This window comes from Mauremys mutica, chromosome 10 (assembly GCF_020497125.1).
Source record: "Mauremys mutica isolate MM-2020 ecotype Southern chromosome 10, ASM2049712v1, whole genome shotgun sequence".
NCBI classification, from domain to species: domain Eukaryota; kingdom Metazoa; phylum Chordata; order Testudines; family Geoemydidae; genus Mauremys; species Mauremys mutica.
In genome coordinates, this window is record NC_059081.1 from 84,005,723 (window position 1) to 84,060,462 (window position 54,740).

General features: G+C 55.6%; 2 protein-coding genes across 6 annotated transcripts; both read right to left on the reverse strand.

Annotated features, from left to right (window-relative positions):
* Positions 1 to 7,937: 7,937 nt before the first annotated feature.
* Positions 7,938 to 20,358, reverse strand: LOC123378317 (E3 ubiquitin-protein ligase TRIM39-like; the record flags this gene model as incomplete). The annotated part of the gene is made up of 6 exons (XM_045031911.1): positions 7,938 to 8,642; positions 9,381 to 9,484; positions 9,573 to 9,595; positions 10,462 to 10,692; positions 18,118 to 18,213; positions 20,002 to 20,358. Coding segments are annotated over 6 exons (1,371 nt in total), but the record flags the coding sequence as incomplete, so codon positions are not given.
* Positions 20,359 to 39,643: 19,285 nt separating this feature from the next.
* LOC123378593 (zinc finger protein 239-like) lies at positions 39,644 to 53,530 on the reverse strand. Of its 5 annotated transcripts, XM_045032614.1 has the most exons (5): positions 53,375 to 53,530; positions 52,528 to 52,610; positions 46,154 to 46,280; positions 44,553 to 44,666; positions 39,644 to 41,080 (listed from the first exon to the last, which is right to left on the reverse strand). In XM_045032614.1, the coding sequence occupies exons 2-5, from the start codon at positions 52,549 to 52,551 to the stop codon at positions 40,146 to 40,148; spliced, it is 1,200 nt and encodes a 399-aa protein (XP_044888549.1). In that variant the 5' UTR covers positions 52,552 to 52,610; positions 53,375 to 53,530; the 3' UTR covers positions 39,644 to 40,145. The 5 variants fall into 5 exon arrangements, with proteins under 5 accessions (XP_044888549.1, XP_044888550.1, XP_044888548.1 ...); XM_045032615.1 differs by lacking the exons at positions 52,528 to 52,610; positions 53,375 to 53,530 and adding an exon at positions 50,066 to 51,136; XM_045032613.1 differs by lacking the exons at positions 52,528 to 52,610; positions 53,375 to 53,530 and adding an exon at positions 49,298 to 49,372 and having other exon boundaries at positions 39,644 to 41,077.
* Positions 53,531 to 54,740: the final 1,210 nt, after the last annotated feature.

Consider the following 54,740-nt stretch of genomic DNA (forward strand, 5'->3'; position numbering starts at 1 on the left):
CTGGGGCGGGCAGCGCCGGGGCTGGCTCCAGCCGCCCCCGAGGAGGCGGCGCAGGGCCGGGGCCGGTTGTGCGGGGATCGGCGGCCACAGAGGGGGAGGCCACGGCCGCCCGCGGCCCAATGAGCTGCATCCCCTCCCCCAGCCCCGCCCCCTTCCGAAAACAGAAGCCGGCGCAGGAGGGGGGAGCAAATAGCCCCGGGGGGGGGTTCTCCCTGCGGATGGTTCCAGCCACCTGCAAAACCCGCATCTCCCCAGCCGCGCCCCGAGACCCACACGGGAGGCGGGGGGGTTGCGGGACGGGGTATCTCCTGAGTCCTGCAGTGTCGCCCCGTAGTCCCTGCAGCAGGAGGCGGGACTCCAGCTCTGGAGCCCGGGGGGTGAGATCCAGGCAGCGGAAGCTGCTCAGTGTGTCAGGAGCTGCTTCCCAGCCGAACTTGCTAAGTAGCAAAACCCCAGACTCACTTGGAGCCTGAGTTTATGCAGTAGCAGCCCCCGCCCTAAGTGCCTGTTTCACCGCGAGACCCCCCGGCACCCACACCCCCGTCTGCGGCCCAAGCCCAGTTAGCGCCCATGAGCCCCGGGGGCCTCCTGGTTTATCCTGCCTCGGGGCTCTAATCAGCAGGTCTGGTCCCAGTCCCTCACTTTCAGCCCCGTGATTCCAGCACTTATCTCCAGTATAGACAGACCCAGGTTCACTTCCCCTCTGTCTGAGGGAGAGAAGAGTTAAACGGGGGCCTCCCACACCTCATGGGAGCGGAGCCGGCCCGTCCATAGGATGGGCTGGGGCAGTCGCCTGGGCCCTGCGCTTTGGGGGGGCCTCGCTTCACAGGGATGCGGCGGGACCCGTGGGGTCAGAGCAAGGGCAGGAAGAGGTGGGGTCTTGGGGGAAGGGGTGGAGTGGGACAGGGCTCGGGGTGGGTGAGGGGGTTACCCCAGGCCCACACCCGCTAGGGATGGCCCTGCATGGGAGACTGCTCTAAAATCAATATTCATTCCAGTAACTGAAGTTAGGCTGACTGGTCTGTAGTTCCCGGTGTCCTCTTTGTTCCCCTTTTTAAAGATAGGTGCAACGTTTGCCCTTCTCCAGGCCCGGGGTCCTCAGCCGTCCTCCATGAGTTCTGAGCGGCAGGGCCGTCCCCAGGCGGGGGAGGGGCAGGGCCCTCCTCCGCCCCAGGCCCTTCTCCCAAACCCCCACCACACCCCTTCCCATCCCTGCTCTGCCCCATTCCGCCCCTTCCCCCAACCCCCCACCCCCTTTCTCTCCTGAGCAACACCGGGAACTGGCAAGGTGGGGCGTAGCGGAGTGGAGCTGGTGAGTCGTGGGGGAGGAATGCATGGTGGGCCCCCAATAAAGCCAGGTAAAATGTCAAAACTGTTGGGGGGGGGTGTGCCTAGAGTCGCCCCGGCTCAAACCGGCCTGTGGATGAGACAGCTCTGCTGGGAGATAATCGTTACTGAGTCTGAGAGTGTGTCAGTTAGTTACTTACGTGCCCTCAGGTGAATTTCATCAGCCTCCACCAACATGAATACATCGAACGTATCTAAATATTCTTTAACCCCTTCTTTCCCTATTTTGTCTGGCGTGCCTTCCCCCTTGTTGTGAATATGAATTGGGTTGAGTACCCGGTCACAATTAACCTTTTTAGTGAAGACTGATGCTAAATAGGCATTAAACACCGCAGTGTCAGTGCCTGGGACATGGGCAATCATGCCTAGGGGTCAAAGCAGGGGTCAGTAACCAGCCATCAGAGCCCAGGGTCAAAAGTGGAGTCAGAGACATGATGTCAGAGATCAGGAATCTGAATTGAGGGGTCAGAACTGGATTAGCTGGAATGAGGCAGAGCTGGGGCAAGGCGGGGGCAGGCCTATCACAGCCATGGGTGATGCTTTGAGCAGCCTTTGAACTACTGCTGTGGCTGCTGGGCTGAAGAGCTGCTCTGCTGACTCTTCCAGCCAATCAGGTGCTGTGGCCAATCAAGCAGCCCACTGCCGGCCAGCTGTGCTCATCAGGTTGCCCAGAGACTGGGTCTGGTTCCTGACACTCGGCCTTCTTGAGGTTGTCAGTTATTAGCTCTCTCTTCCTTTGCTAAGTAGGGGGCCTGCACTTTCCTTCATCCTTCTCTTGCTCCTAACCTATTTACAGAACCTCGTCTTATTGCCTTTTGTGTCCCTAGCTAGGTGCAGCTAATTCTCTGACTCACCCTTTCCCATTTTGTCCCTACGTGCTTGCGCTAGTCGTCCGGACTCATTCCTAGCAACTTGTCCTTGTTTCCACGTTTTGTAGGATTCCCTTTTGGTTTTCAGGTCATTGCAGAGCTCCTGATGGAGCCATATTGACCTCTTTCTAGTCTTCCTGGCTTTCCTTCACATCGGGGTAGCCTGCTGTTGTGTTGGACCTTTATTAGTGTCTCTTCGACAAACTACCAGCTCTCCTGAACTCCTTTTTCCTGTAGATTTTTTTCCCGTGGGATCTTAGCTGCCAGCTCTCTGGATTTGTTAAAGTCGGCTTTTGAAGTTCATTGTCCTTATTCTGCTACTCTGACTCCTTCCTTCCCGTACAATCATGGCAACTACCATTTCAGGGTCGCTTTCACTCACACTGCCTCCAACCTTCAGATTCACGACCAATTCCTTTCACCCCATTAGTCAGAGTCACGTAGAAAATAGCTACTCCCCTGGTTACTTCCTCCTTCAAAAACAAAAGGTTCTCCTGGATACATTCCAAAAACTTATTGGAACCTTTTGTGTTTTGCTGTATTTCTTTTCCAACAGGTATCTTGGTAGCTAAATCCTCCCATTAATACTAGGTCTTATGTTTTGTATATTTCTGTTATTCTAGAAATGCCACACCTACCTCCTTCTCCTGATTTGGGGGTCACTTATAGACCCCTATCATGACATAGCATCTGTTTCCCCCACTTTTATCTTAACCCATTGTAAGGGATCAGAGCATAGGCAGTCTTGCCTACAAGTCACAGCTGGAATGAGGTCTGCCTACCAGGGAAGAGAGTCTCTGGGTCAAGTTAGAGGAATCACAAAGCCAAGATCCATAAAAAAGAGTCCAGGTCAGGCAGTGGCCCCTGCTGTCCCCTCCCCTTTTCCGGCACCTTTGGTCCTTACACACAAAGACTTTCAACTGATCTACCTCTCATCTCCTTCTAGACCTCAGAACAAGTGAATAGATTCTTGATGTACAACATAACACCTCATCCCTTTTCCCCTGCCTGTCCTTTCTGAACAAGCCATACCCCTCTTTACTGGTATTCCAGGCATGAGATTTATCCCACCAAGTCTCTGTGATGCCAATTAAGTCATAATTTAGCTAATATGTTAACACTTCCAGTTCGTTCCCTGTACTCCTTGCATTGGTATATATATAGACGTCTCTGACATGGGGTAAATTCTCCCACTGTTCTCCCCCTCGCTGCTCCTACGACCCTGAGCTGTGCACCGGCACCTGAACTCTGCACAGTGTTCTAGTACCAGTCTCACCGATGCCATATGCAGAGCTACATTCTGCTTCCTGCTCCTAGTCACTACAACCTTGTTTATACAGCCAAGGGTCACATTAGCCCTTTTTGCTACAGCATCGCACTGAGAGCTTCTGTTTAGTTATGGGTCCACTAGGACCCCTAAGTCCTTTCCAGAGTCACTGCTTTCCAGGAAACAGTCCCCGTTCTGTCCATTCTGCAGGACAAATTTTCAAAAGTATCTAGGTACCTCAAGATGCAGGTGGGTGCCTGTAGGATTTCCAAAATCTCTACACAGGTTAGACAAATGCCTGTCGGGGATGGTTAGATATACGGAACCTGCCACAGCTACAGGGTGAGGAACTCGGTGGCTTCTTGAGATCCTTTCCAGGCCTACAGGTCTATGATATCTATGAAATCTTACGATAAAGAGTAAACTTGTGCTAGAGGAAAAATAAAAAGACCAAAAATTGTGAAATAACACTTGTTAATTACACATTCATGGTAAGAACATAGGAAATGTTCTGCTACAAACACGGGAAGTGATTGCTTAAATACTAGCATCAATTTATTATATTCTGTGATTATTTATGATCAAAACTGTACACTAAGTAGCACAGTGACACCCATGTGCACAGTGTTAACTAAGGCGTGCCAAGGAAAATGAGAGTAACCAAAACACTGCTTTGAAAAATGAATGGATAAATAGATAAATAAAATGAAGTTGCATTCCCAGTGGCTTTGGGAAACAGAGTAACTGTCAGGCCATCAGAACAGCAGATCAGACCCACATAAAGCAACAATGGATTATTATGTAACAAGACATATAGGGCAATGTGCTTTAACACCACAGCCCTGGGGAGGGGGTGCTGCGATGGGCCGGACAGGAACACAAGCCTCTGCCCCCATGTCCTACTTTGGCAACCACAGCAGACGGCTCATCCCATCGTGGTAACTCGTATCCCCTCTGCCCCTCCCTATCCCGGGGTTCCCCCTCTGCCCCTGTCTGGCCGCGCATCTCCCCCTACCCCAACCTGGGTTCCTGCGTCTTCTCCCCGATTCTCTCCCAGCTCCCCCCTTCCCCTGCCACCACCAGCTGTTCCACCCGCCTCTGGGCACGTTTCGGTCCCTGCACAGATTCTCCCCATTCCTCCCGCTGTGCCCCTCAGCTGGGAGGAGAGTCTGATGGCAAGTGAGAGCAGCTGTTACTGGGCATGGCCAGCTCGCTCCAGCCTGCTCCAGGAGAGCTCCGCAGTGTGGGAAATCTCTTGCAGGGTCCCCTGCCCCTTCCCTCCAGGGGCTGAGCTGCCTGGGCCGAGCTGCTGCTGCTCCCCAGTGGGGTCTGTCCAAGCCCCCTCCGTGCCCAGCCCAGGTGGGGCAGCCCCAAGCTCTGCCCACACCAGCCCCGGAGCAGGAGCCTGCAGGTGAGGGGCCTGGGGGAAGGGCTGGCGCTGGGCAGGGAAGTGACTCTGCCCTAACGGCCCCTCCGGGGGAGCGAACGCCCCCAGGGACCGACTCCTGCTGGGCAGAGGGGGAAGGAGCTGGAAGGGGAGAAAAAAACAGGCCGAAAGGGGCAGCAGGAGCAATAAGTGGGGAGGGAGGTTCCAGGCGCCCAGCCCGGCCCAGCTCCAGTCACTACATGAATCCCCCAGGACAGACAGACTCTCCTGGGAAGCCAGTTGCTGCTGCCGCCTGGTCCCCCTGCTGCTGGGAGGACGTGCTGCCCTGGGACAGGGTCGGGGGATCCCCCAAACTGGCTCCTTTGATTCTGCTCTTTTCTAAGGCCAAGTCTGCACTAGGAAACTAGGTCAGTATCGCTACGTCACTCCGCGACACCGTGAAACCAGCCTAACCCCCGGTGCAGACAGTGCTGAGCTGACAGGAGTATTCTCCCCTGGGCCTCCTGGGGAGGGGACTCCTACGCCAACAGGAGACCTGCCCTGAGAGTGCCTTCAGGAACTCCTAAGAATGTCTCAGTGGGTTTAGTCCTGGTGGGAGGTGCTGGGGCTGCGCTGCAATACCGTGACCAAGTGTTTTCCCAGCCTGGCAGAATCTAGGACCTGGCTTCAGGTCCTGCAGGTGAGGGGGGCCCCAGCCCAGGAGAAACTGGGGTGTGAAATGGACTAAGCCATTTTCTGGAGCCTGCCCAATTGCCCTTCTCGCCTTGACAGGCTGCAGAATGACATCCACGTCTTGCTCCAGGGCGTCCCATCCTCCCAGGGCCGGAGAAGGGACATGGCTGAGTGGTGCTGGCTCAGGTACGTGATTGGCAGGTCAGGGGGTGATGGTCTGGGTGCGGGGGAGGGACAGTAAATACGGGAGGAAAGCTGAATGGGAAATAACAAACCTTTGGTTGTGTCCTTTGCTCTTCACACAACAAACACAATATGGAGAAGCCGCAGGAGCACAGCTGGGTTCCAGTTAACCTGGTTACTAACTAGAGACAGACCTGCAAGGCCTAGCCACCGATTCACACACTGCTTAGATTAGTCCTTGGCCGTTTCAGGGGTGGGCAAACTACGGGCTAGTGCCATCAGCCGGCTGGGCTGGTGCCACCTCGGCCTCTGCTAGCGAAAGGAAGAACTGCAGCATTTCTTCTGCAGAATATTTTTTCTGCAGGAAAAAAAATCTGCATCTGACAAGAATTCTGTGCATGTGCCAGGGTGCAGAATTCCCTCGGGAGTATTATATGTAGCTAGAGAGTTAAAAATCACATGAAGTCTAGCAGAAGTTCAAGGAATATTATTTTATACTCTTGTGGGAGTGAACTGAAATAATATTTTGCATCGTTAGTTCTGTGGCATCAATTTTCCATCTTACTTTTGAAAGGTGCAGTGCAAGTTCTGAAAGACCTGAACGTGTGTGTAGTTGTGATGTTTATAACCCGTGAACATTGTGCTGCACATAGAATTGAATAAACTGGTCTGACAGTTTTACAATTATTTTGTAATGATAAACATTTGGGATTTCTTGAAATAACAGTTAAAACAACAACAATCAGCTATTTAGAGAATTTAAAGTTGAATGTACATGACAATGAGCATTCAAACAATACATGTTAATTCCATTTCTAAGAGTATCTTTAGAGGCATGTTTCTGAAATACTGTTGAAATATAAATTAAAATATTCTTGTATTTACATCTTGTTACAATCACAGCATTTTCTAAATTAGAAAAATGCCTTTTTTCCTTTCTCTCAGTATTTAAAATTGAGATGTTACATGGGTAGAAATTCTGACAGGAGTGAATGATTCCCATCCATCACCATCAGCAACCCCCGGGCCAGGGGATGGGTAAAGTGGGGGAGCAAACCGTGCTGGGGCAGCCAAACCCATGAGCTGTATGTGAGTCTCTCTCACCAGTATCACCCCGTGCTGGGAGTCAGGGGCGGTTCCAGACCCCAGCACGCCAAGCGCGCGCTTGGGGCAGCATGCTGCGGGGGGTGCTCTGCCGGTCCCCGGGAGGGCAGCAGGCGGCTCCGGTGGACCTCCCGCAGGCGTCCCTGCGGAGGGTCCGCTGGTTCCGCGGCTCCGGTGGAGAATCCGCAGGCGTGCCGCCTTGCTTGGGGCGGCGAAATCGCTAGAGCCGCCCCTGCTGGGAGTTGTGTGTCACATGGCACAAGGGAGGAGCAAAACATTGGAAGGGGGGAAAAGCTGCCTGGCTTCTTCCAGCAAGTGGGTTCAATTTGCCCAGCCTGGGCCCCTCGCTCACACAGCCCTGGGGCTGGGCTCTCACTCCCCGTCCCCTGCCCAGCTACCGAATCCCTCCCCCAGCTCCCCCCACCCCCCTCCATAGTGCTGGGACCATCTCCCCCCACACGGCTGAGTCTGCAGCGCAGAGCGTCCCCCACAGCAGGGTCCCGACACTCTCACTGCTGCCCCCGCGCTGCCCTCTGGGGCCGTTTCACTCCCCTCCGTGGGCAGAGACTCCCCCAGGGCGGGACCTTCCTGTCGCTCACTGGCCCATCGCACTCACTGGGCTCCTCTGCCCCCCTCTGTCATTTCCGCCAGGGGCTCTTCCTCCTCGGGGCCTCTCTCCCCTCCCCCCTCATTACGACCATCTCCACCCAGGGCCGCCCAGAGGAGTCAGGGGGCCTGGGGTCTTCGGCGTGGGGGGGGGCAGGGTGGAAGGACCCCCCGCCGCCGAATTGCCGCCGAAGACCCGGAGCGGAAGAACTCCGGGGGCCTGGGCCCCGTGAGAATTTTCCGGGGCCCCAGGAGCGAGTGAAGGACCCTGCTCCAGGGGCCCCAAAAACTCTCGTGCGGGGCCCTGGGGGCCCAGGGCAAATTGTCCCACTTGCCCCCCCCAGGTGGCCCTGCCTCCCCCCAGCCTTCCTCTTATGATCTGGGCTCTTCCCTTCCTGCTTCTACCAACTCCTCCCTGCCTTGGACCCTACACAGCCCAGCAGCCTGCACCCCACCCCTCACATCTGCACCCCTAGCTCCTCTCCCCCATCAGAGGCTGGGTTCGGGAGGTGTCGGGAAGGTGGGAAGTGGGGGAAGGCGATGACCTTTCCATCATCACACCTGTGGAGGCAGGGTCACGCTGTTCCAGAAGGGTCGGGAAGTCTGGTTTTCCAGCAATGTGTGAGTGGCCAGCTTAGGTGTCACCTTCAGGGACCAAGATTCCCTCTGGCCTGAGCTGGGACTGAGCAGAGTATCAGGGGAGCTGCGTTTTTACCTCCAGCGTTGGCACAGGGACTGAAGAAAGGGCGGACTGTCCCGGAGAAGGTGTCAGTGAAAGTGAAGAGATGGGACCTGTCAGTCACATTGTAAAAGGAGACTTCACCTGCCTTATAGTCCAGGAAAATCCCCACCTGGCAGGGCCTGATGCCCACGTGGAGGGGGGCTGCGGGGAAGGTGAGGGCCTCGTATTCCCCATCCCTCAGACACACAGTCCAGTATCCGTTTTTAGGTGACAGGTGATCTGGACTCTTCCTGCTCACAGACTCCTTACAAACCCCCAGGATCCACCTAGTCTTGTCTCCCACCTCCACCTCCCAGTAATGCCTCCCGCCCGTGAATCCCTCAGCGCCCAGGACAAAGACACAGGGATCAAATCTCTCAGGGTTATTGGGCAGATTCTGTCGTTTGGTTTTGTGCCTCACATGTTTCCTATCCTGAGACAGAACAAGGTTGGGATGAGCCGTGTCTGGATCCAGAGTCACGTCCACTGGGGAGAGAGTCACAGAGTCAGTGCTGAGGGCAGGGGCTGGTCACTGGGATCTAAGGGAAATTAACCCGCGTCCCCATTAATTGCTGTGTTGGGTGCTGTTGCAAGGTGGCGTCATTCTGGGTTTATACTCTGAAGGGCAGAGCTTGGGAGCTTGGAAATTGGCTGGTGCCTCCATGGCCTAGGTAAAGCACTCGGGTAACTCAGCCGGGGGTGTGGCGCCACCTGCTGTTGTGTTGGGTGATAACAGGGCCCGGAGGGCCTGGCTTTGTGCCATCAGCCAAAGCAGTGTGAGAGGCCAACCCAGATGAATAGTTGGGGGGCGGGAGGGCAGCGGTTCCAGTAGCTTCCAGGCTCACCCCAGGAGTACAGCCCATCACAGCACTTTTCTGTTCATTTGAAACTATTCAGAAAACTCAACACAAATTCACAAATAGTTTCAGTCAACCCGAAATATAATTTTCTGGCCAATTAACTATTTGGCAAAAAACCTTTTGCCCAGCTCTACGTCAAACTTCTCTAAGGAGGGAGCCTGGATCCCAGTGACCTGCAGTGAATGACTGTCAACATCCCCAGCACGGGATTTCTCCCGGGGTAGGGAGACCAGGTCCTGGCTTTGGGGCTGCTGCCACACCAGCCTGCCGGTCACAATGTGGCCATTTGTCCCCATGCACAACGCATGTCGATTCTCCTTCCCACCCACATGTAGCAGAAACCCAGCCAGGCATTCTCACTCACGGGTGAATCTCTTCAGCATTTCCCTCATGTCAAGGCAGATTTTATACCCGGTCTTCAGCGCAGGAGAAACGGCTTCTGGTGGCTGGAGTTTCACATGCTCACTCCTGTGAAGAAAAGGTCCCCTCATCACTCGGCTGCTCTGCACACACATGGCTCACGGGCTCAGAAGGAGAAAAGGAAATGGGAACAGACCTGATCAATGTGCTTTTCACACCCTGAAAGGAGACCGAGAGACAGGGAGCTGGGTTAACACCACATGCAAAAACAACGAGTGACTTTCCATTCTCTACCACACTGAATCCACAACATTTAGCACGTCAGGGCAGCGGCTTCTGTGCAGGACACTCGGCAGCGATCACCGATTTCAGGTGCCCCATCGCCCTGGCTCTGACTCTCAGAGGAGCTCAGTGTCATGTGACAATGGCACAGACTGGGGGGGAATGTGATGCTGTGTGAACATTGAACAAGGAGCTTTGTTGGGACAAGAAAAGCAGCAGCATCCCTAATGCACCTCTCTGTCCCTCCCCTTCCCTGCAGAGCTGCCATCCAGCTGTCCCCAGCCTCACACCTTTGCAGCTTCCTGCTGCAGATCAAAGGCGACAGGGCCCAGATCCTCAGCTGGAGCAGCTGCAGCTCCCACTGCTTCAGCTGTTGCTAGGGTGCTCAGCACTTCTCCCTATCAGGCCCAGGGATCCCAGGCTGGCACCCAGAGGTGGAGGCCCCCTGCTCCAATGGCCAGTGATGAGAGTCTCGGCCCTTTCATTTCATGAATTTGAGAGTTCACTTTGTCTCGTGTTTCCCTCCCCCTGTCACCGCTGAGAATCTCTGCAGCAGGGACCACATCAGCCCCTTCTGCTCCACCCGTTTGACAGGCAAAGCCTCCGCCGTGTCTGCGTTTCCCTCTAAGACAAAGTGTGCGTGTTGGTGTGACAGGATGTAATGCCTTGGCTTCTGTTCATGTCGGGAAACTGTCCAAGCAGGCACTGGAAATAGGATTGGTCACCAATTCCTGGGATCCGGTCACTGACCGGAGAGTTTAGTGCTGCAGGATGGATGATGGGGAGGTTGTTAACAGTCTCACCTGCAGTAGCTCAGCGGCCGGTTGCTGACACTTCTCCTCTAGCTCTGTGATGCGATTGATCAGTGCAGCACTCTGCTCCGAGAGCTTTGTGATATTGTCCTGTAGTCTCTGCAGAGTCTCCCTCTCCTCCTCCGCCAGCCTCCGCAGGAGCAGCTGCTCTTCCTCACTCAGAAGCTGGTGCAGCGTCTTAAATTCACGTGTGATCGACTGTCTCCGATTCTCCACTTTGCCCTTTAGTAGAAAATGGAGAAGGAACAAACCGCAGGAGCCAGAGCTGGGCACACACTAAGCCGAGTCTGCCTCGGGGTTCGCTGCTAGGCTTGGGCTGCGAGGATCATGCAGCATCCATAGGAGGCTTTTGAGTAATGCGTCACCATAAAGGAAATGCAAAATGCCCTTCTGAGTCACTGCTCCTGTATCTCCATCCCCAGCCCCTCCCCTGATCTGTGGGGGGGAGTCTGAGGAGCCGGGTGGGAGGGTCCTGTCCCTCTCCTGTAGATCCTGGTGCTCTTGCTGGATTGGGAGCAGGAAGTGGCCACCCTTGGTGACCCCTTGAACAGTGATGCTGGAGTGGAAGCATCTGGCCTCTCCCTGAAATCAGAGGGACCCCTGTGGTAAGAAGGGCAAGCTGGGACCAGGGACTCGGTATGGGAACAGACTGGGGGAGGACAGGATCGATCATGGGGCGTGGAACAGGGGTCAGAGGCAGTGGTAAGTGGGCGCAGGGTAAAGCTCAGCACGGGGCAGGGGTACGTGGGCGCAGGGTAAAGCTCAGCACGGGGGCAGTGGTACGTGGGCGCAGGGTAAAGCTCAGCACGGGGGCAGGGGTACGTGGGCACAGGGTAAAGCTCAGCATGGGGCAGGGGTACGTGGGCGCAGGATAAAGCTCAGCACGGGGCAGGGGTACGTGGGCGCAGGGTAAAGCTCAGCAAAGGGGCGGGGGGACGTGGGCGCAGGGTAAAGCTCAGCACGGGGGCAGGGGTACGTGGGCGCAGGGTAAAGCTCAGCACGGGGGCAGGGGTACGTGGGCGCAGGGTAAAGCTCAGCACGGGGGCAGTGGTACGTGGGCACAGGGTAAAGCTCAGCACGGGGGCAGTGGTACGTGGGCGCAGGATAAAGCTCAGCACGGGGGCAGGGGTACGTGGGCGCAGGGTAAAGCTCAGCACGGGGGCAGGGGTACGTGGGCGCAGGGTAAAGCTCAGCAGGGGGGCAGGGGTACGTGGGCGCAGGATAAAGCTCAGCACGGGGGCAGTTGTACGTGGGCACAGGGTAAAGCTCAGCACGGGGGCAGTGGTACGTGGGCAAGGGTAAAGCTCAGCACGGGGGCAGTGGTACGTGGGCGCAGGGTAAAGCTCAGCACGGGGGCAGGGGTACGTGGGCGCAGGGTAAAGCTCAGCACGGGGGCAGGAGTACGTGGGCGCAGGGTAAAGCTCAGCACGGGGGCAGGGGTACGTGGGCGCAGGGTAAAGCTCAGCACGGGGGCAGTGGTACGTGGGCGCAGGGTAAAGCTCAGCAGGGGGCAGGGGTACGTGGGCGCAGGGTAAAGCTCAGCAGGGGGCAGTTGTACGTGGGCGCAGGGTAAAGCTCAGCACGGGGGGCAGTGGTACGTGGGCGCAGGGTAAAGCTCAGCACCGGGGCAGGGGTACGTGGGCGCAGGGTAAAGCTCAGCACGGGGGCAGGGGTACGTGGGCGCAGGGTAAAGCTCAGCACGGGGGCAGGGGTACGTGGGCGCAGGGTAAAGCTCAGCACGGGGGCAGGGGTACGTGGGCGCAGGGTAAAGCTCAGCACGGGGGCAGGGGTACGTGGGCGCAGGGTAAAGCTCAGCAGGGGGCAGTTGTACGTGGGCGCAGGGTAAAGCTCAGCACGGGGGCAGTGGTACGTGGGCGCAGGGTAAAGCTCAGCACGGGGGCAGTGGTACGTGGGCACAGGGTAAAGCTCAGCACGGGGGCAGTGGTACGTGGGCGCAGGGTAAAGCTCAGCACGGGGGCAGGGGTACGTGGGCGCAGGGTAAAGCTCAGCACGGGGGCAGGAGTACGTGGGCGCAGGGTAAAGCTCAGCACGGGGGCAGGGGTACGTGGGCGCAGGGTAAAGCTCAGCACGGGGGCAGGGGTACGTGGGCGCAGGGTAAAGCTCAGCACGGGGGCAGGGGTACGTGGGCGCAGGGTAAAGCTCAGCACGGGGGCAGTTGTACGTGGGCACAGGGTAAAGCTCAGCACGGGGGCAGGGGTACGTGGGCGCAGGGTAAAGCTCAGCACGGGGGCAGGGGTACGTGGGCGCAGGGTAAAGCTCAGCACGGGGGCAGGGGTACGTGGGCGCAGGATAAAGCTCAGCACGGGGGCAGTTGTACGTGGGCACAGGGTAAAGCTCAGCACGGGGGCAGTGGTACGTGGGCGCAGGGTAAAGCTCAGCACGGGGGCAGGGGTACGTGGGCGCAGGGTAAAGCTCAGCACGGGGGCAGGGGTACGTGGGCGCAGGATAAAGCTCAGCACGGGGGCAGGGGTACGTGGGCGCAGGGTAAAGCTCAGCACGGGGGCAGGGGTACGTGGGCGCAGGGTAAAGCTCAGCACGGGGGCAGGGGTACGTGGGCGCAGGGTAAAGCTCAGCACGGGGGCAGGGGTACGTGGGCGCAGGGTAAAGCTCAGCACGGGGGCAGGGGTACGTGGGCGCAGGGTAAAGCTCAGCACGGGGGCAGGGGTACGTGGGCGCAGGGTAAAGCTCAGCACGGGGGCAGGGGTACGTGGGCGCAGGATAAAGCTCAGCACGGGGGCAGTTGTACGTGGGCACAGGGTAAAGCTCAGCACGGGGGCAGTGGTACGTGGGCGCAGGGTAAAGCTCAGCACGGGGGCAGGGGGACGTGGGCGCAGGGTAAAGCTCAGCACGGGGGCAGGGGTACGTGGGCGCAGGGTAAAGCTCAGCACGGGGGCAGGGGTACGTGGGCGCAGGATAAAGCTCAGCACGGGGGCAGGGGTACGTGGGCACAGGGTAAAGCTCAGCACGGGGGCAGGGGTACGTGGGCGCAGGGTAAAGCTCAGCACGGGGGCAGGGGTACGTGGGCGCAGGGTAAAGCTCAGCACGGGGGCAGGGGTACGTGGGCGCAGGTTAAAGCTCAGCACCGGGGCAGTGGTACGTGGGCGCAGGATAAAGCTCAGCACGGGGGCAGGGGTACGTGGGCGCAGGGTAAAGCTCAGCACGGGGCAGGGGTACGTGGGCGCAGGGTAAAGCTCAGAAAGGGGGCAGTGGTACTAGGGCGCAGGGTAAAGCTCAGCCCGGGGGCAGGGGTACGTGGGCGCGGGGTAAAGCTCAGCACGGGGGCAGGGGTACGTGGGCGCAGGGTAAAGCTCAGGACGGGGGCAGGGGTACGTGGGCGCAGGGTAAAGCTCAGCACGGGGGCAGGGGTACGTGGGCGCAGGATAAAGCTCAGCACGGGGCAGTTGTACGTGGGCGCAGGGTAAAGCTCAGCACGGGGCAGGGGTACGTGGGCGCAGGGTAAAGCTCAGCCCGGGGGCAGGGGCACGTGGGCGCAGGATAAAGCTCAGCACGGGGCAGTTGTACGTGGGCACAGGGTAAAGCTCAGCATGGGGGCAGTGGTACGTGGGCGCAGGGTAAAGCTCAGCACGGGGGCAGTGGTACGTGGGCACAGGGTAAAGCTCAGCACGGGGGCAGGGGTACGTGGGCGCAGGGTAAAGCTCAGCATGGGGGCAGTGGTACGTGGGCGCAGGGTAAAGCTCAGCACGGGGGCAGTGGTACGTGGGCGCAGGGTAAAGCTCAGCACGGGGGCAGTGGTACGTGGGCCCAGGGTAAAGCTCAGCACGGGGGCAGGGGTACGTGGGCGCAGGATAAAGCTCAGCAAGGGGGCAGGGGTACGATGGCCCAGGGTCAAGCTCAGCACGGGGGCAGGGGTACGTGGGCGCAGGATAAAGCTCAGCACGGGGGCAGGGGTACGTGGGCGCAGGGTAAAGCTCAGCACGGGGGCAGGGGTACGTGGGTGCAGGGTAAAGCTCAGCACGGGGGCAGGGGTACGTGGGCGCAGGGTAAAGCTCAGCACGGGGGCAGGGGTACGTGGGCGCAGGGTAAAGCTCAGCACGGGGGCAGGGGTACGTGGGCGCAGGGTAAAGCTCAGCACGGGGCAGGGGTACGTGGGCGCAGGGTAAAGCTCAGCACGGGGGCAGGGGTACGTGGGCGCAGGATAAAGCTCAGCACGGGGCAGGGGTACGTGGGCGCAGGGTAAAGCTCAGCAGGGGGGCAGGGGTACGTGGGCGCAGGGTAAAGCTCAGCAGGGGGCCAGGGGTACGTGGGCGCAGGATAAAGCTCAGCACGGGGGCAGGGGTACGTGGGCACAGGGTAAAGCTCAGCACGGGGCAGGGGTACGTGGGCGCAGGGTAAAGCTCAGCATGGGGCAGTTGTACGTGGGCACAGGGTAAAGCTCAGCAATGGGGCAGTGGTACGTGGGCGCAGGGTAAAGCTCAGCAATGGGGCAGTGGTACGTGGGCGCAGGGTAAAGCTCAGCATGGGGGCAGTTGTACGTGGGCACAGGGTAAAGCTCAGCACGGGGGCAGTGGTACGTGGGTGCAGGGTAAAGCTCAGCACGGGGGCAGGGGTACGTGGGCACAGGGTAAAGCTCAGCACGGGGGCAGGGGTACGTGGGCACAGGGTAAAGCTCAGCACGGGGGCAGTGGTACGTGGGTGCAGGGTAAAGCTCAGCACGGGGGCAGGGGTACGTGGGCACAGGGTAAAGCTCAGCACGGGGGCAGTGGTACGTGGGCACTGGGTAAAGCTCAGCACGGGGGCAGGGGTACGTGGGCACAGGGTAAAGCTCAGCACGGGGCAGGGGTACGTGGGCGCACGGTAAAGCTCAGCACGGGGCAGGGGTACGTGGGCGCAGGATAAAGCTCAGCACGGGGAAGGGGTACGTGGGCGCAGGATAAAGCTCAGCACGGGGGCAGGGGTACGTGGGCACAGGGTAAAGCTCAGCACGGGGGCAGGGGTCCGTGGGCGCAAGGGAAAGCTCAGCACGGGGCAGGGGTACGTGGGCGCAGGGTAAAGCTCAGCACGGGGGCAGTGGTACGTGGGCGCAGGGTAAAGCTCAGCACGGGGGCAGGGGTACGTGGGCGCAGGGTAAAGCTCAGGACGGGGGCAGGGGTACGTGGGCGCAGGGTAAAGCTCAGCACGGGGGCAGGGGTAGGTGGGCGCAGGGTAAAGCTCAGCACGGGGGCAGGGGTACGTGGGCGCAGGGTAAAGCTCAGCACGGGGGCAGTGGTACGTGGGCGCAGGGTAAAGCTCAGCAGGGGGGCAGGGGTACGTGGGCGCAGGATAAAGCTCAGCACTGGGCAGTTGTACGTGGGCTCAGGGTAAAGCTCAGCACGGGGGCAGTGGTACGTGGGCGCAGGATAAAGCTCAGCACGGGGCAGTTGTACGTGGGCACAGGGTAAAGCTCAGCACGGGGCAGGGGTACTTGGGCGCAGGGTAAAGCTCAGCATGGGGGCAGGGGTACGTGGGCGCAGGATAAAGCTCAGCACGGGGCAGTTGTACGTGGGCACAGGGTAAAGCTCAGCATGGGGGCAGTGGTACGTGGGCGCAGGGTAAAGCTCAGCACGGGGGCAGTGGTACGTGGGCGCAGGGTAAAGCTCAGCACGGGGGCAGGGGTACGTGGGCGCAGGGTAAAGCTCAGCATGGGGGCAGTGGTACGTGGGCTCAGGGTAAAGCTCAGCACGGGGGCAGTGGTACGTGGGCGCAGGGTAAAGCTCAGCACGGGGGCAGGGGTACGTGGGCGCAGGGTAAAGCTCAGCACGGGGGCAGGGGTCGGTGGGCGCAGGATAAAGCTCAGCACGGGGGCAGGGGTACGTGGGCGCAGGGTAAAGCTCAGCACGGGGGCAGGGGTACGTGGGCGCAGGGTAAAGCTCAGCACGGGGCAGGGGTACGTGGGCGCAGGGTAAAGCTCAGCACGGGGGCAGGGGTACGTGGGCGCAGGATAAAGCTCAGCACGGGGCAGGGGTACGTGGGCGCAGGGTAAAGCTCAGCAGGGGGGCAGGGGTACGTGGGCGCAGGGTAAAGCTCAGCATGGGGCAGTTGTACGTGGGCACAGGGTAAAGCTCAGCAATGGGGCAGTGGTACGTGGGCGCAGGGTAAAGCTCAGCAATGGGGCAGTGGTACGTGGGCGCAGGGTAAAGCTCAGCACGGGGGCAGTTGTACGTGGGCACAGGGTAAAGCTCAGCACGGGGCAGGGGTACGTGGGTGCAGGGTACACCTCAGCACGGGGGCAGGTGTACGTGGGCGCAGGGTAAAGCTCAGCACGGGGGCAGTGGTACGTGGGTGCAGGGTAAAGCTCAGCACGGGGGCAGGGGTACGTGGGCGCAGGGTAAAGCTCAGCACGGGGGCAGGGGTACGTGGGCGCAAGGTAAAGCTCAGCACGGGGCAGGGGTACGTGGGCGCAAGGTAAAGCTCAGCACGGGGGCAGGGGTACGTGGGCGCAGGGTAAAGCTCAGCACGGGGCAGGGGTACGTGGGCGCAGGATAAAGCTCAGCACGGGGGCAGGGGTACGTGGGCGCAGGATAAAGCTCAGCACGGGGCAGGGGTACGTGGGCGCAGGATAAAGCTCAGCACGGGGGCAGGGGTACGTGGGCACAGGGGAAGGCTCAGCACGGGGCCGGGGGTACGGGGGCGCACGGTAAAGCACAGCACGGGGCAGGGGTACGGGGCCGCAAGGTAAAGCTCAGCACGGGGCAGGGGTACGGGGGCGCAGGATAAAGCTCAGCACGGGGGCAGGGGTACGTGGGCGCAAGGTAAAGCTCAGCACGGGGCAGGGGTACGTGGGCGCAGGGTAAAGCTCAGCAGGGGGGCAGTGGTACGTGGGTGCAGGGTAAAGCTCAGCACGGGGCCCGGGTACGTGGGCGCAACGTAAAGCTCAGCACGGGGGCAGGGGTACGTGGGCGCAGGGTAAAGCTCAGCACGGGGGCAGGGGTACGTGGGCGCAGGGTAAAGCTCAGCACGGGGGCAGGGGTACGTGGGCGCAGGATAAAGCTCAGCACAGGGCAGTGGTACGTGGGTGATAAAGCTCAGCACGGGGGCAGGGGTACGTGGGTGGGGTCAGCATATGGAGGCGTGAGGGAATAGGGGCAGGAGCTCTCCTTGCTGTACAAGCTGAGGGACCAGGCTCTCCATCAACATACATCATAGCTCTGATTGGCTGCCCTTCGCTATCAGGGAGGGGAAAGGCAGCCAATCAGAGGGGATTTCCCCTCAATGAGGAGTGTCTCCTGCCCACTCTTTAGAAGGGTCTGGAGCCCCCCCCCCCGAACTCACTGCTCTGGCTGCACGAGGAGCGAGTGGGTCTGTGTGTACAGGACAGTGGGTGGGGGGTGCAGGATGAGTTGGGGGGTGCAGAGATGGGGGTGCAGTGGCAGTGGCTGTGCAGTGAGTGGGGATTGGGTGGATGCGGAGCCCTGAGGTGAGTCTGTGCCGCTGCCCATGGGCCCGGAACTGTCCTTCCCCCCAGGGCTGCTGCACTGGGATCCCCACCAGGGAGGATTCCTGCTCCTGGCACCATCCCAGGGCAAACAGCCGGAGCAGGTTATAACCTCAGCCTGCAGCTTGAGAGCCCCGCATCCCCGGAACGCTGCAGGGGGAAGGGCTCCGGGAAGAATGAACCCAGACACCCACCTGCCACTCCCTGATTTTCTTTTCCTCTTCAGACACCAGCGTCAGGGCCTCCTCCAGCTCCTGCCTCAGAGGGCCCAGGGTTTCCTGGAGTTTCACCTTCAGGGGCATCATGTGAGATAAACAGCCATTAGTCTGCCTGTCTGACCGGCGGGGCTGTGATGTGATGTGTCATGTGATTACCTCAGGCTCTTGGCAGCCATTATAAATGCATGATTCAAACCCTCTGGGTTGCAAATTAAATATTGAAAACATGTCCCGAGTTTGACAGACACAGTGACGCCTGCCTGAGTCTGCAGAGAGCCTGAGCCAATCACCCGGAGAGGTAACGCCATGTGTCTCTAGGGGGTATTAACCTGCCAACCGTATCCCCGCAGAGGCGTCTGTGTGTGTGTCCGGAAGGGGAGAGCTCTTCCCCCCAAAAGAGAGACAGTACTGCGGGGAGGGGGATTCCCTGATCCTGTCTCTCTCTCAGAGGAGAGGGGACCCCCTTGCTCCTGCCCCAGTGTCCCCAAGGGGAGGGAGCCCCCAGCTGTTCCCCCTGTCTGCCCAAGGGGGTTTGCAGGCCCCACCTCCAGCAGACGCCCTGGGGTGGGTGACCCCTTTCACAGCCAGTGGGGCAGGGTCACAGCAGGGCCCTATGACAGCGTGTGGAGCCTGGGCCCTGGGTGGCCTCAGTCCAGCCCTGTGTGCAATGCACATTTCAGTAACAAAGCCAGGAGAATGCCCTGGGCAGAGGCAGCAGGGTCAGCGCTGCAGGGCCTGGGGCATCGTCTGGCTGAGACCCTGATCCCGGGGGAGACTCTCCCCCACCCGGCTGCCGCACTCAGAGCCTCTGGAACGCAGGAGTTCAGCTGACGGTTCAAGATGCTGAACCCAGCCCCGGCCCTGCAGCCCCTAGCGCTCCCATGGGAAGGGGAATCCTCGCGTGGGTGCAGGTCTATGTCTCTGTGGTGCAACACCCAGCATTGACCCTGGGGCCCAGGATCCAGCCCCATCTCTTCCCCTTTCCCCATTTGTCTGGGGGATGTCATTCATCTCGGGCCAGCTCCCAGTGTCCCACACTGGACATACCTCCCTCTCCTGCTCTCACACCCTCCACTTCCCCTCCCCTTTGGGCCCCTCTTCAAACAACCCTCCCTCACAGAGCCCCACCGCACACACACACAGACACCCATGCTGGGTAAAGCCCCAATGGGATATGCCCGGGTCTCCACGGGAGATGCCTGCAAAATGGAGAATCCAAGGCCTTTCCTGCCGCATGTTGCAAAGTTGCAAGCAAGCCCCAAACCCGCAGTCTGAGCCAACCCCTCAGCCCTCACCCACCCACTGAAGAGGGAAGATCACAGGCCCTGGTTTCCTCCACTCAGATGCCATCAGGTGGCCATGGTCACCTCCCACTGGAAGCAGGGGCAGCTCCAGGCACCGGCACAGCAAGCGTGTGCCTGGGGCAGCAAGCAAGGGTGGGGTGGCCTGCCAGTCACTGTGAGGGCGCCAGGCAGCCTTCGGCAGCATTTCTGCGGGCGGGCCGCTGATCCCGCGGCTTCGGCGGCAATTCGGCAGCGTGTACGCCGAAGGCGCAGGATCTGCAGATCACCTACAGAACTGCCACGGAATCCGCGGGACCAGGGACCTCCCACAGAAACGCCGCCGAAGGCTCCCTGACTGTCGTGCTTGAGGTGGCAAAATACACAGGGCCGCCCCTGCTTGAAAGCCCTGCCTGGCAGAGAGATGGACCAGACGGACCCCTCACTGCCCTGCCTGGCAGCACCTGGATCCACCTCCCTTAATCGTGTGAGTTCTCACTCACCCCCCAGCAGCCGGCTCTGGAGAAACACAACGGGGCGCTTACGGGGTTCCTCCACCATGAGCAGCAGTGATTCCTACCTTATAACCCTGGCCAACTTCCTCTATGGGGACCACACAGGTGGCTTTTCCGTCCTCCTGACAGAGGAGTTGGAGTTTTTCCTTGTGCGTCTCACACAGATTCTCATTCTGCGCTTGCCCAGGCTGTAACCTCAGTGGTTTGATGCTCTCTATGATATTGGCCAGCTGCCTGTTGGGCCTGAAATTCCCTTTCTGGAACAGCGCTCGGCACTCAGGACAGGGGAACTTTGTGCCTGATTGACGCTTCCTTCGCTCACTGTACTGGGTGATGCAGGCGCGGCAGAAGTTGTGCCCACAGTCTATGGTCACTGGCTCCGTCAGACACTCCAGGCAGATGGAGCACGTGGCTTCTTCTAATGCTTTCCCTATGGGCACTGCTGAGGCCATGGCTGTCTTCTATGTCTTGTTGATGGGCGGTCCCCTTGCTGCCTGAACCAGCTCTTCACATGCCCAGAATAAGGTGAGAAGAGGACGGGGTGTGTGTCACAGAGAAGGTGGGAAAGTGAACTGAGGTGAGATGGAGAGAAGAGAACAGGTAAGACACGATTATTGACCTTCTGCAGGTTTTAGAGCCTCATATGGATATGGATTTGACAGCACTTTGTTAACATTAACTCTTTATTTTGGGGTTGGGCAGCTATATCAGAGGAACCCCTTCACCAAATGACTCCAACTTTCACCTGTGAGAGGTTGGGTCACAGAAACCCCTTTGGGAGCTGCCACCTGTTGTGCCAAGACTACTTCTGCCTCTGCTTTCCCTGCCAGCTTGGGACTCTAGAACCCTGCCTTGTTTGAGCCAGACACTTGCCTGCTGCAAACCCAGGTACAAGTCTGAACTACGTCCCCCACAAGCTGCAGGCTTAACTGAAAACAGCTTAAGAAGTTCTCCTGTCTCCAGCACTCAGACACTCAGCTCCCAATGGGATCCAAACCCCAAATAAATCCGTTTTACTCATAAACTGTCCGCCCTCTATAACACTGATAAAGAGAGATGCACAGCTGTTCCCCTCTCCCCCCAGGTATTAATACGTACTCTGAGTTAATTAATAAGTAAAAAGTGATTTTATTAAATACAGAAAGTAGGATTTCAGTGGTTCCAAGTAATAATAGACAGAACAAAATACATTACCAAGCAAAATAAAATAAAACACGCAAGTCTATGCCTAATACAGTAGAGAACTGGAAAAAAGCTAATGTAGTGCCCATCTTTAAAAAAGGGAAGAAGGAAGATCCAGGGAACTACAGGCCAGTCAGTCTCACCTCAGTCCCTGGAAAAATCATGGAACAGGTCCTCAAGGAATCAATCCTGAACCACTTAAAGGAGGGGAAAGTGATCAGGAACAGTCAGCATGGATTCACCAAGGGCAAGTCATGCCTGACTAACCTAATTGCCTTCTATGATGAGATAACCGGCTCTGTGGATGAGGGGAAAGCAGTGGATGTGCTATTTCTGGACTTTAGCAAAGCTTTTGATACAGTCTCCCACAGTATTCTTGCCAGCAAGTTAAAGAAGTATGGGCTGGATGAATGGATGGTAAGGTGGATAGAAAACTGGCTAGATGGTCGGGCTCAACGGGTAGTGATCAATGGTTCCATGTCTAGTTGGCAGCCGGTATCAAGTGGAGTGCCCCAAGGGTCGGTGCTGGGGCCGGTTTTATTCAATATCTTCATTAACGATCTGGAGGATGGTGTGGACTGCACCCTTAGCAAGTTTGCAGATGACACTAAACTGGGAGGAGTGGTTGATACGCTGGAGGGTAGGGATAGGATACAGAGGGACCTAGACAAATTAGAGGATTGGGCCAAAAGAAATATGATGAGGTTCAACAAGGACAAGTGCAGAGTCCTGCACTTAGGACGGAAGAATCCCATGCACTGTTACAGACTAGGGACCGAATGGCTGGGCAGCAGTTCTGCAGAAAAGGACCTAGGGGTTACGGTGGACGAAAAGCTGAATATGAGTCAACAGTGTGCCCTTGTTGCCAAGAAGGCTAATGGCATTTTGGGTTGTATAAGTAGGGGCATTTCCAGCAGATCGAGGGATGTGATCATTCCCCTCTATTCAACACTGGTGAGGCCTCATCTGGAGTACTGTGTCCAGTTTTGGGCCCCACACTACAAGAAGGATGTGGATAAATTGGAGAGAGTCCAGCGGAGGACAACAAAAATGATTAGGGGGCTGGAGCACATGACTTATGAGGAGAGGCTGAGGGAACTGGGATTGTTTAGTCTGCAGAAGAGAAGAATGAGGGGGGATTTGATATCTGCTTTCAACTACCTGAAAGGGGGTTCCAAAGAGGATGGATCTAGACTGTTCTCAGTGGTAGAAGATGACAGAACAAGGAGTAATGGTCTCAAGTTGCAGAGGGGGAGGTTTAGGTTGGACATTAGGAAAAACTTTTTGACTAGTAGGGTGGTGAGGCACTGGAATGGGTTACCTAGGGAGGTAGTGGAATCTCCTTCCTTAGAGGTTTTTAAGGTCAGGCTTGACAAAGCCCTGGCTGGGATGATTTAGTTGGGTTTGGTCCTGCTTTGAGCAGAGGGTTGGACTAGATGACCTCCTGAGGTCCCTTCCAACCCTGAGATTCTATGATTCTATGAGAACCCCTCAGAGATGTTCCAATCAGCTTCTTTGACAGACTAGCCTCCTCCTAGTTAGGGTCCAATCCTGTCCCCTGGGTCAGCCCTTGTTCCGGCTCAGGTGGTAGCTAGGGGATTTCTCATGACTGCAGCCCCCTTTGTTCTGTTCCACCCCCTTATATATCTTTTGCATAAGGCGGGAATCCTTTGTCCCTCTCTGGGTTCCCACTCCCTCCTTCTCAATGGAAAGACACCAGGTTAAAGATGGATTCCAGTTCAGGTGACAAGATCACATGTCACTGCAAGACTTCATTGCCCACTTGCCAGCACACACGTCTACAGGAAGACTTACAGGTCAAACACACCCATCTGCAGACAATTGTCCGAGTTTATGGGAGTCATCAAGATTCCAAAGCACCATTAATGGCCCACACTTTGCTTAATTACAATAGGCCCTCAGAGTTATATTTCAGATTTCTAGGTTCAGATACAAGAGTGGTACATTTATACAAATAGGATGATCACACTCAGTAGGTTATAAGCTTTGTAATGATACCTTACAAGAGACCTTTTGCACGAAGCATATTCCAGTTACATTATATTCACACTCATTAGTGTATTTGCATATAATCATATAGAGTGCAATGTCACAGCACCACTCACTGTACCTCAGCCCTAACCCGACACAACAATATTTAAAGTATCTGAGTTTGCAGGGGGATTTTTCAGCACTTGGAACTTTCGGCTCTTTGAGAGGAAAGCTCTGCCCTTGAGGCAAAACTTCCAGCAAACGCCCGTTTCCTGGAGCACTGCAGTCACACAGCCTCAGACCGCTGTCAAGGGACCGGCTCCAACTCGCAGTCTCTGGTCTGTACTGCACAGTGCCTTGAGGTACCCCGGGACGATGTCAGCTGTGCTTCTACACACGCTTGTCGGCCACCGAGCAGCAGCCAGTGTGTCAGGCAGGCCTGAGCTGGCGATTAGCGCTAATTTTAACCCCTCCTAACAACTCCAGTATTGCTTCCCCGCAGGGGCTGTGGGTGCTGGCTCAGCTCAATCCTGACCAGCTGAGAGCCACGTGGAGCAGTTCAGAGCCACAGGTAGAGCCACAGGTTTGTGCAAAAATCTAAGAAGTGAGCAGGAAATGTCCCTGTCCCTTTTTTGGAGCGGGTGTAAGGTCTGAGGTCTTTTTCTGCAGCCATATTAGGAGAAAGCAGGAAGTCACATCCTCACATTCTATCTAACTTACATTAAAACAAGGGAATATTGGGCTGTTAAGGAGGTGAGCCTGCCCTCATAGCACCCACCATCATCAGATAAGGAAACAGATCTTAAGACATTTAAAGAAAACCTTGTTTGACAGCATTCCATCTGGCAAGGAATTGCTTAGCAACAGTTGTGGGTGTGAAACCTCCACTTCTCTATTGTTTTGCCTTTATGGTCCCTACTTCTCTATTGTTTTGCTGCATGGTTCTGTTCGGTTCTTTGGTTGTTTATGTTTATGACATAGCTACTAATTTTGCAAGTTTGTAAATGAGCTAAAGTGGTGGGGTCTGGTTGGGTAGAGAATTTTTTCTCAATATGGTGAGATTGGTCAAAGAATTACTTTGCAATACTTCAGTAAATGATTGGTTAAGGTCCAGCTCAGCAGGACTCAAGTTTCACTATCTAAAGTGGGTCCAAAAGGAAGTTCTTTGGGGAACCAACTCCAGGACACTGTCCCAGATCAGATCTGCCAGATCTCAACATCCTGCCGACTATATCGTGCAGAAACTGGAGTCCCCAGGTGACCAGACCCTTACTGGCCAGCAGAAAAAGTTTGTCTATTGGAAGTGGTGAGCAATAGATGCTTAGTGTGTGTATTCTGTTTTGGTGACTGTTAATAGTGAGAGGTTAAGTAGGATATTGCTGTGTAAGGCTCTTTCCCTGGTAAAAGACCCCGCAAACCCACAGAGTGTGAGGTTACACCCTGAGCCCATGGAAGGGTGAGGGTGGGTGCCCCTAGAGTGCACAGATAACACGAGGGACTGTATCTTGGGAACCCCTTGCTCAGATAACCTTAAAATTGGACCAAGAACACTACCGCAGACCTCGACAGGGCACCGCAGCTTTCAAGAGAGCCCAAAGCAGCATGGTGATTTTAGAGCACGTCAGAGACCAGCTATGGAACAATAAGCTCATCTCAGCCTTATCTATATTGGTGTAATAAAGCTGAAAGAGATTAGGTGTCGGTGGTGGGTCAGGGCCTGTGACCTAGAGCCTGGATCTGCAGAGGCACAGCCGGGGATCACTGGCGCGATGGTGCGGCAGAAATTACCACCCAGGGAGCCAGGGTGACGGCAGCCTGCTGCCCTCTGATTCGCCTAGCAGCCTATTTAACCCCGGCGTTGCCCAGGAACTTGTCTGGGAACCCCCCTGGATTTGGCTTGCTGTGACTCTAGACTTTGCCTTGTCTCCTGATGGCCAGTCTCTGCTCGCAGCCTGAGACTTGCCCCTCGCTGTGCCCTGCTGTGACCTCAGGTCTCCGACCCCGGCCTGACTCTGTCCATGTCTTGCTTTCCTCTCATTCCTGCCCACCAACTGCTGTCACTCATGTGCAGACCCCACCCATCCGTGATGCCTAGGCCAGGCTGCCTGTGCCCTGGTCCCTCGCAATGGGGTCGGCCGGCTCTCAGCACCACCAAGGGAGAGTTTCTTAGGCTGGAGTTGTAGCACAGATCCCAAGGGAGAAGCCCGTGCCTGCCCACTCCCCACCCGGAGCCATTGACAGCTGCCGTCAGGAGAGGTGCAAGGGCAGGTTCTCGGGCACAGGCCCCCCGGACCTGCTCCCAGGGATGGTTCGTGGCCGGATTTTTCAGAGGCTGAACCTGCCATCCACCTCGGTGTCAATGGGAGCTGAGCCTCTGAGCACAGCCAAGGTGCCAGAACAGAATCGGGGGTTCTGAACTCCTGCCCCACATGTGACAGCTCAGACAGATCAGTCTGGCTACTCTCAGCTTTACCCATAATGGGCCGGATTTCCAAAGGGGTTTAGGTGCCTGAAGGTGGCCAAAGGGATTTAGGCCCCTGCAGGCCCATGGAACAAAAGGCGGATTGGGGGCTGCTTGCTCCACCCATTGCCAGGGAATTTAAAATTCATACCTGGTCCTGGTACCACTTGTCCCTACCCTGCCCATTAGTGGGGTGCTGGGCATAGGGGGTGGCAGGGGGAGAGGCGATGAAGTGCTCTGCTTGAGGGGGGGAAGAGTGGGGTCCTGGGCGGAAAGGGGAGTGCTGGGACCGAGAGGAGGCAGGAGCAGGAGGTGCTGTGCTGAGGGGGGTGTTACAGGGGGTCTCTGCAGCTGGGAGCGGCTGTGCTGAGTGTAGAGACATGGCACCACCTGGGCTATTTGGTCCCCTCCTGCTCCGTTTCCTGTCGTGGAAGGAGCTGGGATTGATCAGAATCCAGCCCGTTGGCCCAGCCCCAGAGATCCCATGGACACCCCAGTCCCTGCTCGGGTGGAGGCAGGGTCCCCTGCTCGGGGCTGCTGCTGGTGCTGCCCTTAGGACAACACTGCGGGGGTCCTGCAGCCTCCTTCTCTCAGCCCACAACAGACGCCTTCAGCACCAGCCCTGAGCCTCCCTGGACCTTCTACTTCAACTCAGAATTCCACCCAAGGGGGGCCCGGCCCCTGGGGCAGCCCCGGGCTCGTCCCACACCAGCCCCACACCGCAGCCTGCAGGGGAGGGAAGGGCGGGGGCCAGGCAGGGAGGTGACTCCGCACAAACAGACCCGCATTACACAGTCACTGTTACCGGGGGGGGGGCTGCGAGTCCCAGAGCTGCTGCCCCCACCCACCCCCGGCTCTGCTCCCCTGAGCGTCTGGGAGAGCGAACGCCCAGAGGGGGGACAGGGGAAGGGGGGGGGACTGAACAGGGCAGCAGGAGCAATAATGGGGAGGGAGGTTCCCAGATCTGCCCAGCTCCATGGGTGATGTGATGGGGGAGGGGAGGTTTCCAGTCCCTCTGCACAGATGCCCCAGGCACGAGACGGTTTGGGGGGTTCTGTTCGCCAGAGGGGAAGCCCTGTCTGTACAAACCCCTCACTCTGAGGATACAAACCCTGGTGGCCCCAAAGAAGCCCTGAGCCTGAGCCACGCGCAGCCCCCAGTCACTGACGGGCCCGGCCCAGCTGCTGTCCTACCCTGGCCCTGGTGAGCCCAGCTGTCCCCCCTCCCTGCCCCAGAGCAGAGCTCTCCCCACTCCGGGGTGTGCAGGCAGCAGTGGGATCCCCCAGCAGCCCTGGCCCAGCTGCACGGAGACAAATCGCTCTGTACCCTGGGTAGAGTCAGAGACACACGGGGCCTGAATTGGTCTGCCTGGGGCTGGGGCTCTGTCCCGACTCAGGGCCTGATTGAAGAGCTGGTGGGGGTGGGGCCAGTCAGTCCTTACCCTCCGTCTCTGGGCTCGGTTTCTCCCCAGGCTCTGGCTGTCCCTGGGAGCTGGCAGGTCCCTTGGGCTTCCCCCGAGCTCGGTGCCTCTCTGCATGCCCCGGAGCAAGCAGCCCTGTGTCATCTCCACCCAAAGGTGCCAATCTCCCTTGGGGCCTGCGGAGAGAGACCGCCCCTGTCAGGGTGTGTCCTCCCCACCCTGCTCTGCACGGAGCAGCTGCTGCAGGCTTGGAAAATGACACAGGCCATTACAGGCTCCCTCATGCTCACTTGGCCTGATTTTCTGCTGCTCACCCCCATGTGAACCAGGAATAACAGGTTTTATTTCATTTCCCTGTTCCCATAAAAGTGCTGCCCTAACAGCAACCAGCCATTTCCCTTCTGCCAACTTCCTGCTGCCGCGGGTGAGTTCAGAATAGACACTGGGATGAGGAGCCTTGTCCCATCCTAATGGCAGCCAGTTCCCACAGCTTGGCCTCTCCTCAGCTCCAGCCAGTTGTTCCATCTGCTCTCGGCGAGGACGCGGTACAGGGAACAACGGTGCATGTCGGTATCGTATCCCTCTCACACACAGGCCTGGCTATCCCAGCACACACCTCCCGTGTCTGTCTAGCTATGGGACCCTGTGCCCATCACCGCAGGATCTCGACTGCCAAGTTACTAAGCACCCGCTCAGTCTAAGGATCAGGATTCTCCCCTCGTCCCATCACGTGCTGAGACGCGTGAGCACTAATCTCCTCTCCCTCTGCCGCCCCTCCATTATCACTGTATTACAGGGCACCCAGAGACCCCAGCTCAGCCCAGGGTCCCCCTGTGCTCAGGGCTGTATCCCCAATCTCCATGTCAGAGCATATGGAGGGGCAGTGACTTACCCAAAGTCAAGGAACCAACCTGTCTCTGTCCTGGAAGGGAGCCCAGGACACCTGATATCTCTGCTAGGTCCCATCCACCAGCGGACACAGCCTGCCCTTTCCATCGGAGTCGCTGCAGGGCCGAGCTGGGCCAGGCAGTTTACTCTGACACTGGTTAGGTCCATGCACCTTCTGCAGGGGCGGCTTCAGGCTCCAGCACACCAAGCATGTGCTTGGGGTGGCATGCCACGGTGGGCGCTCTGCCGGTTGGCAGGAGGGCGGCAGGCGGCTCCAGTGGACCTCCCGCAGGCGTGCCTGTGGAGGGTCCGCTGGTCCCGCAGCTTGGTGGAGCATCCGCAGGCACGCCTGCGGGAGGTCCACCGGAGCCGCGGGACCGGCGACCGGCAGAGCGCCCCCTGCGGCGTGCCGCCGTGCTTGGAGCGGCAAAATGGCTAGAGCCGCCCCTGACCTTCTGTGAGACCATTGGGCATGGGGGGGAAGGAGGGGGTTACGCAGCTGGGCACCTGCTATTGAGAAGGCCCTGTCCCCAGTTCAGTGGGCCCACCTGCCACAGCTGGTCAGATGCACGGGAAGAGAAGGGGGTCCTGGAAACTGGGGTCTCATGGCACTGTGCTCAGTGGGGATTTTAAGTCTCCAGAGAACTTTGGGGTAATAATAAACAGTGCAATGAAATGAATATTATCCAGGAATGGGTTTTTTTCTGGTACTTTCTCCTGTTTTCCTTTTTCTACTTGGTAACTCTTCCAAAACTGAGGCAGTTGTGATGTGCTGACTGTGTTGCAATAGCAGGCTCTATGTTAAGGACAGGGATAGGGGTGCCTCTCTGAGGGCTAGTGGGCTCTGTTACTGTAGCTGTCGGTCAGCAGACAGCTGACCCAGAGGAAGATGGGGTGAGTTGTGTCCCTCTGCCTTAGAGAGCAGCCGGCTTTGGTTCTCTCTGTTCGTGCCTGTGAGTTACCATTTGGAATTCTAGACATTAAAGTCATTATGTTGTAACCTGCTGGCAAGAACCTTTTATGTTTGTTTTCTAATTTCAATGCATGTACTGTGTAGCTGGACAGAAAGTTCCTCCCCTTCCCCCTCCCTGTTATTCTGCACAGCTGAGTGGCTGGTGGGAATGAATTAACTCTGGCCCCGGGAGGGTTTGAGGCAATGAGCATATGGGGGCAGGAGAGGGCTCCGAGAGTGAGAAAGAAGCAGGTTCAGCAGGACAGGAAGATGGAGGGCAGACTGAACTGGGAGCTGTTGGAGGAGAGCTGCTGCTTGCCAAGGGGACTCTTATAAATGCACAAGCTGGAGCTGGCAGGACATCTGAGACCACATAACCTGACCCACCATCCTGAGCTCACATCGCATGAGAGCATCAGAGCAGATTGCATGGACAGACTGGGCTGACCCAAAGAGAGGAAAGGATTGCATTATTGTGGGGCAGAGAGAGAGAGAGTGTGTGTGTGAGAGAGGGTGGGGCAGAGAGTTGAGGCGGGGGCTGTGTGCTGTATTGGGGCAAAGGAATCTGTGTAACCCCTGCTAGAGGTGTGTGTAGCAAAAAGTGTCACTCTATAGCAGGGGTGACGTATTCTGCCTAAGAATGTGGGGGGCATAAAACCCCACCCCCTTCATGCCCCCCACTCCCTTCTCCCCACTGAGGCCCCACAAACCCTGGCCAGTCCCCTGTCCCCCCAGGGCAGGTGGAGAGGATCTCGTTTCCCAAGCCAGTTGCCCTGACTAGGTCAACCCTCTCTTGGGTTCGCTTCACTGGCTCCCCCACCTGTACTGTAGCAACATTTTCAAAGCCCTGTATGCCCTGTCCCCATCCCACCTTTCCTCTCCCACTCAGGATCAAAAAGTCGACTCCTGCCTCCAGTCAGCCCATGGTCCCGGCCTCCATCGACCTCTTGTTAAATATTCAGACAAGCTCCTTCCTGCTTTCTCCTGTGCTGCCCCTTATGCCTGGGAAAACCTCCCCATAAACGTCTGCAAAACTAACACATTATCTTCCTGCTCCCAGACTCCCAGACAGTCAGAGAAGTTACACACAGGTGTGTTCTCTTTCTGACACGCAGGGAAGCCGTTGCAAAGGTCACTCCCCACCAGCTAGATCTGTGCGGTGATGTGTAGAGGAGTGGGACTCACCCCTGCAGCACCTCCTGCTGGTCTGATCCAGGAATTAGCTCTTCCAGCTCCAGAGCACCCTCTGCAGGCCGGTGATCTGCCTGTCCTCTGGGCCCCATGTCCCTCCCTGGACCCCGGTGCCCTTTTACCTGGGGTGCTGCCCCCTGGCAATAACCCCTCAGTCTCAGGGTCTCCCCTTCCCAGGGGATCCCCCCCCCACTATTCACACCTCACCTCAGTATCAGGCTACTGCCAATCATTGTCTAGCCCCCACGCCCTGGGGCAGGCTGAAGCATCAGCCACTCACCACTGGCAAGGAGGGTTTGGAGCTGCTGCCTGGGCCTATCCCTGGGCTGCCCTCTGCAACCCCAGTACCTGTTAGCCCAATGCTAGGCTGCAGCCTGGGGCTGTCCAGGCTGGAGCCTCCCCAGCTCCTCTGCCTGTCCCCAGCCCTGCTCCACTCAGGTACCCTGTGTCCAGCTCCCTGCAGCCAGGCCCATCTCACTCTACAGGCTGAGGGAGATTCCTTCTGGGCCACTGGCTCACTGGCCTTTTATAGGGACTAGCTGGGCCTGATTGGCCCCAGCTGTTACCCTATAGGAATCAGGGAAACCCTCCCAATTCCCCAGTGTCACGAGTACTCCCCAGCACAGTCTGGGAATTGTTCCTGATTCCCCACCTGCTTGGGCCATTCCCCAGAGAATCAGTCCCTCCATATTGGCCCCATTAGCCATAGAAGGAAACTCTGGGAGCCCTAGAGACACTGAGCTGCCCCCACAAACGCACCTCCTGACACTTACCTCCTGCTGAACCCTTCGGGTGGGCAGGCCAGTCTCCCTGGTGAAGAACAGGGCTGAGGCGGGCTGCAGCCTCTGCTCCCCTGGCTGCTGGGAGAGGGTTGAAGGGACTGGGAGGGAGGGCTCTGGCCCTGTTCCCTTAGATTGGACTGTCTGTGGCGACCTGGGCATTGTCTGTAATGTTTTTATAAAGCTTATGCATGTCTCCATTTCCCTCTGTGCTTTGCATTGCTGCCCAGTGCAGGGAAAAGGGTTAACGTGCTTCTGGAGCAGCACAGGAGCCGTGGTGTGTGTGTGGGACTAGCAGTCTGGAGTCGACTGAATAGGTCAGTGGAGGGTTGCCCAAGGCCCACCATATCCATGGAGAACCCGAAAAAGAGAGTGGAACCACAGGGACCAGAACATTCACACCTGGCAATTAGTGACCAAGAGGAACCAGGTTTTTCCCCACTTCTCTGCAGAGAAAAGCCCCAGCCTGAGAACAAAGGAAAAGGAAAAGGAAAAGGTGCCAGGTGAGGGGTTAAGTGCTGCCCTGTGGAGAGACACAGAGCTCTCACCTTGGTCTGACAGAGAGAGAGCCTGAAATGGCATTGCACTGACTTGGCCAGGTGGACAACGTCTCTGCCAACCTAAGGAATCCTGCTGCTGTCTCTGCTTGACTAATAAACCCTGTTCCATTACGAGAGGGCTGCCAGGTGTCACTGCAGATACTTGCTGAGGGGCATTGGTCCCTGTAGAGTGCACAAGCCTCTGACGAGGAGCCTGTCTCAGTTGGCCTCACTGGGCAGAGCTCCTGGTATGAAATGGGAGTGCTGGAGCCAGAGGTGGCATCTCAAAGGCAGTGAGGCCATGTGATCTACCCTCAAGGAAGAGTGAGACCCCCTGGGGGTCTGCCACACAGAAGGGGCTCCTGTGGGATGCACAGCACAGATCCTGTAGATCCATGACCAGGACCCAGAAGGGTGAGGTGACGCTGTTGTAATAGTTGGGGACTATTAGGCTCACAGCTGAGATAGGCCTAACTATGGGAAAGTGGGTGGAAGTTTCTCAAATAGTTTAATCACCTGCAATAATAAACACCAAAGGAAAAAGGTAACGAAAGTCCAACTCTGCCTGTTACATGAGACTGTGAAAAACAGAAAAACTAAATGAGCCTAAATAAGCAGGGGGAGAGGGGTAGCTTAGTGGTTTGAGGTATTAGTCTACTAAACCCAGGGTTGTGAGTTCAATCCTTGAAGGGGCCACTTAGGGGTCTAGGGCAAAATCAGTGCTTGGTCCTGCTAGTGAAGGCAGGGGGCTGGACTCAACTCAATGACCTCTTAGGATCCCTTCCAGCTCTATGAGATAGGTATACCTCCATGTTATATTAAGCAGGACTTTTCTGATGCACATGAAGGATGGTGTTGAGACCATCTTTGGCAGGCAAAGAGTGTGGGGACCAGAAGTTAAAGGGCCAAAAATCAGAATTTAGGTTTAATGGGTGAACAGAATAACAAGAGGGGGGACAATTTTGCCCATCACCCTCTTTCAGGGCCCTTCAAAAGATACTTTGTGGGGCAGGAAAATGTGGAGGGACTGTGGAATTCCCAGAGGGGGACAACTGTCACACTCCACCCCAGACATTTTGTCCTTCAGACAGGGAGCTCAAAACTCATCACATCATCATGAAGCCCAGACCTCTGCACATCAGTGGGGACACCCAGCCATCACTGCCAGACCAGCAGACACACCAGCTGGAGACACGTGAGATCTTGCTCTGTCTCCCCTTCCCTTGTGTGGTCCTTCTACCCCCACTACTTGTCATCCTATCTCTCCCCCGAGCTCTTTCCTGGCTTTCCATTTGATCCTAAGACCAGCCGCCCAAACAGCACCAGCACAGTAAGAGAAGATGCCTCATCTGGCTTTGCCCAGCCTGAGGGACACTGGAGAGGAGAGAGGCCAGACCTGCCAGATGATGTCCCGGACCACAGACCGGAAGAGGAGCCTGAGCCCTGGGTAATGACTTTCATGGCTAAGCTGCCAACCCAGAGCATCCATCTGTGACTGACCTGCCGGCGGATTCTGAGAACATCAACAAAAGCCGTATTTCCCCCATCACCTTCTCTATTTCTTTACCAGATTACATTTGTTGTGTCCTGATAACCAAGAACACAAAGAGCCCATTAAAATCAACAGTGGACACTGACAGCACATTGGCTAAGACAAACAAACACAAAGGGATCTGGTAGAAGAGATTTCTATATATAGGAAAATAGCATTTGAGATTGGGGACCAGGTATGTTAATTGATGTGAGAAGGAGAACAAGGAAGGGGGATCATATCCTGATTACCGATTATATGTAGCTAGAAAGTTACAAATCAGATGAATTAATTCTAGCAGAAGTTCTAGGACTATTATTACATAATCTTTGTGAGTTCACTGAAATGTTTGGTTAATTAACTCTAGTTTTTTTCCATCTATTACTTTTCAAAGGTGCAGTGTGAGCCCTGCAGGAGGTGGGTGCATGTACCCTGCCTCCCAGAGGAAATCAGTCAAGACAAAAAGAAGGGAGAGAGAGAGAGAGGAGCTGCAGGTGTGTGTAGTTGTGATGTTTGACACATGCCCACTGTAACTGAACAACACAGTTTGACAGTTTAATAATTACAGTGTTAGGATAAATATTTTCAATTTCTTGAAATGACGCAGTTGAAATACAATGATGCTATATAGAGAAGATAAACTTTAATGTAGATTTGGGTGATCAAAAATAAATGTAAATAATTCGATTGCTAAAAATATGGTTAGATGCTTGTTTCTGAAATACTGTTGAAATGGAAATTAAAATATTCTTGTATTTAAACCTTGCATAATTACATTTTCTAAATTAGAACAATTTCTCATTTTTGTTTCTCTCCATATTTTCCATTGAGATTTCACAGGGGTAGAAATTCTGACAGGAGTGACCGATCCCTGTCCGTCACCATCTGCTACCCTGGGCAGGGGACGGGGTAATCTGAGAGGCAGCAACAACCACTAGCTGCCGGTCAGTATTTCTTACCAGTATCGCCCTGCGCTGGGAGCCCTTTGTCACACGGCACAAGGGAGGAGCAAGGGAATAGGGGGAGAAGCTGCCTGGGCTCCTTCCAGCAAGTGGGTTCCATACATCCAGCCTGGGCCCCTCGCTCACACAGCCCTGGGGCTGGGCTCTCACTCCCCTTCCCCAGCTCCCCCCACCCCCCACACGCACGCAGAGCGGCCCGTACAGCAGGGTCCTGGTGCTCTCACTCACAAAGGCAGAGTCTGCTTCAGGGGGCCATGGCATGGGGTTAGGCACAGAGAGTCGAGTGAGTTCCTGGAGAGGTTTTGCAAGGGAGGCATATTGGGGAATCCATTGCATGCAAAATCCAGCCATGCCCAAAACCTTTCGGACCTGGCGTGGGCTGGAGAAAGTGTACGGGAATCCTGGGAGAGGAGCAGGCCAAGGTATGTGACAGAGGCTTGACAGAGCTGTAGCTTAGAGCGAGCAGCCTTGTGACCCTTGTTTGCTAGGGCAGTGAGGAGCACTAAAGAATCAGTTTCTGAGGCAGACAGCGAAGGGAGCCGAGGAGATCATCTACATATTGGACTAGTGTGGACCCGGACGGGAAAACAAGGTCAGCGAGGTCTTGGGCTAATGCCTGGGAAAAGTAAGATGGGCTCTCCGTATACCCCTGGGGAGCGTGGTCCATGTATATTGCTGCCCCTTGTAAGAAAAGGCAAAGAGATACTGGGAGTCAGAGTGAACCGGGACAGAAGCGAAAGCAGAGCACAAATCAACAACAGTAAAATGAGTTGCACCTGGTGGGATAGAACTTAGAAGCCAGAATTGTTGCTGGGTTAGGGACGACAGGAAAAGCGGGTATAACAATGCAGTTAATGGCTCGAAGGTCCTGAACAAATCGCCATGATTTGCCATCAGCTTTTCGAACTGGGAGGATAGGGGTGTTACAGGGGCTGGAGCAGGGGACAATAATGCCTTGCTCCCGCAGGGCGGTTATGACCGGAGCAATGCCAGCCTCTGCCTCAAGGTTTAAAGGGTATTGAGACAGGCGAGGCAGGCGGTTGGAGGAGTCAACAGTAATGCAGACGGGGTCAGTATTTAAGCGACCCACTTCAGATGGGTGGGTTGGCCACAGAGAGGATGGGACCTGCGAAATTACATGTTCAAGGGATGGGATCAATGGGTAACAGGGGACCGGAGTGGAAAGGGGAGTGTCAGACAGCAGGAAGGCCACAGAATCACTCAGAAAGGACTGGGGGATTTGTAAGTAGACACCATCCGGGGAACAGTATATGGTGCAGCCAAGCTTACATAACAGATCCCGACCCAAAAGGTCTACCGGAGTGGAATCAGAGAGAAGGAAGGCATGATCCGCGGAAAGGGGACCAACCTGGACTGGTAGAGGTTTTGAAAGGGGATAAGGGGCTGGGACTCCCGTAATGCCCACAGTGGACACGGTTCTTCCAGAGCGGGGAACCGCAGGCAGGTCAGTCGTACAAACTGCAGAGAGTGAAGCTCCCGTATCAACAAGGAAAGAGAGAGAAAGATCATTGATAGTCAAAACACACTCACCCGTGGGAGTGAGAGGTAGTAAAGGAGCTAAAATTTCCTGAGGTTCCCCAGCGTCCCATCATTGCTGTGGGACAAAGTAAGGCTGGGGACTGACTGGCTGTGCCAACCGGAGGGCTAGCTGGTTGCCTACAGAGCTATTAGGCCGGTGCGGACACTTGTTCTTCCAATGTCCAGGCTGCTTACAGTAATTACAAACATCCCCAAAACCCGAAAATCCAGTTCCACATCCCCTCCTGTGACCACGTCCCCGTCCCTGGAACCTTCCCCATCCCTGGTATTGTTCGCCCTGCCCTGAATAATGTTGTATTTGCAGGGCCATTAATTTTTGGGAGGACTGTTCCTCCTTTCCTTTCAGAGTGCGGTGGCAGTGCTCTGCCACTGCTTGCAATTTGTTCATGGTTTCAGTCTCCCACCCAACACTTATTCGCTTTAGCATACTGCCAATAGCAGGTAGGAGGCCATTAACAAATGCCTGAGACAGGGTGCCCTGTCCATTTTCACCCGGTTGCTGTATACCAGAGTATTGCAGAAAAACATCAGTCAGCCGGGTGCAAGTCGCTCCGGTTTTCTCCCTGTCACTGTTTACAGCAGTGTATGGCCGTCCAGTTGGTTTTAGGAGTCCATACTCGAGGGATGGCCTCATGTAGGTGTTTAGCTCAGTCTTTACACTTTTCCCGGTATTCAGCGTCAGGACCAGTGTCTGGCAAATTAGAGTGGCGCTCACTGACGGGCCAATTTGCTGCTGTGAGCCATTTTCCATGCTCGCTAGGGGTTACAAGAAGCTTGCACAGCTGCAGGAGGTCTGCCTCAGAGGGTTCATAGGTGTCGCACACTAACAAAAATTCCTCTGCGAATTTGGCAGGATTTTCCAGGGGCTTTGGAAAGCCTTTTACAATTGAATGGAGCTCTGTGTGAGTCCAGGGTTTAAAGCTCCCAGTGGGACCTTCTTGTTGGCCCCCAGTATGCAGGATTCGGAGGGGAGCCTGGAGCGTTTTAGAGCCAGAGCGCAAGTGGTGGACCCAATCGTTACTTAGGCTATCTTTGTATGTATGAGGGAAATCAGAAGAGTCAGGCAGACTGGAGGTTTTCGGGGGAACGGGGTCTGAAGGGTACCAGAGGAATGGGTCTGGGCAGTATCGGATGATCCGGACTGGCCTGAACTGCTGACATTTGAGACTTGTTCCTGAACTGGGGAGGTTGGTGACCGTCTATTGATCCGACGCAAGGCTGCCAAGCCAATTAATGTGTCTTCCTCATCATCGTCCCCAGAATTTAACAAGGGGCTTTCTTCATCCTCTTCCACAATGAGACGGGAGTATGAAGGGGGTTGGGATCGATCCGAGTCTTCTCGGAGAACAGGGTAAAGGGGAGCGCTCAGTTTGGTGGTGGGAGAGGAGGCTTCCAATAAAGCTATTAACTTATCATTTGAATCTTTGAGAGAGGCGAGTTTAGATTCTGTCCACCTACGATTTGCCTCTTCCCACCACTGCATGAAACAATCAACCTCTCCTCTAGCCAATTTAGTTTTAGGTTGGCCGAGTTTGTCTTTTAAGATGTCCACTCGGTCTTTGTCCCAAGATCCTAACAGTGGCCACTGCATTGTGCAGGAGGTCAGACTAGATGATCAAAATGGTCCCTTTTGACCTTAAAGTCTATGAGTTTTGAGATCCCTCTGAGTTAATCTAGACCATTTTTCCAGAAATTTACAGGAGTCCGGACCCTTCCTAAAATACATAAAATGAGCTGGCGTTCCTTTAGGGAACTGTCCCGACTTAGATGTCTGGTTACCCATACAGGAGGACTTCACACACACCAATCACACAAGAAGGAAATTCGGGTTCGTCAGAGTGATGCCCGGTGCAACACACAAAAGGAGCCCACAGGCTACTGCCTCAATCGCCCTTGCTTTCACACCAAGGGTTTTACCCAAGGCATGGGGCAGCTGCGATTGTGCAGATTTCACTCACTCAGACTGCAGGGACAGGAACCCCTTGGTCGGCCGATCCCCGGACAGAGACGGCACCCAGACTCAAACACTCCACAGGGAGGATGGATGGACACAGAGACAGGACAGTCCTCAGTCCGGACAAAACACAGAAATAATTACCTGACCAGATTCCTGATGTCACATCCCGGGATCCCTACCAGAACAGAGTGGGAACCAACAGGTTTGATGGCATAGACGTCACTGTGATCGTGCAACCTTCTGTTCCGGCGGAGGACCGCTTGGGCCACATGCCCAGGTGCCGGCTGCCACGGTCATTCTGCAAAAACTGTCAGGAATCACACAGCCCCAGTGAAGACGGTTGCCATCTCAGTGGGACCTCCAAATTGTCAAAGTCAGACTCAGGACTCACAATTTGTCAGACCACTCTGTTCTATTAGCAAAGCGCTCTGCCAATACACCCAGATAGCATGTGAGTCCCATGCAAGGCTTAAGCGACTTTATTTATACAGATAAAAAGGGCGCAAACTTAACAAGATAACAAAGGGAACAGAACTGATAAGTTTACCTGGGGCTAGACAGGCACACCTTATTTCCTTACTAACTATTACTGATCTCCTGCTAATGTCCCACCATTAGCTTGTGTGGATCCATTGTTCCATATGTGAAAGTAGAATGAATTATATTATAAAAATAAGAATGGATTAAAGAAATGTTGTATGTACCTTTAAGCAGAAATAAGAAATGTTGAAATACAGGTGCCAGGAAAAGAAACATTAGGCATAAACAATGGTGCTAATGGCGAAACATTAACAGAAGATGGGTAATAGTTAGTAAGGAAATAAGATATGCATGCCTAGCCCAGGTAAACTTATCTGATTCTGCTTCCTTTGTTAGCTTGTTAAGTTCTCACCCTTTTATCTGTATAAATAAGATAGTTTGTGTCTTGCATGGTGCTCACATTATCTGGGTGTCATTAGCAGAGCGCTGTGCTAATAAAACAGAGTGATCTGACAAACTGTGAGTCCTGAGTCTAACTTTGACACATATCTTAATGTTTTTCTTCCTGACAACTTTATCTCAACATTCCTCATCCCTGCTTAAAGGAACACACAGCATTTCTTTAATCCATTCTACTTTTACAATCTAATTCATTCTAGTTTCACACACTAAATGGATCCACTTATTCATTTCTGTAGGTGTATTTTTACTGTCTCAGGGGCTGTTTCTACATGTAATTTGCACCTGGGAGCAGGGTTGGGTCTCTATCCATGTTACCTTTTCTACTGCTGTTGCAAAGTGTGCGTATTTCATGAGCAGCATGGTAAACTACGAAGATACGGCACTAATGAATTTGATCTGGCAAACACCTGGGAGATTCCCGGCTCTCTACAGTCCCATGCAAGAGTGCCTCAGGCTCAAGCCAAGACATGCAACTTTCCCCTCCCAGGAGTTCTTGGGCACAATCCTGTTTCATTAAGAAATCTCCCAGAATGGGAGCCATGAAACAGGACTAGCAGGATCCCAGCAGCTCAGGGCCCTGGGAAGCCAGCTGGGTCCAGGCTCCCGGGTGGGTGTCCCCAGAGCTGGGCAGAGAGTGATTCTCCCCTCCCTGCTCCACGCTGTGGGCCACCTTTGCCTGAGACTCACACTGGCCTTTGCTGCTGTTTTATCACATGGCAAACTCCTGGGTCCTTGGCTCCAACTCCCGGCCTCTTGTCCGTCTCCCTCAGCCACTCGTGCTGCCCGTGTTTGCCCTCCCATATGAACTCTGCATGGCAAATTATTCTCACCCCCACCTACCCAGCGTTGCCAGCCGCAGGGCCAGACCACATATGGGATGTTCTGGCCCTGCGGCTGCTCTGTGTCCGTGGGAAATGTCACTGGATTCCTCACTGAGCTGGACACACCGATGCTGGAGACGCTGCTGGAGAGACGGAGACGGGCTGCTGCCCATCTGGAAATCTACCCATCGTCTCCAGTTGTGCCTGTCCTCTGGGGCTGCCACCCAGCCAGGGATCCTGGATTCTGCTTCTGAGGCTGATTCTCCCCTACCCCAACTCAACCCCTTGTGGAGGGGCAGGGAAGACCCAAAGATCGAGCTCAGAGGCCGTCAGAGCTGCAAGAGCCAAGACACGGATGTACCTGCATTCTCGCTTCTAAAGCTGGATGGGCTGAGACATCAGTGAAAGGGCTGAACATGGGGGAATGAGTGATTCCTGCAGAGAGAGGCAACTCGCCCAGTCTGGGACACTTGGCCTCTCCCCCTCCCAGAGCTCAAGAACCAATGAAATTCCCAGGCTGCTCAGGAAAATGGGATTTGCCAGAAGTTTTATTTGCATCTTATTTGGAGGGAGGGAACAAATAACTGAACAACACTGACAAAATCATTCAATGAGCAATAAAGACTCCACAGACACCCGACTTCCCAGAAATTTCAGACCCCTCCTCTCCCCACTGCCCCACACTGAAACAGGGGTAAAATGCCTCCCGGGGCGGCAATTTCCAGAATAATCCCAGTGTGCAACAATGTGAACTGAGCCCCTGGTTGAAAACAGGGACCAGGAAACCCAGCTGAACCCTTCGGCCTGCCCCTGACAGAGAGCGCCGGGAAGGGATGAGAGCGGGTCAGAGAACAATGCAATACAGTAATAATAATGTCACACTCCCGGTGCCTCCATCCTCCTGAGACACACAGCACACACGTCAACAGTGGAGCCACTTGGCTCCCTAGGGCGTTGGACAACTCTTTATTATCCTCATGATTCCCCCCATCTCTACAGACGCAGAGAGAAAAGGAGGGGAAGTGGCCGGCACTAGTCGATGTGGAGTTTCATGTGGAATATTAAGGAAGTCTTGGTCTTGTACCTTTCCTCACAGATGGAACATTGATAGGGGCACTCTCCTGTGTGCCTTCTCCGATGGACATTGAAACCAGATTTTTGTCTGAAGCTCTTCCCACAGTCGGGGCAGGCATAGGGTCTCTCACCTGTGTGAATTCTCCGATGGTCAGTAAGGTGATGACTCTGAGTGAAGCTTTGTCCACAGTCGGGGCAGCTATAGGGTTTCTCCCCCGTGTGGACTCTCAGGTGTATAATAAGGTCTGAGGTACAAGCAAAGCTTTCTCCACACTCTGGGCATCCATAGGGTCTCTCGCCCGTGTGAATCCTCTGATGTCTAGTTACATGTGCACTCTGAGTGAAGGTTTGTCCACAGTCAGGGCATTTATGGCATTTCTCTCCTGTGTGGATTCTCTGATGTACAATAAGGCCTGACCTCTGACTGAAGCATTTCCCGCAGTCAGGGCACTTGTGGGGTCTCTCTCCTGTGTGGGTTCGCTGATGTCTAATAAGGTTTGATTGGTCATTGAATTGTTTCCCACACTCAGGGCAGTGATAGGGGGTCTCTCCTGTGTGAGATCTCTGATGTCTAACAAGGTGTGATCCAGAACTGAAGCGTTTCCTGCACTCGGCACATTCAAACCGCTTCTCCTTAGTGCAGATTCTCGCCTGGATCGTGGCCACATTGGGATCTTTCAAACATCCCTCTAGGTGAGTGGATTCACCCAGTGTCTTCCCTGGGGGGTTTCCCTGCTGCTTCTCTGGCCTACACTGAGTTTCTCTGGCCTGCCCAGGACTCTGTGAATCATCCCCTTCACACCTTCCCAGCAACATCCCCTTTGGTTCCATTCGCTCACGGCCTGCGGGACAAGGATTCTCTTCATTGCTCTCACTCACTGTTTCATCACCTGCTGGGACAGAGAGAGAATCCGGACAGGAGTCAGTGCCTGTGCTGGGGGAACAGGAAGGCAGAAAAGGAGAACAGGAAAGTGCGGAAACAAACCAAAAGAATTGCTGGGAACACTGACAAATCAAGAGTTGAATTCTTCCGCCCCCACCCCCAACCCTTTCCATGAAGAAAGAGAAGGGAAAAATCAGCTACCTACATGTACTGTACTTGATGCTTTCAAGATGTTGCACATGTCTATTCCACTTCATGTCTATTCCAATTTAGGGGTGTGAACGCTGAATGCACTGTAATTGGAGAGTTTCTGCAGTGGTACTCACTGGGGTGGCACATGCGTCATGCATGCCCTCATGCATCCAGGTGAGGACATGAAGGGCAGAGCTCCCCCTGCACCATCTCAGTTCATTTGCACCAGCATCCTATCATAATGGACTCTGAAGGAGAAGGGAGCAGGGCGGGTGCTGGAATAGACATGTGCAAGACGTCCTGGAAAACAACCAGTACAGGTATGTATTTCTTTTTCTTTGAGCCATTCTGTGCGTCTATTCCACTTCAGGTGACTCCCAAACAGTGTTCTATGGAGGAGGATTTGGAGTCTAGCTGCTTTGCAATTGCTTTTCAGAATTTCCAAAGCTAGCACACTCTCTAGAAGTGACACCATGCTTGGGAACAGTGTGATTTGAAGACCAGGCTGCTGCCTTGCAGTTATCTGGGATTGAAATGTCCTGTAGGAAAGCTGCTGAGGCTCTCACACAGAGTGCTGTCAGCTTGGAAGGAGGTTTTAATTTTGCAAGATCATAACTTGTAGTGAGACGAGAGGTGATCCTCCCAGAAATTCACCCTATGGGAACCTCCTGTCCTCTCTTTCTCTCCACACAGGAAACAAAGCATTGTGGCAAAGACTGAAACTGTTTTGCCCTGTCCAGATAAAAGGCAAGGGCCAACAGACGTCCAGCAAATGATGTTTCTCCTGAACCTTTCGTGAACATGGTTTGGGGGAAAAGATGGTTTGATTGAGATGGAAATCAGTAACCGCCTTTGATGAAGAACTGTGGATGAAACCTTAAAGCAACTTTATTCTTATAGAGTACACCAAGGGGTTGGGGGAGTGATATGAAATTCATGCTTGTGGCTTCCAAACCCTTCTAGCAGAATTAACTGCCACTGGAAAGGTGACCTTGGCTGATAAATTAGGCAGGCCACTGGTCTGGTATTAAACCAGAGAGTCTTGCTTGTCTAGAGCATTTCCCCATCCAGTACTCAGACAAAACTGGTTTTGTCCAGTATCAGACATACTGAAGAGCACACCTCTCCACCTCTGCCAGTGTGTCCTTGCATGCTAGTGAGCGTGCGGTGGCCTGTTCTTAAAAATTCTGCCCCCCACGTGCAGTGAGCTCACAAACACCATGCATGAGAAGTCACACTGGTGGGTTGGGGTCATGTCAGCAAGAACAGGCTCATGACATTCTGGGAAGTACCAGAATATCCCGTTTTCTGGGAGTGCATGAGTGGCCACCCTAGGATGAGTACTGAAGAGGACAAAAGCCATAGGCTCAAAGGGAGAACCTGTGGAGGAGATAACACTAATCTCTAATCTCAGGGTAGCTGGCACCGTAACTTGCGAAAAAAGATTAGTTATTTCTTATTGGCAGAGTGTGTCTTCAAAGCACAATTAGCCTGAGTTATAACGTGAATCTTACCCCTTACTCAACTTTCGCCCACACAACTCCCAGAAACACAGTCTGGAGAAGCCAGCCTTGAGGCTGGAGGGATGCCGCATGGGCTGCAGTACAGCTACTGCATGGACCCATATAACACGGGGTTCATCGGCAACATCATTGAGATCTATGTCTAGATCTCCCGTTGTGGTATCTCCACTGAATGCTCTATTTTGTCACCAAAGAATGTAATGGAGAGAATCTAGATCTCCTCTCTAGAACAAGAAGTATGGGGTTCTTCTTCTGAATCTGATAATGAATATGGGCAGTCGGTGGCCATCAGTGGTGCGATACTAGGACTCACCGGAGTACAGCCTTTGGATCTGTGCCTCTTGGCAGTAGGTTTAAATGTTGGTACTGATGGCTTGAGTCCTATAGGAACAATCTGTGTAGAAGAAACCGGTACTGGAGGCTTTGAAGATGCCGAGAATGCCATGGCTGATGGTACTGATCCTACAGATGTTCTAGCCAGTGATGAGGGCATCACCGAGTGTAATAAAGGCTGTACCCTATGAGCAGTCAGAGTTGGATCTTGTTGCACCAAAGGGGAATCCTGCACCCACAGACAGACATTGCATGACAAATCTCATGACATTGCATGAGCATCAGGTGTCGTGGGTCACAATAATGTTTCTGGCAGTACTGAAGTTGATGCCTTTAATACATTGTCAGAGCCATTCTCAAGAAAACATGCTCTGGTCCTGGAGTCAATGGCTGGATTTCCTGCTCTGATTCACTGTCAGCACTGGGGGGCAGCTAGTCTCTACCTGAGCTCTAACCTTGGTACCTGACAGTTCCCATGAGGACTCTGCTGAGGCTTTTCAGCTCCCAGAGTCCGGTTCTGAAGAAGAAAAGCTCTTTGATTGATAAGTCAAGTCTTGCCATGAGACTAACTTACTGCTCTTACAGGATATGGTGGGAGAAGGGGAACAAAGATCCATAGGAAAACTCCTGGCCTAGGACAAAGTACTGGACTCCAGATGACTGAGGTCTGAGAAGAGATGTACAGCACGCGCCCTATATTTTTGTGTTCTTTTCTTGAAAGATCTACAAATAAAGCATTTGTCTCTAATGTGCCCCTCACCGAGTGTGAGGGCTGTTCAGTGGATGAGACGCCCTGCAAGTGAGACAGTGTTGAACTCTAGGAGACTTTGACATAACCACACCCCCCAGTTCCAGGTAACAGAGCGCCAGACAAAAACAAGAAAAAACAACTTTATAAAATAAGAAAGAACCAAATCTCCAGTGGGAAAAACATGGGTACACAATAAGCTACTAGAATTATTTACAGAAAAAAGTTTCCTCGGAAGAAAAAGGGAACCCGTGAACAACAGCCGATGGAGAGCTCTGACCACCAGCCACTGCGGGTGAGAAGAAGCTGTCTGGGTGCTGGGTGGTGCCACCTTTTATTCCTTTGCCTGGATACATGAAGAAATGCATGGCAAACTGACAGGTACCACTAGGGAAAACTCTCTGGCTATAGGTTACTCAGCTCTTAAACACCTGGAAGGAGAACAGCCAATTTTGCCTCCACATCCCATCTGAAAACTCAGGGGGCAGGGAGCTACTGTCAGGAGTCCGTGAGGGTGCGTGGAAAGCCATGAATTATGTCTGCCAGCAGGACATGACACATGCTAGGACAATCCTGACCTGGGGGCAATGAGTTAGAACCGGAGGAGCACAAGGGGCCTGCATGGGAATCCCAGCACTGTAAGTCAATGACGGACGGTTTCCACATCCGTGTAACCAATTTCTCACCTCTGGGGATGTTTCTCTGGATCTCTCTAGCCTGGGACCCCTGGAGATCAGAGACCCATGGCTCTTCCCCTCTGTCCAACTGGGAGATCACGCTGGGCTTGGGAATTGGAAAACCTGCTCCGGGAAAAGAAACGAAGTGAGAGCTGAGTTTTACCATTGTTCTCAGACAGCTGTTTCCAGATGCGCTGGCTGGGTGGGTGTCTGTAGTGGGGCGGCTGCCCCACTCCAGTAAAGAGGGGTCACAAGCAGCTCTGGAGAGGGCTGCGGCTGGGTAAAGGCTGGGCTGACTGGGGAAGGACCCACAGCTGGGGCCACGCCCCCATCGGGCCACAGCAGGTCCTATAAAAGGGCTGTGAGCCAGGAGCTCAGAAAGACAGTCTCTCTCTAGCTTCTGAGAGAGAAGGGCCTGACTGCCTGGGAGCTGAGGCGGGTACCTGAGGTGGTGCAGTGCTGGGGAAGGGCAGAGGGAGCTGGGGAGCTCCAGCCTGGCAAAAGCCCAGGCTGTGGCCTTGCTAAAAAGGCCAAATAGGTACCAGGGCTGCAGAGGGGCAGCCAGAGATAGGCAAAGGCAGCCGGTCCTAACCCCCCTTGCCGATGAGGAGTGTTTTGGAGACTGTAGTCTGCCCCAGTGAACGGGGGCTGGATGGTGACTGGCAGTGGCCACTGAGGCAAGGTGGGGATAGAGGGTTGGGGGTTCCCCTGGGTAAGGAGACCCAAATTGTGGGTTACTGCTGGGGGCAGAACCCTGATGTAAAGGGCACCAGGGTCCGGGAGGGACATGGGGGCCAGCGGCAGGTGAGACACCGGCCTGCAGAGGGCGCTCCGGGCTGGAAGAGCTAATTCCCGAGGACGACCAGAAGGATGCGCCACAGGGGTGAGTCGTCTCCCCACTACAGTGTCCTTGTATAAACCAAAGGGATGGGAAGTATTCCTGGAGAGCCTTTGGGAGGGCAGAAGCAGATTGGCCTGCTAAACCCAGGGTTATGAGTTCAATCCTTGAGGGGGCCGTTTAGGGATTTGGGGATTGGTTCTGCTTTGAGCAGGAGGTTGGACTAGATGATCTCTTGAGGTCCCTTCCAACCCTAATAATCGATGGGTAGGTCCACACTAAGAAGGGGGGTCGAACTAGGGTACGCAAATTCAGCTACTTGAATAGCGTAGCTGAATTAGAAGTACCCTAGTTCGAACTACTCACCCGTCCAGACGCCGCGGAATCGAAGTCCGCGGCTCCAAGGTTGACTCCGCCACCGCCGTTTGCAGTGGTGGAGTACCGGAGTCGACCGGACCGCGCGGGGAGTTCGAACTATCGCGTCTAGATTAGACGCGATAGTTTGAACTCCGAGAAGTCGAACTTACCGCGTCGACCCAGCAGGTAAGTGTAGACTAAGTCTATGATTCTGGGATCTCCACTGAATGGGGGATTTTATGACTCTGGTACAGCGTCACTGCAAACGCTTTACACCTTCCTAACCCTGCTGAGTCTGGGACTATGGGGCTGATTCCCCTGAAATCTAAGGGATCAGGGAAGAACCCTGAGCAGAAGCTGACTTGGGCATGTCAAAGATGCCAGTTTCTAACACCGAGGGGACAGGGGTCCTTACCCAGCGAGGTCACATTCCTGTAATTCTCCTGCATGACATCCCTGTACAGGGCTCTCTGACCCGGGTCCAGCAAGGCCCATTCCCCATGGGTGAAATACACAGCCACTTCCTCGAAGGTCACCGGCATCTGTATCAACAACAAGAGTCCCCCACTTACAACCTGCTGTCCCAGCCACAGCCCCCTCCCCCCTCCCCAGCTCAGTCACAGAAAGAGCTGGGAACGTCCACAGAGAGCAGGAACAGTCCTTGGGGAAGATGGGGAGGGGGGTCATTTCTGAAAGATTAGTTTAAAAACATGTGGTTACTGTGATGAAACCACAACTCCAGTAATTTTATTGCAGGTCTCACAATATTTATCTGGGAATTGACACGTGTGGTCTCAGCATTCCTGGCAGTGAAATCACACATGTTCGACATGGCCGGCCACTGCCATGGCTTTTGTGGGAGAGGACAGCCTGATGCCAAGAAGCCCTGACTCAAGATGGCTGCCATTTCCCCACCATTTGACGCGTGGAAGAGAGGCTGCCCCTAGCGAGGAGGCCACCAGCTCCCACTGTTTTCAGGGAGGCTGAAGCCAGACTCTCCTCGGGGGATGTGGCTGGGGCTCTGGGGTTGGCAGACCGTGTATGGAGCTAGAGGTGGGGAGAGGCAGAAGTAGGTGGACGGCATGTGTGTGGGGGGTGAGCTGAGCAGACTGGGAAGGTCACAGGGGACGTGTGTGTGGAGGGATGGGATGCAGAGGAGGGCACATGTTGGGGGTGGCAAACTGAGGAGGGATGAGGGGGACAACAGGGAGTCAGTCCGAGAGGGAAAGAGGATGTGTGAAAACGAATGAAAAGGGAAGTGTGTGGGGGGGGGGGGGGAAGGAGCTTAACCAAGAACAGTGCAGGGTCACTGGGGTGGGGGCAGGCTCAGGGGGTGCAGACCAATGTGCATTGGGGTAGGTGTGACCAAGCAGAAATTTTCTTTTATATTTTTTATGATTCCCATGTGTGTGTGTCTCAGTTTCCCTCCCTACTTTGCATAGCTACGCAGTCGGTGCAGGAGGGTTAACACTGCTCCCGCAGCACCACAGAAGACATGTCGGGGGGCTGGGAGTGTGGGGGGGGTGGTCACCTCGCTTTCTGGGGTGGAATGACCGGGCCATTAAAGGGCTGGCTGGAAACCGACCCCCAGATCGATGGAGAATCTGAAAGGACAGTGGGAGCCCTAGTGGCTGGGACACTCACCCCTGGCAACCAGCAACCGGGAGGAAGGAGATTCCCCTCTCCTCCCCCATGGCTGGGCTGGGATGCTGAGCAGAGGCCCCAGCTGGAGAACAAAGGGGAAAGGTGCCAGGTGGCAGGGTTAGGTGCTGCCTTCTGGAGAGACATGGAGCTCTCGCTTTGGACTGGCAGAGCCTGTCTACACAGCAAAGGGAAACCCGCTGCTGCCCTGTCCCAGCTGACTTGGGCTCATGGGGCTCTGGCTGAGGGGCTGTTTCATTGCTGTGTAGACTTCCAGCTCTGGGAACCTCCCACCTCACAGGGTCCTACAGCCTGGGCTCCAGCCCAGATGGCTACACAGCAATGGAACAGCCCCACAGCCCGAGTCAGCTGGCACAGGCCAGCTGTGGGTGTCTAGTTGCTATGTAGACACACCCAAAGAGCCAGAGCCAGTAATGGAATCCATCACAGCTTGGCTGGCTGATTGCACTGGCTTGGCCAGGACGGGCTATGGCTTAACCTTAACCAAAGCTTCTCTCTGCTAATCTCAGGGCGTCCCCATGCTGGGTCCCAGCCCACTAATAAACCCTGCTCTGTTTGGAAAGGGCTGCTGGATGTCACTGCAAATCCTGGCTGTGAGATACTCGTCCTGGCAGATTTTGGGTGCCCCTAGGTAAATGACCTGCCTATTGCTCCCTTAATCTGTCCTCCCCAAGGTATAAATTCCCAGGGTCGTTAAGGAAAACACTAAGGACACAATATAACCTGCACATAAAGGAACTGACAGGGGCAGTATTCTTTCCTAAACAAGTGTCCTTTTATTAAAGTAACAATCCTCACTACAGCTAATCTAGAGACAGGAATCAAACAAATCCCCTACTGCAAATTACAAAGCATTGAAACCGCCATACAGTTTACATGATTCTAAGGGAAGCACTTTGCTACAGATGGCCAGTTTGGAACAAATTGCTGACAGCATTTCTTAAATTGCTTTCAAGTTTACATAGTTAGCTTGCAATGGGTAACACAATCGTATGCATTCTTATAAACTCACACACACACTAATCCTATATACTATCCTACACTGTGCCTATTCTCTGCTATAATTAAAAGAATAGCAGGCTTACTTTATAAATCCGTTGGTATCACTTTAAATCACTGTTATAAATACTTCGGTATTTTTCTTTAATCACTATTCCTTTTCAGTTCCTGGTCAGTCAATTCTGCTCCGCTCCGGTTTTTTCTCTCTCTCTGCAGCACCTTTTCTAATATGTTTCCAGTAGCTCTTCCCTGGCTGGCTTCTAATTTGTCCCACTTTCCTGATCGACTCTCTCTTTCTTTCTAATCCAAACCCTCCTGCATGCTGGCTCTCTTCTAGTGTACCTTTCTAGTGTTCGAAGCAATTACTTCATTCGCAGATGCTCAGTATTCACCACTACCTCAGAGCTGTGACTGAGGATCTCTGATTTTAGGACAAGCTGTAAAACTGATATGAGTGAGCTGTAGCCAGTCAGCTGACCAGCTAACAGCTCTCTTCCTCACCCCATACTAGACATGCTCAGTAGCTATCCATTTTGCACATACTCGCTGCTACTCTTTACCAGTCAGAGGTGTGATTCTTTCTGTTCATACACACACATGCACACTCATATCTGTCTCTTTGCTGGGACCCCATCTTAGAAACCCTGGACTTTCTGCCAATTAGCTGAACTTTTCACCCTACCTCAGTACTGAGCATGCTTAAAATCAGCAGCATAGAGTGGAGCCACTCTTGTCTGTTCTGAATAGGGGTGAGGCAGACAAAATGGAGGCTGGAGAATTTCTCTAGTACCAGACTGAGGAGGATGTTGGGACATGGGAGGCGTAGGTTGAGAGGCTGTGACAGGGTCCTGGGGTACAAGCTGGGCTGTGGGACCGCTGAGCCCTCTGTTCCACCAACCTGGGCTGCCTCACGCTGTGATGCTGATGTCTGGCTACAAGCCTCTGCCAGGCACTGCATTTACACAGCCACCCACAGGCAGGGACACACCCAGCTGTGTTGCATGAATGATCTCCCAGCCACTCACGAACCATCAACAGACTCCAGCCAATTCCCCTCAACTCCGCAGTCTTGCACCCCCGAACTGAACCAGCAGCCTGCAAACTCATCACCTAGTTTGCCCCTTCTCCATAGGAAAGGGGAAATGCAACAGCCTTTGGAATCTGAGATTTCCCAAGCACTTTAGACAAACTCACTGGTAAGGATAGAACATTAAAGTAATTTTGTTAACTACTGAGAGAGAGAGATTGTAAGTGATTATAAGTGGCAGGCGTAAATGTCAGAGAGAGTTACCTTAAAGAAATCAAAAGTAAACACGCACTCTAAATCCTAAACTTTACGACTATGTCTACACTACACAGCTTTTACCAACATGGCTGTGTCGCTACAGCCGTGCCACTAAAAGTCGTGCAGTGCAGCCGTTGTTTGTCGGCTCTCCTGTTGACAAAAAACTTCCACCCTCAATGAGCTGTGTTTGCGTTGTTGGCAGGAGAGTGCTCCTGCCGACAACATGCCATTCACACAGGCACTTGTCGTGGCAAAACTTTTGTCTTTCGGGGTAGAGGGTGCGGGGTTAATACCGCTGAAAGACAAAAGTTTTGTCGTTCAGTTGCCAGTGTAGACATAGCCTTAGTCTAGGCAAGAGTTGAATCAAACAGCTTTTCTCACCCTGACAGCTGGTCAAAGTAGGTTACAGCTCCTCAATGCAAAGCCTGGGACCATCTTCTAGCCTGGGGCCGTTGTCTTTCAGACGTGCTTCCAGATGTTGAGATGGGGGGAAGGGGTCAAGTGATATCTTCCAGCTTGCTGGAAAGATATTTGCTGTAATGTGGATTAGTCTCCTCCTATAGTGTATGTGCCTCCTCTGGGCTACTGACCCAGGCGTTGATGAGTCATTAACGTCCTCGGGGTATTGATGGCTACTCCTTTGTTGTAACCGAAAGGCTGGCTGTGGGTGTTCCCAACTTCACAACATATGTCAGTGACGCATACAGCAATACTTCATAACTTCATATGTAACAATAGCACATCCAATCCCACAGGATATTAATGTTCAACAGATTAAGGCTTTTAAAATGAAACCTCACAAGGCAGACTTTGTACAAAACAGTGATCCTACTCTTATCACAGGGGTGAATATGGAGGTTCCAGGGTGCTACCTTGAGATACAGAATGCCACAGAGGCACGCTGGGGAGGGGACAGGCTGCAGACTAAGGAAGGTGCTGGGGATGTGTGTGTGGGGGTGGATGACAGGCACAGTGGGGAGGGGACAGGCGGCAGACTGAGGAGGGTGCTGGGGATGTGAGGGGGTGATGACAGGCACAGTGGGGAGGGGACAGGCGGCAGACTGAGGAGGGTGCTGGGGATGTGAGGGGGTGATGACAGACACAGTGGGGAGGGGACAGGTGGCAGACTGAGGAGGGTGCTGGGGATGTGGGAGGGTGATGACAAGCACAGTGGGGAAGGGACAGGCGGCAGACTGAGGAGGGTGCTGGGGATGTGAGCGGGTGGATGACAGGCACAGTGGGGAGGGGACAAGCAGCAGACTAAAAAGGTGCTGGGGATGTGAGGGGGTGATGACAGGCACAGTGGGGAAGGGACAAGCGGCAGACTGAGTAGGGTGCCGGGGATGTGGGAAGGTGATGACAGGCACAGTGGGAAAGGGACAGGCGGCAGACTGAGGAGGGTGCTGGGGATGTGTGTGCGAGGGTGGATGACAGGCACAGTGGGGAAGGGACAGGCGGCTGACTGAGGAGCGTGCTGGGGATGTGTGTGCAGGGGTGGATGACAGGCACAGTGGGGAGGGGACAGGCGGCAGACTGAGGAGGGTGCTGGAAATGTGAGGGGGTGATGACAAGCACAGAGTGGAGGGGACAGGCGGCAGACTGAGTAAGGTGCTGGGGATGTGGGGGGTGGATGACAGGCACAGTGGGGTGGGGAAAGGTGGCAGACTGAGGAGGGTGCCTGGGATGCGTGTGTGAGGGGTGATGACAGGCACAGTGGTGAGGGGACAGGCCGCTGACTGAGGAGGGTGCTGGGGATGTGTGTGTGGGGGGTGATGACAGGCACAGTGGTGAGGGGACAGGCCGCTGACTGAGGAGGGTGCTGGGGATGTGGGGGGGTGGATGACAGGCACAGTGGGGAGGGGACAGGCAGCAGACTGAGGAGGGTGCCTGGGATGCGTGTGTGGGGTGTGATGACAGGCACAGTGGGGAGGGGACAGGTGGCAGACTGAGGAGGGTGCTGGGGATGTGTGTGTGGGGGGTGATGACAGGCACAGTGGTGAGGGGACAGGCAGCAGACTGAGGAGGGTGCTGGAGATGTGGGGGGGGTGGATGACAGGCACAGGGGTGAGGGGAAAGGTGGCAGACTGAGGAGGGTGCTGGGGATGTGTGTGTGGGGGGTGATGACAGGCACAGTGGTGAGGGGACAGGCGACAGACTGAGGAGGGTGCTGGGGATGTGTGTGGGGGGGTGATGACAGGTACAGTGGTGAGGGGACAGGCCGCTGACTGAGGAGGGTGCTGGGGATGTGTGTGGGGGGGGTGATGACAGGCAAAGTGGGGAGGGGACAGGCAGCAGACTGAGGAGGGTGCTGGGGATGTGTGTGTGGGGGGGTGATGACAGGCAAAGTGGGGAGGGGACAGGTGGCAGACTGAGGAGGGTGCTGGAGATGTGAGGGGGTGATGACAGGCACACTGGGGAGGGGACAGGTGGCAGACTGAGGAGGGTGCTGGGGATGTGGGGGGGGTGGATGACAGGCACAGTGGGGTGGGGAAAGGTGGCAGACTGAGGAGGGTGCTGGAGATGTGAGGGGGTGATGACAGGTACAGTGGTGAGGGGACAGGCCGCTGACTGAGGAGGGTGCTGGGGATGTGTGTGGGGGGGGTGATGACAGGCAAAGTGGGGAGGAGACAGGCAGCAGACTGAGGAGGGTGCTGGGGTGTGGGAGGGGGAGTGAGAGGCAAACTGGGGAGGGGACAGGCGGCTGAACAAGGAGGGGGTATTTTATTGCTTAAAAGCTTGTGATGTCTCCCCCCACTTCTGCATGTCCTGCTCCCTCCCCTTTCCACGGCACAGTCAGGCAAAGGCAAAGGCTCCGCCTCTACAACCCCTTGACAATCCCCTACCTGAGCTTGCTTCACAGAATCCATTTCCCTTCCCCTGGGACAAGGTGACAATCTGGAGTGAAACCTGGTTGTTGCTCTGCAGCCTGTCAGGGTGAGAAGGGCATTGAAGAGGTTTCAGAAGGGGCTTCAGTTCACCCCGATTCTCCCACCAGGCCCTGCACACTTGGGGCTTGTCTACACTGGCAAGTTACTGCGCTGAACCCACCCCCCCAGCGCAGCGAGTCTCAGCGCAGTAACTCGCCAGTGTAGACAGGATCCCAGCGCTGGAGCTGGTTTTCCTGCGGCGCTGGGAAAGGGGGCGGGGCAGATTCGGGGGGAGGGGCAGGGTCCTTGTGAGAGAGTCTTTGCCCCGTGGGAGGGGCAGGGGGTGCGCTCTGCAGGGGAGAGGGGGCGGGGCAGGGTCTGCGCCTGGGAGGAGTGGGGCGTGGTCTGGGGGGCGGGGTCTGAGTGAGAGAGTCTCGCCCCGCGGGAGGGGCAGGGGGCGGGGTCTGAGTGAGGGAGTGTCGCCCCGCGCGAGGGGCAGGGGGCGGGGTCTGTGGGGGAGGGGCGGGGACTGAGTGAGAGAGTCTCGACGCGCGGCAGGGGCAGGGGGAGGGCAGGGGTCTGAGTGAGGGAGTGTCGCCCCGCGCGAGGGGCAGGGGGCGGGGTCTGTGGGGGAGGGGCGGGGTCTGAGTGAGAGAGTCTCGCCCCGCGGGAGGGGCAGGGGGCGGGGCGGGGTCTGAGTGAGGGAGTGTCGCCCCGCGCGAGGGGCAGGGGGCGGGGTCTGTGGGAATCTCCTCGGGCGGGGGGCGGGGTAGGGTCTCTGAGCGAGGCTCTCCAGGCAGGGAGGGGGAAGGGCCGCACTCACCGCTCCGCAAGGGCTCCGCGCCGCGCGCCGCCAGGCCGAGCCCCGCCCCCCCGCCTGGCTCAGGCCTGACAAGCGGAGCGCCGAGCTGCTCGGCCGCCGGCCGACGTCTCTGGCTGCCGCTTGCAGCCCTGAGCGCTCCGGCTCAGGCAGCGCCGCGCCCCCTCGTGGCGAACGCGCCCGCTGCAGGTGCCCCCCCCGCTCAGCTCCCGCCTCCCCCGGGCGGGGGCGTGGTCCATGGTTCAGGCGGAGGAAATGCAGCCGAAGGGCCTGGAGGGGGCAGGGTCGGGCCCCAGCGGGGGGGGAGGGGGGTGCAGCGAGAGGGCGTGGCTGGGGGGCGCCCTTTGGGAGGGGGGAGCGACTTTAGCCGGGATCCCTCCCCCCCCCCCGCGCACCGTGCCCCGTACGAGCCCGCGGAGTCGCTGTGGGAAACGAGGGGGCAGTTTCCATGGCAAAGGCGCGTAGCCCCCCCCCGGCAGCTCTGCTCCGCGCTCCCGGGGCGCCAGCCCGCCGGGAATCAAGGCGGGTGGGGGCGAGTGATGACCCCCAGGGATTCATCCAGCCCGAGCCGGGCACCCGAGCAGGGGCAGAGCCGGGGACGGGAGGGAGCGCAGGAATGGAGGGACTCATTGCCGGCCGGCGCCTTCCCCAATGCGGACTTTTAAAGGGGTTGGGGTCCCAGGTCGGTGTCCGGGTTTCCGCTGGAACATCTGGTCAAAAAGGGAGCCTGGGAGCTCTGGCCTTCAGTCTGGTTAGCGGCACAGCAGGGCAGAGGCAGGGTTAGGGTGACCAGATGGGATCAAGATAATATCGGGACATGTGGGGCACCCTGCCGCACCCCAAACCTCTCATCCCCAGCCTCACCCCAGAACCCGCACCCCCAGCTGGAGCCCTCACCCCCACACCCCGACCTCTCATCCCCAGCTCGGAGCCCCCTCCTACACCGCAAATCCCTCATCCCCAGCCCCACCCCAGAACCCGCACCCCCAGCTGGAGCCCTCACCCCCACACCCCGACCTCTCATCCCCAGCTCGGAGCCCCCTCCTACACCGCAAATCCCTCATCCCCAGCCCCACCCCAGAACCCGCACCCCCAGCTGGAGCCCTCATCCCCACACCCCGACCTCTCATCCCCAGCTCGGAGCCCCCTCCTACACCGCAAATCCCTCATCCCCAGCCCCACACCACAGTCCTCACTCCCAGACTGAGCCCTCCCCTGCTCCGGCAACTCAACCTCCCCGCCCTGCCCAGCACGGTGAAAATGAGCCAGTGAGTGAGGCTGGGGAGAATGAGTGACAGAGGGAAGGGGGATGGAGTGAGTGGGGGATGAGGCCTTGGAGAAGGGGTGGGGCATGGGTGTTTGGTTTTTT

What these genes read in the sequence shown, in the direction of transcription:
- LOC123378593 (XM_045032612.1), bottom strand. Translation starts at nt 49,357, where the DNA reads ATGCAGTGCCTGGCAGAGGCTTGTAGCCAGACATCAGCATCACAGCGT. An exon ending in CACAGCGTGAGGCAGCCCAG is followed by an intron (nt 46,281 to 49,297) that starts GTTGGTGGAACA and finishes TTGTTGATACAG; the next exon opens with ATGCCGGTGACCTTCGAGGA. An exon ending in CAGGAATGTGACCTCGCTGG is followed by an intron (nt 44,667 to 46,153) that starts GTAAGGACCCCT and finishes TTCCCGGAGCAG; the next exon opens with GTTTTCCAATTCCCAAGCCC.